The sequence below is a fragment of the Chamaea fasciata genome, unplaced genomic scaffold, assembly GCF_029207755.1.
Source record: "Chamaea fasciata isolate MVZ Bird 193981 ecotype frontalis unplaced genomic scaffold, bChaFas1.0.hap1 SCAF_4, whole genome shotgun sequence".
Lineage (NCBI taxonomy): Eukaryota > Metazoa > Chordata > Aves > Passeriformes > Sylviidae > Chamaea > Chamaea fasciata.
This window is the reverse complement of record NW_027094089.1, coordinates 40,980,485-41,052,573: the sequence shown is the minus strand read 5'-3', so window position 1 is coordinate 41,052,573 and position 72,089 is coordinate 40,980,485. Positions and strand designations below refer to the sequence as shown.

General features: G+C 37.4%; 1 protein-coding gene across 2 annotated transcripts; it reads right to left on the bottom strand.

Annotated features, from left to right (window-relative positions):
• Positions 1-11,822: 11,822 nt before the first annotated feature.
• On the bottom strand, positions 11,823-71,458 carry HSD17B4 (hydroxysteroid 17-beta dehydrogenase 4). Of its 2 annotated transcripts, none has more exons than XM_066181369.1 (24): positions 71,363-71,458; positions 68,457-68,510; positions 64,168-64,275; positions 63,580-63,639; positions 62,534-62,555; positions 62,382-62,428; positions 61,531-61,615; positions 58,795-58,982; positions 56,263-56,354; positions 55,640-55,664; positions 53,884-54,012; positions 47,624-47,730; positions 46,721-46,954; positions 46,244-46,295; positions 44,859-44,930; positions 43,275-43,378; positions 40,240-40,305; positions 30,735-30,804; positions 26,440-26,546; positions 26,042-26,128; positions 23,580-23,669; positions 20,888-21,026; positions 14,212-14,339; positions 11,823-12,228 (listed from the first exon to the last, which is right to left on the bottom strand). In XM_066181369.1, exons 1-24 carry the CDS (start codon positions 71,421-71,423, stop codon positions 12,139-12,141), a joined length of 2,217 nt encoding a protein of 738 aa, XP_066037466.1. In that variant the 5' UTR covers positions 71,424-71,458; the 3' UTR covers positions 11,823-12,138. The 2 variants fall into 2 exon arrangements, with proteins under 2 accessions (XP_066037466.1, XP_066037467.1); XM_066181370.1 differs by lacking the exon at positions 71,363-71,458 and adding an exon at positions 68,767-68,785.
• Positions 71,459-72,089: the final 631 nt, after the last annotated feature.

Below are 72,089 nucleotides of genomic sequence, written 5' to 3'. Positions count from 1 at the left end.
ATTGAAAATCTAATATACAAATCTTCGAAATAACAGAGCAGAAAAGCAGGCATAATACTGCAATAAAAATATGCCTGTCTTCTAAAGACTTCAAGGCCTTCTCATGGCTGCTTGGATTTTCACAGCAGTAAATTGTTTACATTCTCCAAAACCAAAAGCTGAACATTTTCCCTTCGCAGCTAAGAGCTCTAATAGGTATAATTTAATCATACCATCCAGCCCATGACACACAGCAGAACAAATCTGACCAGGTTCAGTACAGAAATGTTTATCATGACCAGCCAGCATTCAGGCTAAGTAATACTTCAGATGAAAAATACAATTCCCTAATGGAACTATATCAAATATGAAGGAGAAAGGCATTTTAAGACAGCAAATAAATTTCACTTCTTACTCCATCAATAAGCACCTTTTCTTTCAAGCAGTGATGATCCAAGTAATTTAACAAGTTAACATAAAAGTAATGTTCTTTGAATCAAAGTTACGGCAAATATAACTGTTTTTTCATCCTCTGATATGGACAGCTATGGGAACAGTAGTGTCTTTAGGAAATGTGAGTATAGCAAAACAGAGGATGATAATAGCACAGATACTGTTACCATGAAGCCACACAACAGCTTCAACTTTATTGTTTCCATTTGCTCAATACATAAGTCAATTAAATTGATTTTACTGGAGTCAGGGAATATTAATAATTGTCATGTTAGAAGAATAGCATGGTGCAGATAACACCAATATGATGTGGCTGCACCTAGCAACTAAACACCATCTCACAACAGCTCATATTGATATATCCTCTTCTAGTTTGTTCTTGGGGTTTCATAATTTAATCCAATTTTTCGTTTTTCTTTCATACTTGAAGCAAAATACTGTGTCAATACAGTTCACTTGGAAACCATGAACTTTCAATGACTTCAAAGTCATCAACATATTTCCTAATCTCTGACATTTATCATGATGAAAGAAGTCTTCTATCAAAACATATCAATGAGAAAAGCAATTATTCAAAAAATTACTTGCAGCTTCGTAAGTCTGAGAATCACCAACCTGGATTTTTCTCTGGAGACATCACAACAGGATAAAAAAGTGCACCATTTTCCCTGTTACCAGAAAAAAATATCATTGCAAGAATGCAGAGTTAAATGTTGGCAAAATACCTTCAAAACTTATTGGCACAGCTTCCTTGGGACAGGTGAAGCACCAGATCACATGATTTGCAGTGTTCACCCTAGGAATAACAGGGGCTTACCTCAAGTTTTTCCAGTCAGGAGATAAGAGGGAAGCAAAATCCCCGCCCCTCATGAAGATCTAGACACTGTGGTATTTGATACAGCAGGGACTTCATAATACATTCAAAATTTTGCAGCAGAAAGGATTGCTGCTTTTAACAAAGGATATTTGAAAGAGCGTAAGGTTACATGTTTGTTTGTTTCCAAAGCAAGATTACTCATTCCCTAGTGTAGCTTCTACTGTGGTCAGTATGGTGCAATAAAATTACAGTGTAGCTTCTACTGTGGTCAGTATAGTGCAATAAAATTACAGACTGGTTATCAGCAGATTTCTCTCATACAAGCACTGAATCTTAAACAGAACAAACCAGATGTCTAAGAACACATGACAGAAATGCCATGGGACTTGTAAAAGACATTGTATCTAAGAAAATCTTCCCTCTTATCACAAAATCTGTAAATTGTGGCTACTGAAATTTTACCTAGATCTAATAGTGAATTTTTCTACACTCAGCAATGTACCAGCTTTAGTTTGATCAGATTATCTGAATTTTATTTGCTTCTTGTGAATGCATGTGGTCTTAGTGCACTGCTACTGTTCTCTGAAGTCCAGTGAACAGTGACACAGGTTGTATTTCCTGCTGATACACAGAAGAACTTCCCAAAATGTCAGTAAAATTTTCATGAAGTGTACATCTCAGTGAACCATTTTAACAATTGTAAAACTGAAGAAGAAAATAATAATCAATAGCTGCTTCAGTGAGGAACCACCAAAATTGTTATTACCACCCACACATGGCATCTATGATACCAGAGAGAATTATATATGCATCAGGAAGAAATCTTGCAGCATTTCAGCACCAAGACAAAATAGTCATCCTGACTAATACATGTAGATTTTTGCATGTCAATCTATCATTGAAATCACGCTTGTTAACAAATCAGTCTTTCCAACATTGTAGGTATCATCCTTGCTAAATAACCACTACATTTTTATCTAATGGGGTATTTTCATTCTACCTCTTGCAGGAGATTTAATGCATTCATGTTATCAATGATCCATAAACTTTCAGATTTCACTCCTGCTGCTGCTGAAGATTCGTTTTTAAATTAGCTCTTATGTGACAGATATCTATGCACCACTTTAAAGAGACATTTATGCAGGGCACTGTCATCAGCATATTTGGAAAATATTTTAAATATTTAACAGATTATTACTGATACAACAAAGAACATCAGAGTAATAAATGAAGAAACACAGCATTGCAACCAAAGTCTTTTTTGCATTATTAGAAAGAAACTCCAGTCTGTGCATTCCTGATATTTTCAGATGTTCTAGACCGTTTTAAAGAACTTATTACGTACCTTTAGTCTTAAAAAAACTGGAATTCTTACACACTTCTGGTTTCAGCATCTTTAGACCATAGCCCTCCTGAGGAAGTGGGAAACTGAAAGATAAAACAAACACCCAGTTCTTTGCACAGTAGAGCAGAACTTTACAAATTTAGTTTAAGAACCTGCTCTACTCATCTATTACATGGCCATGAGCAAGGCAGGTACCTTCCATGTACCAAATTTTATCCCTACTCTGATGAGTTTAAAATTGAGAATATGGGGACTACATAAACAATACCAGTAGGAATATAAATACAGGGCAAGCACTGCCCAAGGAAAGTATCAGTTACCAAACCAACACCTGAATCCCCATGGAAAAGCTTTAAAAAAGCTCTAATTAAAAAAAAGCCCCTAGACATCACTCCTTTTTTAAGAGCTCCTGAAACCAGATAATCAGAAAATTAGGGATACAAAATAACTGTTTTAACCACTAGTAACTTTGACCTAGAAAAATAATATTGTAATTACTTCAAGTTAAGAGTATGCATCTGGAACCTTTTTATCATTAAACTTTTATCTTGCTGTGTATGAATGAAAATGAAATTTAGCATAATCACACACAGATATACTGGAGGAAAGCATTAAGTTTGAGCCTCCCAAGGAAAGCTTTCCATTTGACTGTATTGTCACCTACAAATCTGTAAAAAGCATCCTATTGCAGTGCTCATGACTTCTTTCTTTCTGGCTGGATTTTTAATTAAACAAAAACTTCCAAGGAACTTCTTATGAGAGCCTATTTTTCTGGTTCTGTTTAACAATTGATTAGCATCCCTCCACTCTTAGTTTGTAACAGTACTAGCAATCAATGAAAGCAATAATGCTCAAAATAGAGTACACAGAGAAACACAAGATTTGATGGCCCTTTAAAACTTCAATTATCTCAGTAGCTAAATAATATTGCTAAAACACTCCATCTATATTAATGATTTACACTGCTGACCAGTCCTACTGTGCTTAACCACTTGCTGCACCAATTAGACAGGCAACCTAGAGTTTCTGGCTTTTCACTCATTTTTGGAACATTGCCTTCACAAGTTTTTGACAGGAAACAATAGGTAGCATTGTGCCTGTTGCTGTGTTTTTATCAGAACATTGCTTTCATTTTTAGTCACAAAGAATACCATGAAAGCAATACGGATATTCCAATTGCACAAGACACAAACACCATTTCTGGACAAGAAACATATTTTCCTTCATCATTTAATTTTTAAGAAGTGGTTACACAGAAGGCAGTACTGAAATGTATGCAGATGAAAGAACTGTGTCTACCTTTATGGTGGATTTTACCACATGAATCTCAAAATTTTAAGCAAGGTATTTGATGCCTTCACATCATGAAGCTGTGAGAGGCACATAGCAGAAGGACTTAATTTCATGCAGACAATAGATGTGTGCCTGAAATAACTAACACTTTGGCTTCATTTGCCTAGCCTCCTTCTCTCCAGCTCCTTCCCCATGCCTTGAAAGCCCAGATGAGCTCCCAGATTGCTGAACAGATGAATCAGAATGGATTTTAACTGGCAGCCTCGAGACTGCCATCTGAGATTATCAGGATTCTATATATACTAAAATACCACTTCAAACATCAAAGAAGGAATTGGCAGTTTCAACATGCAGGGTACACACAAAGTTCATGTATAATTTAATTAATTCCACTGTATATAGCAATGCCTGTTAAACAAATCAGAGTTTCAAACTGTATACAATTGCATATTTTTTTATGACCACCAAAAATGCATAAAAGTAGATTGTATAAAGATGCCTTGTTGCTTGAAGTTAAAGAGTGATAATACAGTGTGTTTTTGATGAGGAAACTAATGATTATATACAGCACTGAGTTTACTAATTACTGATAACATCCATGCCTATCTTTGTATCAGTAGAATTTCACTAAATGATAATTGCAGAACTGTCACCTGAGAAGTTTTGTACTGACATTTCTCAAAGCAGTTTGTAGTGTCATGATGACTTCAGTTACTTGACGCAACATTTGCCTTGCACCAAAATAGCCCTTAAAATGCACTTAAATGCTAAAACTGCAGGTAAGAAGTATTAGAAGAAAATGTGAAAAGTACTGTCTGCCCAAGGTCTTCTCTGGTAACAGAACCAAGGGGCCAGGAACCCCACAGGTGGTTTGAATACAGAATTTTCTTGAGTCCATTATCAGCCCTGTGCAAATTCACTAGAATTTAGGATATTTTGTTGTCTGCTTTTAGTTGTCCTTCATACAACAACTCTAAGGCAATCAAATCTGTGACTACACCATCAAAGTACAGACTGTTTCTTTCAGGAATTACTTAAAACTAAGGGAATATAACATAATGTAGCATGTCTTTTGGTTATCTTGTCAATCAGCTAGCAATACAGTGACTGAGTGCTCCATAAAATATACATGTTAAACCTCTTGGAGTAGAGAGCATAGCAAAGATGTTTACAGACAGACTGTTTTCATGATGGCTAAGTTTGTATGTAAAGCAGGCTTTGCACCTACCACCTAGAAGTGTTTCAAAACCCAGAACTCCGCTGTGGCTTTCATTTTTGGTCTCCTCTGAAGGGGAAAGAGTAAACTGTGTAGGAGTACTGTAAGCTTGGTATGGGTTAAACGTCTCTGTTTTCATCTGCTTAATATAGTATTTTATCATCCCCAAAACCAATGATTTACATATTTTTTACACTAGTTACAAAATTTCAGAAACATGAAAGCTTCTGTCAGACTTCTGAAATTGAGAAGGCACTTGACAAAAATTACTGTCTAACATTTATTATGGGAGCTTAGAGCTGAAACACACATATATTGCATTACAATTGTGTGAGTCCAAAGCTGTTATAGGAGAACTGTTACATGAAGAGCTATGAAGATACATTACAGCCCCTGGTGTCTAAACCACTGTGAAAAAAAAAAAAATTCCTTATGCCTCCTAGACCTTCACTAGAAAGCTACCCTGCGTGCTGCAGATTCTCAAAGTCTATCTTAGTAAGATTGTCTACTGCGGTTACAGAAACTGCCATAAAGAAATGAAAATTCCTTCACTAATTATAGTCCTGCTAGGAAATAGCAAGAGGCCCTCACATGATCTCACACTATCAAGCAGGGATTTGATTAACTGAGCGCTTGACCTCTGATGAGTGGTTTCGGCAGCTCTTTTTGGAATACTGGAAAATCATATAAAAGCATGCCATTCTGACTGTAAATTGGCATCTCCTTACAAAATAAGCTATTTTGATAATAAACAACACTGGCCTCAGATTCTGACAATGAAAACTACTGAAATTGCAGGTACATTAAGTGGCCTGGAATTAATCATCATACTTGAATTTGCAAAAGACATGCAGATAAACATATCCTTTTTGAAAACAGAACAAAACCCCCCAAAATCCAACACGAACTTTGAATGATCACAAGTGCTCAAATGTTTTATTTTCCTCCAGACAGAGTAAGATCAGCTATCAGAAGTATTTTGTAAAGTGAAGCTGGACCTTAGACAGTGTTGACCATGGGCAGCCTCAGAGATAGATGACTACTGGGCATTCACTTAAGCCATCTGAATCAGTGCTGTGCATCACAGACCACACATGGAACAAATTTCCCCATTTACACCTCTTCTTTTTTAATTCAGAAAAAGAAAAATGACAAGTGGTTTTTGTTCGTTTGTTTTTCCTTCTTCTTCTCTACATTTAGTTTTGCTTGTTGTCCTTGGTCACAGGTCACAGTCTGTTTTTTGTAAAAAATAGACTGAAGAAAATAAACAGAAATACATTTAAAGTGTGTTTGGAGCTAGGAAAGTTTTATTTTCCCTGATACAGTCCTCAGGTGGACTCATTTTGTCTTCATGAAAAAAGAAACACCTAAAACCCCACACATACTACATTCAGTCAGAAACTCTGCTACCTTTAATCATTATTTTTGAACAGGATTACAATGCTCTCAGTACTAGAGCTATTATGAACTCAGATAAGGTTTCAGCAGATACCCATTGCATTTCCCATTGTTCATGAAAATCAGGCTGAGATTCACGCAGCAGAAGGCTGAACTGTGCAGAGCACAGAACAGCTCTGGCCAGAGGAGAAGCAGACGCTGGGGAGCTGGGAACAGAAGGGTCAGGCAGTTCCAAGAAAGGTCAGGCAGCTTCACAAACCTCATGCACTTCATCTCAACGAAGAGATTATAAGTAAAGAACACCACACAAAGAGCAACGTAAGAGAAAAATGCTCGTATAGTGCTTTGAAATCTAACAGAGGCACATTGATTGAAAGAGACAGCAACTCAATTTCTATTTTCTATGTGCACTTGCTGTCCTAATAATTTTGGAAACATTAATCAGATTGTAAACTCTTCAACTCTAGTATAAGATGAGTATGTTCTTTTCTTTTTCTTTGAAAATGGGCAGTAACAGGAAACTATTCAGTTAGAAAGCAATGAAACGTCAGCAACTCACTACAATTGTTTTTTAGCATTTATGGTAACATACTCTTTTTTGTGTGGGCTGCAGTTAGAAACACAAACTTAGATAGGAACAAAAACTTATGTCTACTTATTCCATTTTTTACTTAGTTCACAGTAGTGCTGGAACCATAACTGTAAGACTTTTATGGCAGTTTCACTTGTCATGACTCAACATTGAGTGAGATCCAGATGGAATCTAGGTTACAAGGGACTCTTCTTTCCCATCCCAAATCCAAGCCTTCACAAACTACTGACTGCTACATTAACCTATCTTCATGCTTGTTCTGACATGCCTTCACAAGAGAACTGGCAGAAGAGTAGAGGGAAAGAGAAAGAGAAAGTACTGGTTAAAACTAAATTACAAATTTAGTACACCAACTTGCTGAATTTTTTTTAAAACTATTTTATGACTGTGTGAGATTACATGCTTCTATAATTGGAAACTCAGAAACATTTAATCTTAACCTAAATTATATATTCATTTAAATGTGGATATTCTCAATTGTTCTTTCAGTTTATGTGATGCACATTTTTGATTCCAGTGGAAAAAAGGCACTTGACATCATCATGGCAAATGTAACATAAGGAAATACAGGGAAATTAGCGATCTAAAATGGCTATTACAAAGACGCACACACCATTACACCACATAATTCAGACAATTTCACATATTATTATACCTTGCTTGATTCTTTGAGACACAGTGACCTTTCAATATGTGATTTAGGTTAGCAGACAATGGGAACTTTAATAGTAGTTACTGAGAGACACAAACAGAGGCATCTCTTACAGAGTACAGCCTCCCCACTCATCTAACATCCCACCATGCCAGTTCAGTGAACTGGTTTTTAGAGATGAAACATTTGAATTGTATCATGAAGGCAGTATTGAAGTCATATAAATGAAACCACATTCATAGTCTACTTATTTTTCCTAATTGACTTCATATCTGCTAATGTCTGATGCTTTTTAGGTCACTCTGCTGGAGAACTTAGCCAACAGCTGAAGGACAAAATTTCTTACTGCAGATGAACTGTGGAGAACTCATTCTCACTTGAGCAGGAAGATACCTACACCAACTGAAGCAGAACAAAAAAAAAACCACTGCAGGAATGCAGAGACATTAATATCTCCTTTTCTCCCTTCGCCTGTTCAAATATTATGACCAGAAAGAAAACACTGCAGTGAAACTTATCCTTTCTTTACACAGATCTTTGCTCATGCTAGAAGGAGGCTGTGTTATGTAAAAACAAAGTCATAATCTTCTAATGTGATGAATGCTGCTCTGCCCCCAAGGGTTGTGGGAGGAAACAGAAGACATAACCTCAGCAACATCTACCTCTGTTGGGGTATATTGCATTATATTAGCCTTTAAAAAAAAATATATACCAAACTATTTAAAAATGTCTGTTTATCCAACTTAAAATACTTTATTTATTATATCATATATCACATATTATTATATTTGAATCTTTCTGTTTCATAAAGCTTTTTAATTTAACAATGTAACTCCTGAGTGATGAAGAACTTTTTACAAGGAATACTGCCCAATGAACTAGAATACAAATAACCATTAGGAGTGAGCTCCTCAAAGGGGGGTGGGAATAAGCCTTAGAGGGGAGACAGCATCCAAGTTCTTCTGTCCAAAGTTGCTCACGTTTACCACTCTCTCACGCCTCTGCTCCTCCCCCTTTTTACTCATTTTAATATCCTCTGATTATGAATGCACTTGTCAACTTTTAAAGAGCTGTTAACTGTAATTATTGATGATAGCTGGAAGGTGTATTGAACTCCTCGGAAACAAACTAATTAAGAACAGTTCCACTGACTAAAAAGTACAAACTTTCCCCATGTTACTGCTCTCCTCCTTTGATTAGAAAACCCATAAATGACTGAAAAGGACATACGTCAGTGGAACCACAATTTACTTTTTGGAGGATTGCAAGCCAGCAGCAAGACTGTAATGAATGTAAGGAGAGAGACAAAGAGAAATAAAATCATACTGTCCCATGTGTATCAGTTACTCAGTTATTTCAGAAAGATGAATAACTGAATTCTTATCTCAGTGTCATGAAATCTGATGTCCAGACTTTACATTCATGTCCAGACATCACCATTTTTACACTACTAATCAAAACACTGTAAGGCACATATGGCAATTAAGGGCAGACAATCTTCTACTCTACATTAAAGAGATTATATGCACTGCTAAGAATCTTACTGCTAAAATGGTTTCAAAAGCCTCCTTATTTTCTACTGAATTTTGCAGTATCACAGAAGAGTTATCTGAGCTGCTTGGTGAACAAGTGTGACTTTGTAATCCAAGGCAAAGAAAGAATATTCAAAGAAGCAGCTACCCTGAAAGAAAAGGATGTTTTGCTGTTGCATGTCTTTAGGACCTGCCACTACACAGGTATTGTTGCAGGTGTACGACAAGAAAGGTCTCCAAAACCACTCCAGACAAAAGAGACGTGGATGGGTTTGAAACACAATATTCTGAAACAGGAAGACTGTTCTAGATGAAAGCAGATGAGAATCATTCACACTGGAACAACCACCTTCCAAACGCACTAACATTCTTGTCCATGGATTCTCGTAAAAATACTGAATTTACTGCTCTTTCTTGAGAATACTACTCCTAAAAGCCAGCAACCATGAACAGAAGGTTTCCAAGTACTAGGAGGAAAACAAAAGCCAGAACCTCTAAGCCACATCATATATATATTCAACACAGCAAACCTAACCTTACCTTCAACAGTAAGCAGGTAAAGTTACTAATTAGCATCAGCTAACTAGAACATTCTTAGGGTAAACACATTGGACTAGAAATAAAATCAACACGCCAAAATAATCAATAGTGGCTATTGAGGCCATAAAACCGATGAAAGAATTAAATACCTGAGTAATACTCCTAGAAAAGAGTCTACCACAATACTGAGAGATGTGCTCAGGCAGCCAGGGTATGGGAAGCAAAAGGAAGAACAGGACTTTCTGTTCCACTCAAGGTTAACATCTATGACCAATTCACTGTGCGAGAGAAAGCTGAAGCCAGAGTAAAAATTTTGGGTCCAGATGAAACTGTGCAGGGTAGAAATCACAAGAGTAGCTAAATGGGTTATTCTTTCATCCTCAACCAACACATACCAAAACATTTAGTAAAATTATGTTCTTTAGTAACCTTCAACCTGTTAAATCACAACAGATTTCAGTATTACCAATTTCCCCGGCTTGAATAGTTTTGCTTCTCACTTAAATAGAGGAAAGGAAAAAAAGCTTACTAGCACTCTGTTCCGTTGGTGTGAAGCAGTACTTTCAGATTTCAGACTATTTATGGGCTTGAGAAAAAAAACCCCACGTGCTGTGAATTATCAAGACCACATACCTTACAACAAATACCATATTTTTATATGGATGTATTGGTGATTGGTTTCCTAGTCTCACAGTTAGTTACTCACAGTTCGTTCTTCTTAATATACATATTTTTATGGGAGTATATATAGATTTATAGGCAGGAAAGACGTATGTTTAAAAATGGGGTTTTTGGTGTACCAGGAACATGCACAAAATTACAAAGCTGGAATCAATTCCTCTTTCTCATACCATTTCTTGAGAGAAACTAATAGAGGATACCTTTACCTATTTGACACAAACCTGCTTGATTAAAAGAAGCTGGGCAGTACAATTATTAAGTCCTACAATGAATGAAAATGACTGCTGTGAAAAAAAGTAAATAGTAAGTGGTAAAAGAAATTTCTTCAATAATTTCTATTTTATGGCCTCTTTAAGACAGAAAAATTCTTACTTGCTCTGTTTCCCATCTATTCATGACATGATTTACATGAGATACTTGCTGACAAACATAAGATTCATGTTTCTCTACTTGAACTGAAGCATGCCGGACAGTACAGCTGTGAAGAAATAAATTTGTTGACAATATGACTCAGTATTAGAACATGTCCAGTTTCTTCTCAAACTGTCAAGCTCATCTGCAGCCCCACAGGGTTCTTTAATGGCTAGAGTCTGCTCACAAAGTTAGGGAATGGAAGTACCTTCCAGTTCTGGGACAAAAAAAAACCCACAAAGAATTTAAAAAATCATCTTCTAAAATAAGGCCTCCTCTGATCAAGAAGAAAAGCTTCAGGTTGCCTAAATTCCTCCATCTCCAAAAAGTAACAACACAGAACATGTCTGAAGGAGAAAAAAAGAGCACACAAAATATAATGAAATTTCATGAAATCAAATTTTCAGGTGTTCATGTGACTGTCACTGACTAAGAGCATACTTTCTCTAGGAAAACATATAGCCACAGCTGCTAACTCAATTCTGGCCACAGGTTCAAAATGGGGAATTCACTTCCATCTTTCCCAACTGCCATGATGACAGTCCTCATGAGAATGAATCTATGTGAAAAACAGTTTGGGTCTAGTGACGGCCTTGGGGCAGTGTTAATTCCTCTCACGTGAAAAGGTTTCCTCTAAAGAATTAACATTAACCACCTTGTAAGTGATTTACAAGAGTAACATATGAAAATGGCTAATCAACATGGATTCCAAAGTTCCAAGAGCTTTTTCTGGTGCAGAAAACAACCACATAATGACAAGATGTAAATGAATGGAATTTACTTCCATCTTCCAGTTATTTTGATAGAATCATGAGAGCTTGAGACAAAAAACATTAGTTTTAATAATAAACCAGATAGACTCATAGAAGCTAAATCTATTTAAGGCAACATGAAGGACACATAGAAGGAGATATTAAAGAAGCCTATTGGTTTAATTTTCTTCAGAATTAACAGAAATATATGCTTCTTTGTAAGACCTAAATACATTTTATTTAGATAAAGATATGCAATCAGAAAAATATGATTCTCTACCATTGCCGAGAAACTAAAAAGGGACAATAGTAACAGTTATGCTCATTTCGTAACTTCTGTCTACAGCAGAAGCTTGTATATTAGCAGTATATTTAATCAGTAGATTGGTGTTAACTAGACTGCAAATCATTGGTTCTGAACTAATTGAGTTTCTATCTTCTACAGTTCTTCACTGTTGTGGTAGATCATCAAGCAGTTCAGAGTTTGGCATAGTCTTTCAGGATCATTTCCAGTTTCTGGCTCAGCATGATGTTCCCCTTCACTTTTAGTTTACCAGCAAAGAATGCCTAAAAAGAACAGAAGAGGGAAAAAAAAAAAGAAAAAAAAAAAAAAGCATGTATTCAACTGTTTAATCACAAACTCAGAGAGCTGCTAGAACAAAACAAGAAGCCAAAGAATGGTTGTTTAGCACTCAGGAGAAAGCCTTCAGTGCACAATGCCTAATGGTTATTGGTTATTAACAAAAACTCTATATTCAATTCTATACCATCCAAAACCAGATTTTTTTATCAATAGTGTGGGCAAGACCAAGTCTGTCACTCATGGGAAAAAATTAAAATAAATACAAAGCAACTTCAGATGCCTCTGTTCCATTCCTGTATACAGCAGAGGACTTCTCCAGCTGTACGACAAATGCCTTCACAGAATCTGACAGTAAAACTTCTGCAGGGCATAAAAATAAGCTCCCAGTGTCATCCCCTCACATCATGATAGATATCCATATATCATTATAAGAAAGGAAAAAATGCAATGAAAAGGCTATTTAATGAAAATTAAAGACCTAATGGAAATGTAAGCTACATACTCAAATTCATAACAATTACAAACAAACTTGCACAATGTATTACACACATAAACCAAATAAATGCAATGACTTTATACACAGTATATTACAACAAACAGGAAATGACCAAGATTTTGTTGAATTTGCAAAGTCATAAATCAATCAGTATTTTCACTTCAGTGCTGGTATATACATTTTTACTGTCCCTACTTCAAAGAGCTGTATACCCTGTTTCAATCTAGTTCATATTTTTTTAAAACTAGTTTTGCTTTGCTATGGCTTTACAGTTTGAAAGCTCTTTGAAAATTCTTTAAACACTCTTTTGCATAGTTCTGCGTTAGCTTGAAATACATTCAAATAAAGAATTAAGAGAGCCAGCAGAAACGAATTTGAATAGATGCTTTGAGCTTCTTTAGACGGAAAACTTCACAGAAACTCAAAGGAAACACTAATGCCTAAGCATAGACGATGTTCCTGAATTGCCATCACTGTTCCTTAGCATTCTGATGATTATACATCAACATCTTGGTTTTTTATGCTTTATGCCTGCGGTGTACAGACAGTCACAAACAATTTTATTCATGTGGTATGTAAGACTTATAACAAACATTCACTATGATCATTAGTCTCCAATTTACAATCAAAGTCTCCAACAACTTCTGCTTGGGATCAAAGAAAAGGAAATGTTTGATACATGATGAGCTTAATTAAAGTTTTCATCTGCTCAAGCTTTAATCTGTAAGCTGACATATTAAACTTGTGACAGCTTAATTTAGTTTTACACAAGGCATTTTTATTAGTAAAATTAGTAGTTTTAAGCAATTGCTTACTCCAAGAAGCTAGAAGTCCAGACCCAGATTATAGACCTTCCTTAAATCTTTATTTTCCTGAAAAATATCCTTGTTTGGGTGAATTTTCCATCTACGTGCATGCATTGTCTTGACACTTCTCTTTGCTGCAGTACTAGCAATAAATCAGACCACTGCAACAAATATCAACTTCCTGTAATACGACAATCAAACAGCCTGAATGATCAAACTGACAAACCTAAGCTTGCAAATTGTATATTGAGAAATACCAGGAAGCAATCAAACTCCTAAATTTGTACTGCCAGGCTTTATGGCATAGAATCACACTATAGTCTGAGTTGGAAGGGACCCAGAAAGATCCTCTAGTCCAACTCTAAAGTGAATTGCCCATACAGGTATTGAACCCACAACCTTGGTGTTATCAGGGCCCTGCTTTAGCTCTTTGTGGTTACCTTTGTTTCAAGATGATAAAGACAGCATAAATGCCCCCTGACGCTTTCTGATTAATTTGGGATAAGGTACTGATCTGTTTATATGTCTTCTGACTCTTGTCTCTACTATCAAAACATCCCAGGGTTTAGGATTTCAGAATGCAAACAGTCATGAACCACAGCTTGATTTATGGCAAATAATACATCTACATAAAAGGGAGTATGTCTGTGACACCCAGTCTTTACCTTTTGGGGGTTGATCTTTTGTTGTACCACATCCATGAAATCCTCATCTGAGAGAGTGAAGGTAGTATCAGCAGAATTTCTGGCAGGTCCTTGATACACTGCTCCAGAGCCATTCTTTAAGTCAATTGCTGAGAAGCAAGAGCAAAGACAGTTCAATTTTGATAAAGATAAAATAAAGATAAAATTTTCAGGCTTGAGAACAGTACTTTCCTTACTTATAAAGCATCCAGTCTAAACACAAACCTTGAGCTATCAGCCACTTAGAAAATTAATGAGGTTTAATTCTCCTTCATCAATGAAAGAAAATAAAAAAAATATTCCTGCATTAAAGGAGAGGGTGTTTACAGCAAGGACTTTAAAATTCTTGCAGCAATTTTCAAAAAACTATTTTCAAATGACACTGAAGATGCACAAGGTATTAACTAGTGCACTTACTGCAAAAATGTTCAACTTCGTAATAAAGCTCTATGGTTCAAAACCAGCATCCTGTAGTCAGACAAGGCAAATGTAGAGGTGTTCAAACACGCTGCTGCTTTTTCCCTAGTCTGTCCCCCAGGCAATATAATATAGCCTACTCTGCTTCATGCAAGGAATGTTTAAAGCCTTGCCAATTATCTGTATTTTCCTCGTGGAAAGACAAAAATTCCTCTAAGTGTCTGTTGCTTCAGAGTGTTCTTTCCCCACGCCAAATGACCTGCCAAAATAATCTATTACAAGGCTAATACTATCAGGTATTGTGTCATTTGTTTAGAAGAGTATTTTGACAGGATGTGCTAAGCCGAGTAATTCTCAGATTTTGCAAATTCCCGTCTTTCGTTTACAGCTTTGCCTCTTGATCCATCACCAGCCCATCCCACGCATTATTCATGTGGATATTCCTGTAAGGACATGGCATCTCTAGTCACAGAATCACGGATTTCAGTTGGTTGCTCTTTATGGACAAATTTTAAGGCCCTCGCCTAACCATGGAGCCTTATTTCTGCATAAGCTATCTTACGTGCAACTTTTTCCAAATAATTTTTTGACAGGGTAAGGGGAACTATAGACTGGGAGTAGCTTTAGTCTATTTAACTCTTTCATTTTCTGCAATCTGCTTTAAGTAATATTTATCCAGTTACAACAGAACTAAAAGGGGGCTTAAGTATACAATGTTGCTCAGTGAGAAGTGACACATCGCATTATTATTTTCCAGTTGATTTTAAGATAAATTATAATTTCTGGAACAGACTTAATGTGTATCACTAACTTCAAGCAATATGGGAAGAAATTAAGAAGGGTTACTGAGCACCAGATTAATTATCTGTACATTTGTGTTTGTGGGTAGGGGCGGTGTAACATCCTTGTGATCCAAAACAGACACTATATAGTCTGACATACCTGAGCTTTTAACATTGCTCCTATAGGTTATGCAGGCACAGACTATTAGTAGAAAAACAAAAATCAAGAAAATCATCTACTGAATCATGAAATGCAAGCTACACACACAAAGTCTGAGAGTGGATACCAGCTCTCAGAAGAAGTCAACCAAGCCTAATGGACCATGTGCTTTTAAAATACACCTCTACCCAAATGCTGCCCATGTTAGGCACCATATCAATGTAGCCAAACTGCTCCCTTTGAGACGAACAGCAAGGTCAGCAAGCCCAACAGATTAATTCAGAAAAGAGACATGGTGTCTAGGATGCCTGCAGTTCCTAACCAGCTGTTTTGAATTACTTCTTAGGAATCTCTTTTCGTAGTTCATACTGCTGGCATTAAAATTATTTCCTGTCCCTTTCCTACACTGCTCCAGAAGGGACCCAGATACCGAAAGCCTGATATACCGTCTCCCAATACATGATTGTCCTTCTTCACTAAGTACTGAAAAGAAATTTTTATATACTTTATTGATAATACTCATCTATCAGTCTCACCAGCGTCAAGTTTAGATGAAAAAAACAATTAAATAGATTTAATGACTCAGAAAAGTTCTCACAACCCCTATGTTTTATTTTTAATACAGTACATAAGTAACAGTTGTTAGATTGTTGTACACTAAGACTCACTTAATATTATTACAGTCCTTGTTCTCCCTCTCCATTTCCCGGTCAAATCACAAGGCCAACATTTACCAGTCAATATCTACAATTAATACTAACCTCTCAAAGCACAACCACGCCTTTAACATTGCATAATCATGGCACCCATAATAAATGTTTACAGAATCACAGATTTATTAAGGTTGGAAAAGACCTCCAAGATCATTGAGCACAACCTTTGACTGATCACTACCTGAACAACTAGACCACAGCACTAAATGCCACGTACAGTAGTTTCTTGAACACTTCCAGGGATGGTGACTCCACCCTTTCTATGAAGAAACATCTCCTGATGTTCAACATGAATCTCCCATGGTGCAGCTTGAGGACATTCCTTCCTGTCCTGTCACTGGCTGTAGAAGCAGCCGGAGAAGCCAACCCCCACCTGGCTACAGCCTACTTTCAGGCAGTTATACAGAGCAGTAAGGTCTCCCATGAGCCTCCTTTTCTCGAGGCTAAACACTCCCAGCTCCCTCAGCTGCTCCTCCCAGGACTTGTTCTCCAGACCCTTTCCCAGCTCCACGGCCCTTCTCTGGACACACTCCAGTTCCTCATTGTCTTTCCTGAACAAAAGGGCCCAGAAAGGGACACAGAACTCAAGCTGTAGCTGCTATAGCTGCTGCCTTCTCTCATCTGCTTCCTTCCCAGATCTCAAGAGGCTGAAGGACATTAGCAGAAGATGCTGGAGCTACAATCATTGAGTAAGGCAGCAGAGGGCTGCAGGGCCCAGATTGTTTCCAGCACTGTCAACTGCTGCACTTTTCACAACAGCACAAAGCTGTGTAAAAGTGACAAGTCAAAAAATTAAAACACATAAACAAGTATATATCCAATTAAATAAGAGAAAGAGGCCTACCAAGTGGCCAAAGGAACCAGAAACACTGCTTGAAAAGGCCTGGGAGGGCCTTACAAAGAGAGGCCTAAAAAAAGATAGATCATTAATTAATTAACATTGAGTCACGGCTTAAATCAAAAAACCCAGCCAAAATAATATTCCTCCTCACATACCAGTTGTTTCAGTGATAACTTGTCAAGAATTTTGGCCATACACTGAAATAGTATGCTATATTTAGTATGTAGCATTTACAAAAATGATTTAAAATTCTTGTACACAGAAGATCAACCAATAGGCTGAATTTAAATGTACAGTAAAGAAGTGCAATTCTACTGAGTAACATTAAAATCTGAAGTACTTTTGAAAATCAGTCAAAATAGTGACACAGAAATAAATGCAAGCTATAGCAAAGGCCACATCGTACTGTCATATTCAGGTTTTAAAGTAAAAAATTAATCTGTCAAAGGTTAAAATTTCTAACTGTGTACAGAAGCTTACATTACATCAACAACTGAAAAAGCCAAGCATTCAAGTAAGCAAATGGCATTGTTAATGTTACATATTCTGAACTGTCATTGTTCATCTGCATTAGAAAAGTCTTGCTGATGACCATACTGAGACCTGGTAAAGATCACAAAGTCAGCAATCTTTTGGATTATTGAGAATATCCTAACTGCAAGAAAGCCATCTTCTTTTGAATGTAAACTCACAAACTACCATCTCCTTCTGCACTTACCATGGAAAATGAACTATACCAGCATGTGGTAGAAGAGACAGCACAAGATCATGCTCCTGAATACTGAATAATAATATAACATATACAAACACGTGAAAAGAATTAAGTTGGCAACTGCTTATAAATCTCAAGTACTTGCCTCTGGAAGGTCTTTTGCTTTGTGTTTGTTTGGGTATATGCTTTTTAATGGCAGGAAAGTGTTTTCAAATCTTCCCCAAATAAAAATTTAATCATGCAGATACAAATTTATCTTGCCATTAAAATGTACCATTGGAGTTAAACAGACATAGTAGGATCTTGATCCATGTAAGGACAAACAGTGAAGGTTGACACTACAGCTGTTTTAACTCCTAAAATTCTGCTAATGAGTTTTCATAACTATTTTCATATTAACAAAACGAAAGTTTAATATTTAGCCATCTCTACCAGTTTAACTATTTTAATGTTAACCAACTCCTGTTTTCTTCATGCAGTAAGTATTTGAAATCTAAAGGCACACAAAAATATCTAGAAAACACAAACGATTACAGAAATACCATAACACTGAAAGTTCTTTCAAAAAAAGTGATATACAAACGAAGTACTAGCATACGAACACTCCCAAAATGAAAAGTAAACAATATTTTCTACAGACACCCTGCTGGGTCACCTGGATACTTACAATCAGCCTTACATATTTGCTACACCACAGAGACTACAGTAATTCATAAGCTTTAAGGAACTGATCACACTGTAAAAGTATTTACAGTAACTTTTCCAACATTCTGGAAATGTTTCATTTCAACTCTTAATCGCAGTCAGCAGCGGGAAATGTTTCAAATTCTAGATTAGCTCCTCCAGCCTCGATCCCACAGGGAGCTTTAAGTTTTTTTTCCAAATTCATATAATACGACAGAAAATTTTCACTGCAACAGAAGCAGAGGGAACAGGACAAACAAAAGCTATGTCTATTTAATCCCTTTTAGCTAGAGACATGAACAGGAAGAAAGCAGTACCTTCCTCCTACTGCTTCAGCAGGAGAAGCAGGAGAGGACAAAAGGCTGGCTATTGATTTATTTGAAGCAGGAGCACTCTCTTGATCTGAATACAATAGCAAAAACATTCACCTGTTCCCATCTAATAAAATGTGGTCTCATGAAGCAGGTAAGGGCACTGCTCAGGCCTAAGTCTCTTTTAAATATGCTTGTTCTGCATTCAGCAATTTGCAGTTTCAGAACTTCCTGAGTGAGAAATTTTATTCATATCTTGAAACACCCCTCAGCAGATTTCTCCTCCATTGACTTGTCCCTCTGTTCTCTGGACATACATAACATTGAATTTAGATGATCAATAAAGCAGTTCCAAAGTACAAGTCAAAGATCAATCAACCTGAAATAGTTTTCTAGTTGCTATTATAAACATGGCCATCACTTATATCAAATTTAGTTACACATGAAACAAGACAGGACTGCTACTCTGTGGAGTATGGAGTGATTGCCCAACAAACACAAGTTTCCACTTTAGGTATTCAGGAGTTTAACCGATATGCCTCTAATTATCATCTAAAATGCTAAGCAAGAACACAAGCAAAACCTCCTAAGTCTTCTCTCAAAAGTTCTAAGCATGTTCATAATTTTAATTACTTCATGCAAAAATGGAAAACTGCAGACAGTAGAAATGATTAAGAGCAGTAATGAATTTCAAGACAGAACGTCTGAGTTGGATAATTCAGTATTTCCCTTGTCTCATTTTGAAGTGTAGGCAATCAGTTTATATAATCTACACAGGTATATTCAGAATACTTATTAACTTCTATCCAAATGGACATCACTCTTTATACCTCAAAAACTACTTAAAAAGCAAGGCAAGTAAAACACAACTATCTTGACCAACCTATGTATAACATTTTTCCTGAAACTTAACAGCAGTCTTGATACTCAGAATCTCTGCTGGTTAACATTAGGAAAAGTTTAAGTGAAATTATAGGCTTCTAAATTGCTCAACAATAGTTAAAAAAAGCCACAGTGTATGGAACAAAACATAACGCAGGCCTGATCTGTGAGTCTCTTCTCTCAGCCTGTCAAAGGGCAGCCCAAAACTCTTTTGATTACATCCAACCACTGAGACCAATCAAAAAGAAGAAGTCTAAGCAAAGACTTTCCATTCCTCCACAAAAAGGCCTGTAAGTTACAACCTCAGTAAGCTTTTTCACTTTGGAAAGACTTTACACTCCACCAGTTCGGCACCAATAGAGCAGGAGACATGTCAACTAAAAAAATAAAAAAAAATCCCAAAGATAAAAAAGTCTATCCAATAAATAAAATTAGATTAGGGGTTGTTTTCAAAAATACATATCTTTATAAAGAGACCAAAGGAGAATTTAAGAAGAAAAGGTTTTTGAGGAAGTAGTTTTGCCTCCATCAGACCACTTCACATTATTCTATTATTCATTTAATCAGGAAAAAGTTCTGTTATGACCCATTGCTATTACAGGCTTTAGTTTCTCGCCATCAACCAGTCCCATGCTTAAACGATGGGAAATTATGATTATGCCTCCATTAAACCTTGATCTCAGGAAGTTTAAATGGAAACAAATTGGGCTAGATTTTCACTGAAGTGACAAGAACAATGCAGTAGAAATAATTACTTATTTGTTTTAGACCATTTAGCATGTACATCACCAGCAGACTTATTACGGTAACACTCCTACTGGGCTAATTTAGCATGCTTTCCTAAGTGCAGTGGCAATCCAATCTGGAAAATGTAAACAGAAATGCACTGAAGTTCTACAGAACAATGTAGCCTATGCCTACATCTAAATAGGCAAGTTACAGGACTATGTTCCTAGAAAGGTTAGTATTTGCAAACATCATCTGACCTCCTTTTCGTTTGTGCACCCAGAATGCATTCAGACCTGTAGGTCCCACTACATGTCCATCTACTACATTACGCTTAGTTCCAAGCTATCAAGTTTAACTAGAATGATTACAATTAATCCCACTACATAACAAAAATGCATCAGGATATTATATAAACATTACAACTTACTCCACTGCATTGCTGTTTTTCCATCTTTAGTGATGTCCCACTGGAATACAGCATTTACTTTCTTTACCAATTCATTTCCCATCTCTTTTACACGACGACCAATTTCTTCAAACACAAGGTTACTCTGCAGCCCTTCAGTCTTAAAAAAAGAGAGTATGAAGAATTTTAAATTGAAACTTTGTTAAAAGGTACGGAATGTGTGTTACTTTCCAGCACACATTGCTTCAACTATCTATAGCAAAATTATTAAATGCAACTGAGATGTCTTCTACCACAAAATAATCACCTCTAGCAACCATCAACACTAAGTACATTCAAGCAGAAAATGCTTAATTTCAAAATTTTATTTAAAATTATTTCAAATCTTGCTTTTATAGTTTTTGTCATTTATCATTATAATTTAGGCCATTTTTTTTAGTGCCTCTAAGAGTTTCTAAACTGGCCTTTTTTCCCTTCGGAGGATTAACCACTGCCACGTTTTCCACAGAAAACGTAATGTTAGTCTTCAGAACAGAAAAAAAAAAGTTTTCTTAACAGTACATTACTTTAACTTGAAATGAAAGATGTTCCAAACATACTGCACTATGAACACAATCAAAACTCCAGTACAGACAAAATTTAAGAGTGGGATTAGCTACATATACATTTCCAACTTTTCGAAACACATTATTTTCCAAGCCTTTCACTGTCTTTCTTTTAACAAATATTTGTACTAGATAAAACGCTCCACTTCAGGAAGCTACTTCAGTGACATTTTTCATCTGACTGGAACTGGAGCAAAGACGGTCTCAGAGCATTAGCTGTTCACTGTACCTAACCGTACAGCAGAACAAAAGACTCCTCAGGCTGCTATTTCGTCACCTCTTTGGTTAAGCCTAACATTTTCCATTATATAAAAGGGTTCCCAATGGCACTTAAATTTGCCAATCTTCACTCAGTCAGGCTGGTTTCCCCTGGTGGGTGTCTGACCCTGTCAATAAATTTCTGCTAAAGCACCTTAATTTCTCAGAGTAACCTTAAAAAACCCCACCTGTTTTTTTCTGGGTTTTTGTTTAGTTTTTTTTTAAGAAAATGTGAGGAGTTCAGAAAAGCTCTAATGTTTGAACTTCATTCAACAATTCAAAATGTGTCAGAAGATTAAACATAAGCAGCAAAAAGAAACAGGTTCCTGGATAAATCATAGAGTCATAGGATGGCCTGAATTGGAATGAACCCTAAAGATAATCTAATTCTAACCCCCTGTTGGGGGGCAGGGACACTGCTCACTAGACCATGGTACTCCAAGCCCCATCCAGCCTGGCCTTCAACATTTCCAGGGATGAGGCAGCCACAGCTTGCTGGTTTCTCTGGGAAACCTGTTCCAGTGCCTCACCAACCTCACAATAAACATTTTGTTGCTAAGATCTAATCTAAACCTATTCTCTTTTAGTTTGAATCAATTTTCCCCTTATCCTGTCACTACACGCTCTAGTAAAAAGTTCCTCTTCAGGTAATAAAAGGCCACAATTAAGTCACCCTGAAGTTTTCTCTTTTCCAGGCTGAACAAACCCAATTTTCTTAGCCTTTTCCATGCGAGGGATGCTCAATTCCCCTAATTTGCTTGATGTCCTTCATCTGGACTCACTCCAGCAAGTCAACGCCCTTCCTATGCTGGGGATCCCAAAGCTGGATGCAGGGTTCCAGGTGGGGTCTCACCAAAGCAGCGCAGAGGGGCAGAATCCCCTCCCTCCCCTGCTGGCCACACTGCTTTGGATGGAGCCCAAGTATCATGCAATATTCCCCATTCTGTGATCACAAGCTTTATATGAATGCCACTATCTCAGTACTTCATAAATTTCAAAGCATTTAAGTTTCATTGTTTGCACACAGGAATCAATGGAGAAAAAAGATAACATTTTATTAAGGCAACACATTATGCATTGCCTTAAATGACTTTCAGACCACATTAGGAGCCCAGGTCATCCTCACTATCACATGTACAGTTCTGTGTTTTGTGGCAAGTATGGTACACAAGGCTTAAGGCATGCATGCATGCATGAAGGGGATTCTTTAAAATAAACACAGCATAAAGAGCATATTATGTGCTAGACCTAACCACATGTACAAACAGCTTTCAGACCCTTATTTCAAAATGATTCAATGATGAAATTTCTTTTCTGCGAGTACCTTATCTCATTTTCACTTATGCTAATGCCTTCCTGCCATTCTTTCTGTGTTTCTGAAAAAACTGGGAGAGATCACACACTTTCACATCCTACAGAGTTTGATCTTCAACATCTACATATAATAAAATAATAATAAAATAATAAAATCATTGCTCTACAGATACACATCCAAATTACATTAAACATTTTCTACTTTGAGCTATGCAAGTGCTCAAAACATGTGGCCCTCACTGGTACACGCCCTGTTTTGTAACATAGAGCACAATGCTTATCCTATGTGTTTAATTAGCGTCAAACATCAGCCATCCTGTGTACCTCAAAAAACCTAAAATTTTCCTCTCAAACAGAACAATTAATATCTGCATCTTAAACAATGTGAATGTTAATATCTCTGCACTTGTAACTCCTCTGAATACTTCAAATAAGATTGGGAAGAGACCTAAGTATTTCTCCTGTGTTTTTCTCAATAATAAATAAAGCCTAACTATGCTTCTCTGCAACTTAAGACTTCCATCACTTCCACCTACCATCAGAAGCTTTCGAGCAGAAGGCTTTTCCAAGGCTGGTGCTATATCCACATAGCCCCCTGCAATGGCAACTTCTCCAGTCTCTTTGACCTGTAGTAGGGGAAAAATACATTAAAGAGTTGATTTATTTGCAGAAAGTCACAAAAGAAGGGCATCTAAGGAGTATTACTGATGTTTTAAAATCAGAGATGAAAAGAGAAAACATAAAAGCTACAGAGTGAAAAAAAAACCTCATGAATGTGCTGTAGTCTTAAGCTATGTTTTTCAAATAGCTCTTCAAGCAAAGTAATTATTTTCATCTGGAGAAATTGTACCAAAATATATAGCTGGTATTCTGTTCATAAAACAGTTGAAATACCTTATCTACCTCCAGTGTTAAAAGTTGCTGTCAATATTTCTTCATAAATAGTTCTTAGAAAGACATTGTTCTAAAATGTTTTTCCTTGATGTAGATATTCCATTGTCAAGACTCCATTTAGACAATTTCAATATGCCTCATTCTGCAACTTGCACTAGAAACCTCTTTTTAAGCATTGCAAACAAGAAAGATTACAAAAAGAATGATGGAGAATACTTCAATTCCCCTCCGGTTTAATTTTTTGAAATAGTTAATTCAGATAAGAAAATGGGTTTCAATTTGGCATTTTCTCTTTGAGGGACGTGGCAAACCATACTGACTTACAGCAGCTAACAGAAGATGGCAAATCGATTCAGTGACAATGCATATAGAGAGTTGTATGATAAATAGCCAAGCTGGAGAAACATCAAGTATCACAGTCTAGTTTATTGTACTACATTAACTATTACTCAAGTCATGCCTAACAGTTTGTCACCTGCTGCCACTGCACTTCAGACAATGGTGAAAATGGATTCAAACCACCCTCTCCAAGTTGTATATCCACTTGTAGTTTGATTTAACCAGAGTTTATTTCAGCACAAAGATGGCTTCAACTCATACAAATCCAACATGCAATAAGAAACAAAATTCTGCATAACTCGTAACTGTTTAAGATGGTTTACTAAAATCGTGCTAAATGTTGTAATTTCTATCCCAAATCAGTCACTCCAAAGTTGTGGAAGAAAAAAACCCTAGCAAAATTCAGCAAACCTCTACATATTTGCAATTACTAAACCAATCATAATTACAAATTTTGCTTTTAAACACAAGGACAACTCACCACATGTACAAATTTTGAAGGACTTGGAAGCGTATTATGAACTCTTTTAAATAAAATGGTATATGGAAACCATAAAAAGTAAATATATGAATTCTAGAAATTCTGTCAGAACTGGGTGATAGTACCTTTTAAACATAGCTAAATAGTAATCTCCAAAGCTCACATGAGACACCAAACTACCTTATTTACTTCTAGTAATTAGTAATTAGAAATGGAAAGTTTGTACACAGTAGTTACTGTAGTACTACACATTGTAAACATTCTTAAATTCTGTTGCTGCTAATGCTCATCAGATCTGCAAACAAAATTTGCCTCCTTTAGTCAATGTATATGCCAGAAAGCTGTATAAATATAGCAAGGCTCCGTTCCTATTATGGCTCTCCTTGTTTGATTTTGCCTGCCCAATCCCCCCTGCAGCTGCAACTATACCTGCTGCCCTACTCACTAATCAAGAGCTGGCTACATTGTTACTGAAATGAGACTGCAAAACTTTGACCAGCAGAGCAATGCAACTTGCACTGCATAAGCCAAAGCAAATACTGACAAACACCAGCATCAAATCATTGGTTAAGAAAGTGAAAATGCCATATGATGCTACGGAAGTGATGAACACTTACTTTTGGCCCTTCACCTGGAGTTTTACCTTAGTTCTCACTAAGTACCCTCTGACATGGAGACAAGGATTACAGGATAGCAATATAAAATGCTAATAGCAAGACCAAAGAAAAGAGAATAATGCAAACATAAAAGAGTAAACTCTGTTTTATTGCAGTTACTATGTTCAGCTGCTATGAAATTTCCATTTTTAGAAAGTTGTTCTGCATAGCTGCAGCTTAAGTTTAACCCAATCTGAGTGAAATCTACAGCACACTTACATGAATAAACTGTTAAGAGCTGATTAAGATAAATAAATGTTAAAAAAACCCGAAGATGAATACACAAAGTTATAAGTAAGTCCAGAAAGAAGTACAGACTATGTTGACCTGAGGATGACTGCTTTTGTATCTTCTCCAGGGGACAAATACAAAAAATGCAACACAATTAAAAGAGCTCTCATTTAATATGAGGGTATTAAGTCCTATGATGATAATAGTACTTCTATTAGAATCTAGTGACACCATAAAGTAAGTAAGACTATTTCATTCTATTTATTTCATTTCTTTACAAAGCCTTTGCCAACAGTGTGCTGCTTAAGGAGTTATCTCTTCTTGCTCCCCCTCATATCACTGGTCTTTTAACCAATACATCTTTCTCTGAAGCCCACAATGAAGAGATTGCTCTGACCTTGGTCTGAAAATGGATTCTATTTCCTTCCTTCCACATTTCTGTTTGCAAAGTTTGTCCCGGATAGACTGGGCTTGCAAAGCGAACCTAAAAGCAAAAAAATATTAAGGAAAATGGTGGGGTTGCAAAAAGATTTGTCTGTCACATGTAAATGCAAAGATTAAATACATTGGCTCTACTGAAATGATAAGAGAAAAATTAAAGTCAACTATCAATGTAGAAAACCTAAATATTTAAGTAAATATACAAGACAGAGGCATTAAAATGCATGCAGCTGTAAGTAAAAGCAATTCTAGCGGTTAAGACATCGTGAAAGACCTTCCCCATACTGAAGATTTCTTTTGGAACTAAAACCAGAAAAATCAAGAAAATTTACTGCAAAGAATGAACACACAGACCTTGATTGCCTTGAATCTGTTCACATCATTATTTGCAAAATGCTTCAAAACGTTCCTAGCAGCAAACCCAAAGGTGCATAGTCCATGAAGTATAGGCTTCTCAAATCCTATTTAAAGAGGTAACATTTTAGCATTTTTAATATTAGGACCTTGAATGCATCCTCTATTAATATCTGTACTTTATTCATAGTATTTTCCTCCATTAGTGTTCTTAATCCTTTTTATTTTTAACCTAATTTATCTCCATGAAAAAGTGCCTGTTACTATTTATTATTTCCTCTACTTTTGGGCAAAGGAAAGCTCTTGGTGACAGTTTGGACTCTTACCACTGTACTCTGTGAGAGTCAGAAGTAGAATTAGTCTGTCTGTAGAGGTGAAAAAAAGAAAAATAAGGAGATCATCTGTTTTAGTACACATGCATAGGCACACCAGACACGCTATTAAATGGATGTACATTTAAGGGTAAGAGATGTTGTAATCTTTAAAAAGTGGCAACACTAAGATAATTTGATATTTCCTGTTTTGAATTCCTAGTTATGGTTGACAAAAGTCTTCCAACACAATGTCTGCTTTAGGATTAATTTACCTTTATTAAGGGGGGGGGGTGTGGAAATGGGACAGAAAGGGGAAGGAAAGGGGAGGGCAGAGCAGAGAAGGGAAAGGGAGAAAAGGAGAGGGAGAGGGAGAGGGAGAGGGAGAGGGAGAGGGAGAGGGAGAGGGAGAGGGAGAGGGAGAGGGAGAGGGAGAGGGAGAGGGAGAGGGAGAGGGAGAGGGAGAGGGAGAGGGAGAGGGAGAGGGAGAGGGAGAGGGAGAGGGAGAGGGAGAGGGAGAGGGAGAGGGAGAGGGAGAGGGAGAGGGAGAGGGAGAGGGAGAGGGAGAGGTGTTTTCCTGTTTTTCTTATATTGACATTTTTGTCAAGTTTCCTCATCCTCCTATGCTTTGAAGCAGGAGCTCAATCTTGGCAGAAGATAAGCTTTATATTGGTTTACATCTTATTTACATCTTTTCCCAGTACCGTCAAAATCTGTCCAAATAAACCTTTGACAACTAGCCTCAGATTTCCTTAAGTACAACAGTTAAGTTGTAAGGATGCTGCTTGTATTTACTGGTTCCTTTAACAGGTTGTTCTCACCTGACAAGGCAGGTAAATAGTAATTGATCATTGCAACAGCCCATGGAATCCTGTCCAGCTTTGGTACTGAAACCAGTTGCTTTGCCCAGAACTCATATGTTATTCTTGTGTCGCAGTCTGTTTTCCTTGAGCTCTAAACAACTTCTCATACCATCTACACAGCACAAAATGTTCTCCTAAGGGACAAAAGCTGGGAGAAAAACCAAAAGCAAAACAAAACAAAAAAAGAGGAGACAGGAGAAAGTCTAGCCAGCAGAGAAATGGAAAATGTAGAAGAAAAGAAACCACCATCAAGACAGAAATAAAAAAGCCACAAGGACTCCATCCTAGTTTTGGCTGGGGTATAATGAATTTTCTTCACTAGCATCTTGTACTCTGAGCTCTGAATTTAGTGTGACAGTAATGCTGATAATACAGATGTTTTGGCTGTTGCTAAGCAGTGTCTAACACATGCCAAACACTCTTCAGTGATCTATGACCTGCCACCAAGCAGGTGCACAAGAAGCTGTGGGAGCATAACTGGAACTGCAGACCTGAACTGGCCAAAAGGACATTCTGTATTGATGAGTCTCATGTCCAGAACATAAACTGGGGGAAGCCGGCCCTTCCTGATCATGGCTCAGGGATGGGTCGGGCATCAGTCAGCAGGTGGTAAGCAAATGTGTTGTGCATATGTTTCTCTTGCATTTTACTCCTCACTTTTTCTCTGTCCTTTTCATTATTATTTGTAGTAGTAGCAGCACCATCAGTATTACTAGTAAAATCTTTTACTTCGTTTCAGTTATTGAAGTGTTCTTCTATCAACCCACAAGTTTTGCCTTTTTTTCCTCTCCAACTCTACTCTCCATCCCACTGGGAGTGGAGGTGGGGGAGGAAAGGGAAGTGAAGGGAAAAACAGGGAGTGAAGAGGTAAGGAATGAGCAAGTGGCTGTGTGGTAATTAGTTGCCAGTGGAAGTTAAGCCCTGGAAGATTCAATGTTGGGAAAGACGGGAATTATGAGACCAAAGGAAAAACAAGGTTAGCAGAATTATGGGTGAGAGAGAGAAATTTTGATATATTAGGTTAGAAGACATGACAGAAGGACAGGCTTAAAAGAATATGAGTCTATTTTCTCACTGTAAGTATTCCAGTCTGCTCATTCTGTCATTGCTTTCCCGTAAAATATTTTAGTATGCACACTTTTAATAGTACTCTATTTCGTGTACAATGACACTGTTCTGAAAGCACAAAGTTACCATGCAGTCAGATTACTGCACTATTTTAACATCATCAGTTTTCAGTATCTCTCATTCAGAATGTTATAGTGACATCTAGCTCTCTAAAAACTCAGTTCAAGTCACCATGCAAGAACCAGAAACCACCCACTCTACTCAGAACTCAGAAGCAGCAAAATATACCCAATCCTATTTTTCCCAGTATTTTCTTTATAAAACTAATGCTTACTCAAAAAAAAATTCTGTAAGCTAATCAAGTTACTTGGCATCTAGACTGAAACAAAACCAACGTAAATGTTGCTTTCCCTTTCTAGTACCCGGAAATACAACATACAGGAATAAAGGCACAAGAATATAAACACGTGTTCTCATGTAATATATGCCTTCTGAAACATTACCCATGGGAAGTCTTAACAATAATGACCTGAATGCAATATGCAGAATGCTTGCTTCCTGTGCACACTGGTGAGAGCCAGTAAAAGAGAACATCCGCAGAGATTGTTACATGACAAGAAATTGTGTGAATAGTTCTGAAGAAAAAAACCATTTGCACACCTAGAAAAAAAAATTTGTGGAGTATCTCTACAGTCATTTCATCCTTGACAGTCCGTGCATTTAGTATAGGTAGGGTAGTGTCATAGTTTCAAAATCCAGTGCATCAGTTTCATGATAAGACAAAGGGACATCTCATCTACAGTATTAGTTTCATTTTCCTTTAGTGCCAGTGCTCTTTGTGTGAGCAGGTAGAAGATTTCTACTTCTTTTCTTCTGTAAGGTTTTTAAAGTATTATCATCACTATTATTCCTAACACTGGGTTTTCAATTATAAACATGTATTTTTCATCTCCATCACCATCATTATCAAACCAACATCATTAACAAACAGAATGCTTCAACAAACCAGGGAAATCTCTTCTTGGACTCTAGTATTTGACAATCATTACTTATTAACACAAATTTACATAAAATTAAACAAAACTGAGTTAACAAACCAATTAGTATGCATTTATGAAAGCAAATAATTTGCGGAAGTACGTTAAGTGTGATCTGAACAAGGAAGCACATCTCTGATCTGTTTATCTTGGTAAGCACACCATATAGTGATACTTGCATATTAAAAAGAAATTCATCAGAAAAGTGCAAACTAATTATTACAGATTAGTAGGTTCATGTAATGTTTATGATGATACCATACATATTCAGGAAATTTTCTAAAGTAAATTGCATTGTTGTCTGCCTGGAGTAATCAAACTATACTACTTGAAAGGCCTGAAAGTAAGTCCGAAAAAATAACTTCACAACACAGTTTCAAGGAAGTGCCCTTTTTCATTCATTACATCTCTTCAAGAATTAGTTAGTGCAGCCTCTGATTTGGTGCTTTGGCATGTAGAATTATGTATATTAACAAGCTAATGCACTAGCAAGAGGTATAGTTAAGCAATTTTATAGGAAAGAAGTGCTAACAAGCTCCCTCTCCCATGCCCTCCTGGATTTCTAGGGATTGAGAAGACTACACAGAAGAACAAAAAGTTCCACTGAGACCCACATAATCTCAAAAATATTTAGATGGAAAGAACTATGTATCAGAGAATTTACGGGATTCCTTCAGAAGCTTCAACAGTCAATTATTTCTGCTTATGAAATAGACATCGTAAAAACAGGGTAGTGGCAATAAACAAGATCAAAAGGAAAACAGGTGAGAAAGTATGTTTCCATTGTAAATAAAATCTAACCACCATTCCTTATGTCTAGTTACAAGAAGCAATGCTTCAAACTGAAGTGTCATGCAGAACTTAGAAGACTGAATTGGTAACTCTAAGAACAGCTATAAAACAAGCACTGCTTTTTCCAGGTGGTTTAAAGACGTACAGAGTGAAAAATAGATTAATAACACATTTACATTATCCTTCATCCAAACATTAACACAATGGTATCCCTATCAGCTCACCTCCAAGAGCAGCAAAACTTGGATCCAGATGTAAAGGATTCCAATCCCCACTCAGCCGATATAAGGCAGCCTGTATAAACAGAGGAGTCAGAACAAGCAGGAGTCACATGAAAATTCATGACAGATTAACAAACATATCACAATCTATTTTACTAGTCCTTACATAATATACTCTACAACAAGGCAGGTAAAATGGAAACTAATTATGACTGTTTTCTTTGACAAATTTATCCACAGTGTAAAACAGAAGCATATTTATGACTTTTTTTACTAACGCACACCCAGTATCATTTTTTTCCAATAACATATTCGTCATACAGGGATCAGAAATATCCTTAATCTTTTCCCTTTAATTTATGATACACTTCTCTCATAGCAGATTCATGGGTAGCTGATCCCAGTATCAAAAACAAACAAAACCCCAAAGGAACACTCCAAGCTTTCTAGAAGAGTTTTGTTTCATGTTAAATATTCTCTTTTGTTAGTAACAAAGCAGAGAAATAAAGATTTAGTGTGTTTTATATACTGTGAATGTGAATAAACCTGAGAAACTATGAAGAATATGGCTACTGTACTTAAGGTTTCTCTCCCTGTGTAGCTTTAGCATTTTCATTATCAAATCTTGTATTTGCTGTACATGGAGAGCAGCTAGCAGTCCATATTATGAGGGATAACAAAGGCCAACCTGTGCATATTTCAGAAATAAAACCTTTTTCTCTGGTCAACAGATTAAAGTGAAATCCAGTGACTGAATGATAATAGAGTACTCTGTAGTAAAATTTTCCCAGAAGTACAGTTAAAATCAGTACATCACATTAAGTAATGAAGATTACAAGAATTTAGCAGCTTAATTATGATGACATATACAAACTGAAGACGGATTTAATTGAAAAAAGCTTTTAAACTGAAAACAAATTGTATTTTAGTCAAACACATTGTCGGCAAAGTTTTTTTCCAGTATTTTTAACTAGGACAATAAAAATGGTATGCACTTATTTGAATAAGGGTAAACTGTACTAAATTCTGCTCGAAGGAAAGAAGATAACAGATTCCTCGAAAGGAAGGATGGTAAAAAGAGATTACCCAAAGGAAGAATTTTCCAATATATGTCTAACACTGTTCTTCAGTTAAGTCTGAAATGTTCTTCCATTTCACTGAAGACAGTGAAACTAGAGAGATTCTGAATGCTTTTTATTGTTTTGAACCATAATCCATCTGTTTTCTTTTTTAATCTGTTAATATTCAGGTCATTTCTCCACCTATCTACAGCTTTAACACTAACCTCTACCTCTGTCTTATTTCTCATAGCAATTTTCATCGATACAGTCTGAAATCTAACAGCAAATTGCCACTCAAGAACTAGAAAAAAATTGCCAGATATTAAATTATTACATAATTAAGTAACTTCCTAGCTAAATTAAAATTCCAGGGTCTTACTGTCACTCTTCAATTAATTCAAATTTTTACAAAAACTGTCAGGAGGCTGTTTTCACAAAAGAGCTGTTGCCATAAATATTAATTCTAGCTAAATAATATTTAGTTGCAGTACTGGAAAACTCCATTTATGGATCATACAAAAAATTTCTGTGTTAAGCCCAAAATTCAAATCCAGCTATGCAGCTGTTGCTTATTAAAACTTTAATAAGAACTAACCATTTATTTAGAGTGATAATAAGCACTACTTCAGAGACAATACTTGTACCAAATGCTTTTCAAAAATACTATAGTAAAAAATACTTTTGCTTTGCTAACAAAATAAATACAGCCAGTAACAACTGGATTCAGAGAATTAAACGTGGTCAATGTATTTAACTAAAAGTCTGACATATGAATCTGGGAAATGATGTTTGTCTTTTTGAATTTTCAATAACTACAGTGACACTGGTCACAGCTAGAACAAACACAAGCAGAACTGAATGAAACAGGTACAGTAGGTTTTTTCAGATTCGGTGCAGTCAAATCAGGTCTGCCAAGAAATTTAATTTACCATAATCTTTGGTAAATCTTCATTATATAAACTACAGTCAACATGAAAATGGAACTGCTTTAATGTCTTGTTGGTTCTACTTTCTATATTCCTCCAATAAGGACATTTCATAAGTGAAAGCATTCGAGGGGAAGAAAAGAAACCCAAACAACCCACCAAAGATGCATTCTTGGAGGATTACAAGAATCAACTGATGTAGAGCATTAGACTGAAGTCAGTCATAATATGGCTAACTTGTTCTCCAATAAATAACACAAACTGTCAAGTTTCATTTCCTAACAATTTAGGAGTTCTGCCAGACCTCAAAAGAAAAGGCAGTATCAAACCTGCCTGTGCCAATTCTTCAGCGTTCCTGCAGACCGTAATAAACGTTAGTGGTAAAGCTAATAAAGAAGGAAGCCAACTACCCATGTATTTTCCCTTCTAACTGGGCAGAAAAATACCTCTACTCAAAAGCTTACCTTACCAAGTAAATGTGTGTATATATGAATACACGCACATAGGGACATGGACATGTATGTATGTATGCATTTACAGCCTATTTAGGAAAAAATTACTCAAGCCAACCTGTGAAGAAAACATCTGCAATCTCATCTGCATGTGCCAATGGGCTCTCATTCACATTAAGAACAGTGAAAATTTCCAGTTAAAATGGCAGTGTTGATGCTTCAAAGGCTCAAATTTAGCACAGTACTTAAATAATTCACTGTACATAAAATTTCCCCACACTGCATTATTCATGCATTTTCTGTTTGTTCATATCAAATGTTTTTCAAATTTAGTAACAACTTACTTATTCTGACAGAGACTTCACAAAACATTAGTCATTTTTCAGTAGCATGACAAATATGCAAGAAGCCTTTCCCTTAACAATGCCTCTCTTAATTAAAAATGACAAATTACTTCATTTTGGGGAACTTCAAATGGATTAACAAAATTATAACCTTTACTAAGACATGTATAGATAAGGAGAAGAAACAAACTCAGCAAGGAATACCATCTTGTCTAAACAAATTGACTGCCAGACTAGTACCTTTCCTTCTTTTATTACCTTAATACACAAAATTCTACCATAATCCAAGTCCTCAACTATTGGTTAAAATTCTATGATTAAAAAATTGTATTCTGATCTTGCCAACAAGAATAAACACAAAGAACTGAGGGTTATATAAAACTTGACATTAATAACAAGCTTTCAAACTATACAACAGTTCTGGGAGTACCATTTCTGCACACTGAAACTTGTAAACAAACGACAAAAAGGTTATCAAATCTTAGCAAAGGATTCACATCCCTTTGCTTGGTTTCTATCATCCTTCCTTGTTTATTACTTTTTCTTCTGTTATGCTCTCCATATTTGTGAACCTGCATACAGTCATTTTCTCTATTATGAAACAAATTATTTATGCCATAAATAGAAAAAAAAAATCACCTGAATCTCTCAGGAGGCTCTTTTGTGCTATTGCTTGAAGTTCACTTAAATTTACACACTTTTAGGCAGTGCTGTACTACAGTCTTTACAGAACAGGATATAAATTAGAATTTGTTCTACAACCATATTTTGACTGGAACTATGTTACACAGCCTCTCCTGTTGCACAATGGCTTCTAGTTTCTCCTGTTTGTTGCCCATGCTGTGTGCATTGGTGTAGATGCACTTCAGTTGGGCTACTGATCCCACCGTCTTTCTGCGGGTAAGAAAACATAATTCTTACTCTACGCCCTCAGGCACTTCCATGTTTTCTAACACATCATTCACTCTTCAGTCTTTGCTGACACATGGATTCCATTTCCACTGAGACATCTTTCCTCAAATACTGTCATGCTGTTCTAATGCTTATCTCTAGTGAGCCTGGTATTACCCCTTTCCTGCTTCAAATCTAGCCTAAAACTCACTTCATGAGCCCTGTTAACTCATTGTGCAAAGATCTTTTACCCCTTTGAGACAGGTGTACCCCATCTGTTGACAGCAGGCCTGCTGTTGTGCAAACTGACCCATGATCAAAAAAGCCAAAATTCTGCCCTGACACCAGGCTCAGAGCCAGCTATTGATCTGTTGGGTCTTGCCGTTTCTTCCCTCCACATTCCCTAAATTCTCTGAAAACACAAATATTTACATATGCTTAGGATTAAAACGCATGGAGACTGTAGAACAAAAGATGGCTTTCCACAGGTACGGATTCACATTCCAACTACACAGAAGTTTGGAAGTGTCTTATCATGCCATCCACAGATGTAAAGTAATGCTTCATAATAACAGACCTACTGGCAATAGGCAGAAAACATTTCAAAGTAGATTTTAACTTGATAATTCATTAAGCATTCATTAAATGCTTCCCACACCCCTCTTTCATTCCAAGAATTCTTTTTAATAAGTTTTTATTGTGAAGTCCACCCTTTTACACAAACTTGTTTTACAACAACTTTCTGCATAATTGTCTTCACAATTGTTTCCAGTTACACTACGAACTGTAATTTTAACCAAATTTGACACAGTGAAAAACTAAACTCAGGTAGATGCAGTATGAGCATGATTGCAGGACTGGGAATGACTCAGAAATGGAAGGTGACTCCTGCAGTCTTAATCACAGGATGGTGATAACACTACTTCAAACAGGAAAGGGGCTAATTATTTTCTCCTCTCTCAGGGAAAACAAAAAGTAACTATATATTTGAAAAAAACCCCAAACCACTAAAAACCAGCAATTTCTTCACATACTGTCAATCAATGCTAGGTTTATACCTGGAATAGAAGGCTTTACTTTTTTTTTAGATTAGTCTAGGTATGGTTTACTGAATCACTCTCAAAATCTCTGAATGAGTAAAGAATCATTTTCACTTACATAGTATATATATATATATATATATATATGTCTGTTTTTTATACTGCTAACTGTATCACATCCAGAAAAATCACCATCCAATGCTGTATGCCACTCCTTTAAACATTTGCTGTACAACTACAATGCCTCAAACATTTATAAACAACCTTGCTCTATAGATTAGAAACTACAAGGAGAAAACATTGTAACTGTCAACAGCAGAAACCAATTCCAGCCCTCCAATGGAAAATTTGAAGGTCTAGTTTTTTAAAGCACCTCACTTTTTTGATGTACAGTTTACAAGCTCAGAACACAGCCCCTGTGAATTTCAATTTCAGCCGGTGATGCCCAGACATGCTACAGCTAGTCCTACTCCAAAATTCCATCTTCCAAATTCTACTGTCAAATCCTCTCCTACCAGTCACTGATTAAGGAGCACCCATGTCTGAGTGCATTGGGATATCTGGGTGACAGAGGCCCACAGACCAAAGTACAGGAAATCCACTCTCAAATAACTGCAGTTCCAGTCAGTCTCTAACCATGAGATGATTTTCCTCTCATTACTCCTTCTCAGAACTTAACTTCTTGCAACAAATAACAGGAAAATTGACTTCCTCCTCTGTCTCAGCTCATGCCTACATGTTCGAGCTTTTTCCTCACATGTGGAAGGAGCTCCTGAAGAAGAGGGAAACAAACACACCATTCATGCCTGCATCACTGAAAACAGTATCATTAAACATTGTACACAAAGCAGATTAAGACTACAAAACCCACAACCTTTACTTGGAATTTCTATCTTTTTAGATATCTGCAACACTTAAAAACACAATCATAGTTTTCCAAATTAAAGCAACTTTAAAATGACAGAATTTAAGTAAGCTCCTTCAACAGACCAGTATCAGGCTCAGCTTCATCAGCTCTAAAGAAGAATTTAAAAATTCTTGAAAGCAAGAATGGCCAAACTTCCTGACCCTGGAAGCCTCAGAGCAGACTTACTATGTGCTGGAGATCTCCACACTGCATGGAAGCATAGCTGTGGCAGAAATCTACATGTGATAGCTCATAAGACTGCATAGCAGTCTTAAAGGGTTCATGGCTGCATGTACACAGCTGGTTCAAAAGCATTACAGGTTGAGACACCATGTTTTTCAAAAAATATCTGAATGTTTCTTTTTACTTTTTTGTCATGCCGATTTCTCCCTATCGTAATACAATTAACAAGCATACAAAGCCAGAATTCAATGTGGGAGAATTCTTTAGAGAAATAAATGACAACACTGTTGCAAGCAAAGACAATCTTTCTATTGGCAAATATTTTGTGAATTTACAAGATGTTCGACTGAGACAAGCTGACATTAAAAAAACTTGGAAGTCCTGCAAACTTCACATACTACAGCTTTAGTTTTGCCATATCACAAACATAACAGGTAGCTTTTCAGAAAAAAGAAAGCAGAGAACAGTAAAACGAAAATGGCTTGGTAAAAAATTTCATTCTGTGCACTACTATTATGCTGTTTATTGTCACTACACTGTGTATTCTGAATATTATTTCTGATATTTGAAGATAGAGAACAGCTTTTCGGAAACTTGCAGAATATCAGAACACAGTGAGTTTTTCCATGAGCAAACCATAGAAGTCCGCAACAAATTCAACACACCTTATTTGTTTTCTTCCTCGAAAGTGACTTGCATTAGTTAAGGCATTATCCACTTTAAACAAGCACTGCAGCTCACCTTGTGTGTCATCAGAAAATGTGTTCCCAAGAAATCAACACACTTAGGAGTGAAAGCTCCATGCAGAAAAAATTCTCCAGAGATACAGGTCATTCCCTGCCTGTTATTTTTCATTGCATTAGTAACCATTCAGCAAAATCAGTTTGATTGATTAATTTAAGCCCCCAGTTTGAAAACTGTCAGGACAAAAGCTCTGTAACTACATTAAACATCCCCTACAGGGTTGAAATTGAATGATTCATTCCCTGCTAATGGCTAATAGTCAAACACCCTCTAGACGTCTTGATCTTCTGTCAGAAGGTCTATTTTATTCAAAAGATTTATGGCAGTGTGTCTAGTAAAATGAAGTTCAGGTTACAGAGAGAGAACAAGCTAGAAAAATAGCACCACACATGCACATCTTTACAGGGCAAGATGGAAAAATTGTCATCTAGTTCTTTACAGAAGAATTCATGAATACAGAAGAAATACTTTATGTCCTTCTTCAGCAAGATGCAATTTTAAGCTTTAAAGGCTTTCAGAAGATCAGATACTTCTAAATTTTTATTAGCCACTTTTACCTTTAAGCAGCTTACATCATGGTACTGCAACTCATTCATAAGTACTGGCTGGAATTTAAAGAACTTCTCAGAAATGGGTACAGATCTGAGAGGGATAAACATATATTATACCTCCTGCTATTAGTCTTTGATACCACTAACCAAAAGGATTACTTTGTTCTGTCAACGGTCACATAGCACAAAGATTTTTCAAGGAATGGTAAGTGGCTATACCCTCTCTTTTGCTGAACACACGGTGATGGGCAGAAACAGTTACTTAGCCCTCCATTCCCGATGTCCTCCTAACTAAGCAGTGTATCATCTGGTCTGCAACATTATTCCTCTTTGAAAAAACTCACTGCAGTGGAGTTAGAACTGAATAAACTTTCAAGGTAAACACAGTCATTATCTTCAGTGAAAGACAGGTGTGTAAATATTTTTAAAATATGTATGGAAGTCTATCAGATGGCTTACTACATGGTCATGAGATGAAAAGGGGAATAATGCTAATTATGAAGAGCAGCTTGGGCATGTAATTATGGTAACAAAAACTGACTGTCACAACTATCACTTGACATCAGTACAGTTTAAGTTAAATCAAATGCCATCTGCAAACTGACTCCTCCAGTCATACTCTGTACCAACTCAACAGCTGAATAGCAACACACATTTCTGCCAACATACTTTTCATTTAAACACTAAAACATTTAGAAATTCTGAAGCAATTTGTGTGCCAGCTTCCATTTTTTAAAGAAGATTTTGGGCAGTTATGTGTCATTCCACAGACACATAAATGTAAAATCCTGATAAATGTAAAATATTTTCCTAATCTCTCTTTCCCATGGGAAGTCTGTATCCGTACATAAAGTTGCTAAGTGCTACAAATTTCCCCCTGCTGTACATCCCTCCTGTAATCATCACTGCTACTGGAACATAGATGCTACTTAATAATTTGGTACAGAAGCCTTCTTGTGATTATCAAAGTCCACTGGGTGTGGCTCCTTTAACTTATAACTACAGAATAATTCTCTTTATATATGTACCTGTCAGAGTAGATTTTTAAAAAAAGCAAGTGGCTACTCTCCGTTACTTCTTTTATTTCCAAGAATCCATTTTGCAACACAAGTTTCCCAACTTCTACGTTATAGCGTCATTACCATCTTGTAACTCATGAACTTTGAGCATTTTATGCACAGTAATAATTCTGGACATATGGGGTTTAAAGCCCAGAAACTAAAATTACCATATGAAAAAGGCAATCAAATACCATGTGAAAACTGATGAGCCTGGAATCAATTCCAATATAATCATGCAGTGGAAAATCTTTCCAACATTCAAAATAAACACTTTTAAATACTAGACCTTTCGAGATGCTGTATCTCATCTAATAAAGAGTCAGCTGCTAGAAAGCACCTTCCACTACATTTAGCCACCTGCCAGGAGAAAACTACCTCACCATTCCCTGCTCCTTGCTAACCTTGCCAATTTTCAATGAAGCCTATTGAGAAGAATTAGACACCTGTACTTCCTAGACCAGTGCTGTGAATTTTAGGATGCAACCAGTACATCAGTGACATAAACAAAAATGCTGATCTTGGCTCTCCTTCCCAGCTGAAGTGGATAGGACTAACTTGGACTTCAAGCACAAGAATCAGCTGGATGAGACTTAATTACTCTATAAATAATCAGAGAGAGGCTAAGCAGACATTGCAATTACCACAGTTCAGCTAATGCTCAACATTCTAATTCCATCTTCAAAACCCAGAGCCACCAGCCATGACTAAGTTGATTTTGGAAACACCACTCAGTGTCCTAACATTGGTAGCTCCAGACTTTCCTTTCTTGTTTGTCTGACAGCTGCATATTTACCTCGAGGGGAGGTTGTATTTCTTTGCACAGGTTTCTGCCTGGGGAAAGCAGAAGCCTGTGAACCAGTGGTAATGTGAACAAACAGAAACATACCTGGACAGGTGTCTGTCAGTACTTCAGGTATCCCTTGATTCCTCCTACTACACAAATTACTTTTTCAAAACTGTGAGCCACAAGCACTTCTTTTTTTTGTCACAATGTGTGTGCTTGCACCATATGGTGCAAATTTCAAGAAGCCTGAACGTTTTTTCAGAAGTACCACAGAACACATTCATATTCTCCTTCTATGCAAAATTTGTAATAAGCAATTATAAAATTTCATCAGTCCTAAAAAAGAATGTTTCACACAGTACATTGAACATGCTGTCATAAGCTACAAAAAATTTCATCTTTATACATACATATACACACATATATATACACACACATAAACATAAAGAAAAGTATAAATACCTGAGGTATATCAGAAAACCTGAACTATTACTTAACATCATTTAACACTCCTTTCTCCAAATAAAACAAAGATTTCCACACATACAGAATACAAAGCTTTACCTGATCAGCTGTTGTAACATCAGAAATTACAGCATCAGGGGGTCTCTTGGGTGGAACTGCTGTTAACTAAAGCAAAAGTAATAGTATTATTAATACTTCACAGCCAAAAACCTTTTATCCATACCTAATGCCAGAATATACCACTTATGTATAAGAAGAAACCGTATTTACAGATTTGGTAGGCTTCCTCCTATCCTTTCTATGTTTATGGAGAAACAGAAAAAGATATTTAGTCCAGAAAAGGTCTCTTATCAAGGTTAGCCTTACAAAGAGTGATTCTAAAGCATTAGATCCTGCCTAGAGTTACACGATTCACCTGATAAGTTCGATAACATTTCTTCCAAATTATCCAAAAAAAAGCCAAGCAAGAATTATTCACTCAGAAAAAACAGTTGTTGCCCAGAATATTAAAATGCTTTGGAACACAGAAACAAGAATGAAGCTTTTAAAATAATACTTTTAAAGACAGAATGAAGAACAAAACTACTTACTACCTCACCTCTTACATTACTTTTCACGTTTACAAGCTTACTCTGCCTTTTTGTTTTACACTTTTTTCTTTTACTTTTTTTTGCAATTACGCACTGCATACTAAAGGCCCACACTACTGCAAAAATGCTGTTCCTTGTGCAATTTACAGCTTCATGGTTTCAAAGATATAAATCTTACCAACAGATTGACAGAGAACATCCTAGATCATGATAAACATAAAGGACACCATAACCACATCAAGCTATTAAACTAGCAGAAATCTTTTTTTCTCCTCTACTCCTTGTGTTATCAAAAGAAAGAATCTGGCATAAACTCTAAAATGAAAGGAAGGAAATTGATTCTTACCTGTAGTAATTTTACTCATCTTAATTTGTGTAAGGTTGTGGGAATACACAAGACAGAGAGTAAAACAGACTTAATTAGCATAGCTAGTCTGGTGACTAGGATGCCATAGCAAAGACAAACAGAACTTTGAGATTATGAGAAGATGGGATTAAACCTGCTTAAGGGAAGAGATTCAATCAACCCCCTACGATAAAGATGTTGTAAAACGCATAAGTTGCTTGTATGATCTTTTAACCTAATTATTGTAGTAGAAATTATTAACCTTACTGAAACGGTATATAAGTTCTTGGAGAACCTGACTAAAATCGAATTCTGATCACCAAAATCAGTCTTCCTGTCTCTCCATTAATCACCGATATAAGGTCTTTATCAAAGAAAAGTGGGAAAAAAAAAAAAAAGAAACCCAGAGCTGTGTAGTTTCATGTCTAATAAAAGCAAAGGCTCTTCCCTGTTTAACACAGAGAAAGACCACTTCTTGCGTGGAAGACTTGATAACAGCAGTCTTCTAGTCACTTCAGAGAATCACAGTGGAGCTACACAATCAGCCTGATAACAAGAACAATACCTAAACATGCTTTCAAAACAAGCATGACTTGCCAATCTATTTACAGCTGGTTTAAAGAAACTCAACTTCACCTACTGAGCCATTAAAACTAGCCAACGTGAATAATCAATGAAACCCCTCTACCCACAGGACAACAAACCCTCAACTCAGGAAGAGACACATGACTTAACACAACATGTTGGTCATCACAGACCTCAACTTGGAAATCTGTTCCTCTTGACTTACAATACAATTTTCAAATACAAGAAAAGTGTAAATGACAAAAAGACACACTATAACATATGTCCATTCAGCTTGGGATTTCTTTTTGCACAGAGGGCAATGAAACTCTTTTTAATTGGGAAGGTCTGCAAGGAAAAAGCAGGAAAATTCATGATTGGAAACTGGCCTCTTGCATGCTGATGCCTCTGTTGAAATTGCTGTATTATCGTATTGTCTTAATGAGACCACATTTGTGGGATTTTTTTTTTATCATGGGAAGGAGCTGCCTGAAACAGGTATTCTTCATATTTTAAAATGTAAAATAATGTATATAACATTCTCACACTTCACTAAATAGACTGAAGAAATTGCAGTTGCCGAAAGTGCAATTTTTAACTTAGAAGTGTCAAAGCACTACACTGGACTCACTGATGTCACCACAACAGGTTAGCCTTGAACCACAGGGTTTTTTACATGCACTGCTTAGAAAATCTGATTGCAGAAGAATTAAGGGACTCCTTCAAAGACCTCAATACACTGTCTGCAACAATTTCCTGTGAATTTTTTTATACTACAGAGAGGCTCCTTGAAGCAGCATTCAGAGGCATTTCAGCACCTGATCTGCAAAGTTTATGTATGGTAAAACTTCTATATAGTTGATACAGATTTAAGTAAAAAAAACTTTTAAGTTTACATGCAAAAATCCCAAAGAACACCACCGACAGTATTTCAGATACATGAAACCTAGGTATTTCATTATAAATGTTCAAAAACAATGAGCTTAACATACCCTCTATTCAACTGTTTATTACTGTAGTGCCTCAGGGCTCTAGTTCACAATAACAACATGCAGTCACAGCTGACACTGCCCTCAAACACAGCACTGAAAGGGACAATGTCAGGTACCCAAATAGCTACTTCAAGCATTTTGACATACACACTTCTGTACTCATTTCACAACGTTTGCTACTTGCTAACTCTCTGCAAACATGAAAGTTCAGCACCAAACTACAACACTACTTCTCTACGCTTTCCAAACCTCTTCCACGCAAACACACAGATTTAGAAAGAGATACACCTAGAGATCTTTTCCAGAAACTGCAAGCTCAACCTAATACTGCTTTCCATTAGGATATTCTACCATTTCAAATACTTCTGTGTAGGAATATCTCATCTGTGTAATGTTTATCAATTCACTTTTTTCCCTGACTCTCAAAACAAAACCACTGGTTTCCCAAGACCTGAACAGTAACTTTTCACTCAGGCTCTACAGTGAACAAAAGTATTTAAATTCCATTTGTGTTTGCACAACCCTACTGCTTAAATGCTAGTTTATATTTCCTAGTTCATATAGCAAATATTTTTCTTGCAGTGCTGACAAAAGTCTTTATGTGTTTGCTGTTTTTATAAATATGGATATGTGTGGATTTACCTTTGCATTTTCTGATGTTCGTTTTCCACCAAATCTTCCAGCTCCAACAAAAAACAAAGAGAACTGATTATAACACACTAGGTCCTTTCCACAATAGGTATTCACTGAAAGAAAAACAAGAGGAAGGTCATATATTGTCTTCAATCTCCTTTTTCATACAACTAGCATGTGTTGTTACAAGAGCCAAGTTCAGCTGGAAAGCTGACAAAGCTCGTTTTAACAACTCAGGGGACAGTGGTCACACTTTCACACTGCACTGTGGCAAGTCACTTCTCTAGCAGGGAAGACTAAAGATCTGTTTCAAATAATATCATGAACTTTATCTACATAGAAGCATTAAAATTAAAAAATGAGCCTTCAAAATGGTGACAACATTCAAGGTGCTAAAAATATTTGTGAACACAGAACTGACATTAGATTTATTTCAGCATCTCCGACTATATTAACTATTTATTTAAATATAGAATTGTACCATAAAATATGATGTATTAAAAGCTATTAAGAATACCCGGTGTGTAAAGTAGATTATGAACTCATACAAAAAGTGATACTAGCACCTTGTATGAGAAGAGTTCCAGAGTTTAAGGTCACCTGTTTCTTCTTTTGAACAAGTTAAGACTTCTTACACTGAACTGAGATTCAGCTTCCTATTTCAGTTCATATCTATTTCATTCCTTTACACCTTAGACTGGAATTCACAGCACTGTTTTGTTAGTAGTGTTCATTTCCAGTTCTGGAAGAAATTTAAAAACTATTGAGACGCTGCTCACAAAAAGAACTTTTCCATAATTGCAGGATAGACAGGCTTATTATTAGCCCAGTATGAAAGCAAAACACAGCTAGGAGGAATGGTCGGTAAAAACCTTTTACAATTTTATCTGACCACTGAAGGAATTAAAGGTCAAAAGAGTTTAGATTCACAGCCTACAGACCTACTCTGTCTGATTTCCCAAAGGACATAATCACATCTAATTGAGAGTAAGATTCTGAAAACTACAAGTTATCAACTTCTGGACACATTCTCTAACTTGGATACAAGAGGAAGGAAATGGGTTTTGTTTAGAATAAAATAATATAGACATAAAAAAGGAATGCAGAACATGCTCTTTAAGATCCATGCTTTGCAATGGGTGTGAACATAACGATAGGATTAACCTTCGCAAAACCACCCACAAAACACAAGCAAACATGCAGACACACAACGCTTACTGTGGGGTGGCGGAATATAAACTGGCTACCTTCAGGCAGGAAAAGGTATAATTCTTGTTAAGAACTTTGATCAGTTTGCATACTGCATTATTCTATCTACACAGGAAGAAAGTTTTCTTATTTCAGTATGCTAACTATCCAAGAAGAATTACACTTTGATCAGTTGCATGGTGCATTGCTCTAGCTACACAGAAAGAAAGTGTTTGTATTTCAGTAGGTTAACTGACCAAGAACAATTACACAGCCACATCTCACTGAGATTTAATAAGTTAAAAGTCTTCTCCACAGAAGGGTTGGCAGTTACTGGTACAGGTAGTTAAAAAATGAAGCCTAATAAATATCTGCACCCCCATTAAAAGCCATAAACCACTTTACCATCTATCAGCAAGACTGCTCCTGATCCTTTGTCCAGAATATCAGCAACAGTTGCAACTGAAGTTAATTCTCCTGTAAGAAAATAAGAATACGGACACATTGTAAGGTTATGCTTCAGGAATGAAGCCCACAGATCACTCTTTACACTTCCTTAGTAACGATCTTACCTACTAACTTCCTTACCTATTACTATCATTATTGTTGCTGTTGTTATTATTATTATTATTTATTTTTGTAATTATTATTATCAACATCATCATAAGAATTGTAACAGTCACATTAATTACAATCATCATGACTATACCAACAGTGTCTGGGAATCTTTGCAAATCTTGGTTGGAGGATCTGAGTGTTGCTTTGCTTGGGGTTTTTAATAAACCTAAATCTAAATCTAAATATCTTTGGGGTTTTTTTAATAGAATTTTATTATAGTTCATGTGTTCATGGATAAACACATCACTTTTTAGACTCAAACACATTGCTATCTTCAAAGATAGCTCCAATCATTTATGGATTGCCCATAGATTTCAGGAGAGCTGAGACAACTACAGTCCTACAGAAGTGAAGTTCATCTCAGAACCTGGGCACAGGGGTCTCTGAAGTTTTTTGCAAAGGTTACTGCTTTAGAGACACCATGTGTTTATAAATCAGCCTATAGAATGCAAAACCAAAAACCTTTATGAAGTCCTGAAGGAATCATCAGACTTCTTTGTACTAAATATAATTTTCAGGTATCTTTTTGTTTCAACAAGAAATTCTGCCATTTATTTGTGGCTTGCCTTTTTTTTTTTTTTTTTGCTACACTCTCAAAAACTTAATTTTTAAAAACTACTAATGAAGAAATCCAGACACATGCATATCGTGAATTAATATAACAAGCAACTCTCAGATGGTACAATCTGGGAAAACTCAGCCATCTCTGAAAAAAACTTGCTACTGCAGTAACTAATACCTTGAGAATTTTGACAGGAAGAAAAGTAATTGCATTTTAGCCTCCTCATTAGGATGTCCATTTGTTTTTTACATGCATAATTTAAATCTTATCCTCTTACAAGCACACAGACACAATCGATATTGAAGAACTCTTAGGTAAACATGCCAAAAGTTTTATGATACAACCTTAGAGAAATGTTTAAAGTTCTGGTTCAGTATCAAACCAGATGAATAATGCATAGGTATGTAGTGTATTTGCTTATTTGTATCAAAGACAAACACAGCTTCAGAATTCCTTCACGAACACAACGTGCCTCTCTTCTCCTACACCCCTTGCAAAAAGGAGATGCATTACTACAGTTTGACACAACTCTTCCCTATTACCATTTACAATATGGCTACAGGAACTGTTGTCATAGTGAAAAACAAATCAGCAACACAGAAGGACTGACCTGAGGTTGGTAATGGTTTATAAAGCTCCAGATATTGTTCACCATGCAGCATCTATGTAAAGAAAGACAGTGCTGTAACAGCAATCAATAGATTGCTTTCTCCCGCAAGTCAATACACAGCTATTTTAGAAAGTGTTCAGAGCAAAAAAAATTTTAAAAACCCCAAGTTTTATTCTTTTGTTTTTCTATCTTCATCCCAAAAATGTTTTTAAATAAAGTTTTAAGCTTTTATGGTTTAAAAAAAGTGTAGTGAACACAAAGTAAAACCAAATATCAAATTCATCATACATCTCATCGTAGGAAGACACATTATACAAGTGAATTAAATGAATAATTTCTTAGGATGTAAGAGTACAAACCACTGAATTTTTATTTTCTAGAACAAAAGGAACTTAACAGTATTACAAAAATACTAACTGAAATCACCCTTCAGTTATATGACAGACAAGCAAAATTAGCTACTTTACTCTTCCATACCCTTGCAAGATCAATATTTAGTCCTGAAAGAGATGGAACACCGTCAAACATTGATGTCTGAGCAGGAATTACTCCAAAGCTGGGTAAACAGCAGAATTCTTCACTTCCTTCAAAGAGAAATTTTAGGTGGTCTGGATCCTTAGTTGACATTCCCACACCAAGTGCATATAGAATAGGCTCCAAGTGAGTGTATTTATACACATTGGTACCCAAATTACGGCCAACAATGCTTGCCTGGAAATAAGAAGTCAGCATAAAATAAAATCAAAGCCAGTTAATACTGAACTTGCATTCTTTCTGTAATTCTTCTATCAAATGTGACACTAGAGCATTTTCTTTACAGTCACATGTACAGATAAAACAGGAGTAATAAATATACCATAAAATATTTATGTATTCATTGCAACATAAGCAACCTAAGGCATTATACCTTGCTTCAAGCAATCTAACTCAAGAATAAATGGTGTAACTTCATACAACTGCACTTTCTGCAGCGCGTAATGTTTTTTCTAAAACAAACCACAATTGAAATAGTTAAGACTATAATAGGACTGAAACAAGGAAAAATTATCTACAGAGAAGGAGCCAGAGCAAAATGACACTGCCCAACAACACGCAAGCTCTGTTGCTTTTCTGAATAATACCCTAATTAAAGACGCTTAACAGAACTTACAAGCCCTTCGATTTTGCATTATCCAGTCTATTCAGCTATAAGTTTTCCTATCATCAATAGGAAAAATAGAGACAGGAGTCTGGAGACATTTTTCATTCTGCTTCTTCACAGTTTAAACCCCACCTATCTTTTCGCAAACAGCAAGCCAGAGTACAAGCTGGGCAGCAACACAGGTCTCTGCTCAAGGTTTCACCCAGCTTTGAGTGAATCTGGTAAACAGATGTACTTACTGTGTCTACAAAAGAAGAGACCACTGATCCAGAGCTTGTTGAATTCATAGAAACATTCCCTTGAGATTCTATCTGACTTAGAGCATCACTCAATACACTTATGGACTCTAGAGAAAGGAATTTTAAAAAACTCACTTTTAGATAACCATCCATGACACGCTCCAGTTACAGACACACAACACACACATCAATCAGCAAACAAGACATAGCCTGGTATTTCTCAGTTCACTTTTAAACACAGTAAATACACATCTGCAAATTGAGCACGGTTCTTCATTTTACAAGCATCCACACAAAAGTAGAGGAAAAGTGATTTCTACACAGGTTCCATTAGTTCTGCATCCACCAGTCTACCATGGCACCTATCCCAGTGCGCTAAGGAGAATATAATGAGCCCTGTATGTTTCAACTGTCTGAGATTCAATTATATGGAAATTACCACTGATTTTCTTATAACGAAAATTATTTGCAATGTAAGTCACAGGTCTAATGTTCTGACTGTTGCCTGCTTTCCTGAATCAGACAGATAGATAGAAAAGCAAACAAGTCTGAGACTGAACAACGACAAAATTATAAATTAGATGACGCATGGCTGAATTCAGCAATGGTAAAAAAAGGCCATCAAGAACAGCTTGTTTCTTGAAGCTTAATAGGGCTAAAACCAATTTTAAACATTATAAAGAATCAAACTAAAGGTGATGAGAATCTTGAACAGAAAAATAAAAATGTGTTTAAATCAGGAGTGCAAAATCATTACTTAACTACCTTAATCCAGAGTCACTCCCCTCTACTTCCAAACCCCTGTACCCATCCTGACTTGCATTGCTGCCTGCATTAACACAGTGTTGCTCTACAACACAGCACTACCCTAAACACCCTGTAAGGATACTGAACGCCGTCTCGCAGAATCCTGTTTTCCTAAACTATCTATTGCTTAACAGTCTCACTCCCAGAATCATCGTAACATTTGTTTGTGGCTTGAATTTTGTGAAGAAAAAGAACATCTAAGAAACAAACATATGCTGCCACCTCTTCTGCCAAAGACAAGCTTCCTCTTTGGATAATAGCTCTGTGACAATATGACATGAGCTTATGACATTTACATAATGCGAAAATGTCCAAAACAAGATTTGTAGTTTATAAGAACCTTTTAAAGATGATCTCTTTTAACCCTTTATTCATTCATTAAATGAATAAAAGAAAAACAATTCAGAGCTATTGGGAGAAGTAATAGACTGTTTTCTGCTTTTTCTGCATGAACCAAAGGAAGGTTTCACATTGCATTAAAATCTTCACAGGAGAATACAGGTTTGACCTCCAAGCAAACCTGAATGCTTCCTCAACTTAGCATGGCCACAAACTACTTACATGCAGGAATATAAAGATCACTTCTAATGGTGAGACCTAAAGATTAACAACATGCATTTTTGACACAATAATTTGTCATAATTGAGACCAACAGGATAAAGGTAACATGTAAATTATTAATGGTGCAGAATACAACAATCTCCTTTTCAATAAGTCTTTCTCTCAGAATATATGAGTGGACTATAGAATTGGTGCGCTGGCTAGTGTCTGGCTGAACACTAAGGAGATCACAGAGTCATAGAATAGTTTGGGACGGAAGAGACCCTTAAAGGTCAGCTAATTCAACTCCCCTGCAATGATCAGAGACATCTTCAACTAGATCAGGTAGCTCAGCGCCCCATCATACCTGACCTTGAATGTTTACAGGATGGGGCATCTACTACCTGTTTATGAAAAACCCGTTCCAGTGCTTAACCATCCTCTTTGTAAAAAACTTCTCCCTTACAGCTCATCTAAATCAACCCATAGTTTAAAGCCATTTAAAGCCTCTTGTCCTATTGCAACAGGAATAGGACAAAAAACATGTCACTGAAGCCTTCTCTTCTCCTGACTGAGCAAACCCAACTCTCTCTGCCTTTCCCTCTAGAAAAGGAGTTCCATCATTTTGATCGTTTTTGTGGCCCTCCTCTAGCCTTGCTCCAGAGCTGGTCTATGTCTTTCCTGTGTTGCAGAATGCAGAGCTGGATGTCTTACTCCAAGTGAAGAGGAGACCTCTGGGGGGTAGAATCACCTCCCACAACCTGTTGGACATGTTTCTTTTGATGCACCCCAGAATACAATTTACCTTCTGGGTTGCAGGTGCACATTGCCAGCTTTTGTCCAACTTTTCACCCACCAGCATCTCCAAGTCTTTCTCCACAGGTGTTTCTGATGGCTTCATCCTGTATTGATAATGGGGACTGCCCTGCAACACCTTGCACTTGGTTTTGATGAAGCTCATAAGGTTCCCATGGGCTCACTCCTCAAGCTTGTCCAGGTCCCTCTAGATGACATCCCATCCCTCAGGTGTGACACCACACCACTCAGTTTGGTGCACCCTCGGCAAGTTTGCAGAGTTTGCATTCCATCCCTTATCTATATCATTGATTAAGCTATTACACAGTACCATTCACAATACAGGCCCCTGAGGGACACTATTCATAACTGATCTCCATGTGGACATGGAGACACCGACCATCCAACCAACACCTCCTCCACTGAACAGTCCGTCCGTCACATCCATATCTCAGCAATTTAGACAAGTGTTATGAGGGGCTGTGTCAAAGGCCTGAGGCAAGTTCAGACACATGATATTCACAGGCCATCCCTTACTCACTGAGGGAGTCACTCCATCACAGAAGGCCATTGGGTTGACCAGACAGAACCTTGGTGAATCAAATCACCTCCTTGTTCTCCATGACATTCCCATACACAGAGCTGAGGCTGACAGGATGGTAATTCCCAACCTTCTTTCTCACTTTTTTTTTAAGAAGTAAGAAATACACAATTATACCAAAGCGTCTAATTTTGGCAGAAACAAACCCAGTAAGAAAGTTTTTAATTAACACAATTATTTTATTACTAGTACAAGGGTATTTTTTTAATTGTTGCACTACCAGTGAACTCTAAAATCTTGTTTGTTCACCACCTCAGAATAGCCTGCTATTATACAGCACATCATTAGCAGACAGAAGGAAAAGATTAGGCTGGTGAACGAAGGTTGAAAATAGTCACAACAAAGAGCGTCTCTTTCCAAAAATACTCATTTTCCAGTAACAGGACATTGTGTATGAACCATTTCCCTTACGATGGAGGAAACAGCAGAGGTGTTTAAACCTTTTTTAAATACAGATAAGGAAAGCTGACACTGAAGCTGGAACACTTCTCCTCTTATGCAAATTCTTCATACACACACCTTCAATGTGTTTTACATTAATTCGCTCCACGTCAGACATAAGCCTTTAAGATGTCAAGAAGTCAGACAATGAGAATACTCAAGTTGTTTTCTGTAAATGAATAGCTTCTAAGAGAATTAAAAATGCACAAGAATTTCTAAGAGCCAATTACAGATGTTTAGCTGAAACTGGCTCACATTTTCACAACTGAAGAGAAGCTTGAGACAGAGTGCCTCACAGCGGTCATAGACACAATAAATTCTGCTTCCCCAGATAACAGAACAACACACTAATTGTGCAATAAATACTACAGAATGCTGTGTACAATGTACAGTCTACAAGACAGGGATGCCTGTCCTCTGCCTCTACCACAACACAGTTCCTTTCCACAACAGGAAGAACTGGACAATGACACAAGAGCAAGGAGTATGCTATGAAGGCAAGGAGAAAACACACCAATATACAGTGCATGGTGCAACTGTGACATACTGCAGCCTGCATCACACATTCAGAAGCTTCTGCATCACACTTAATTTGGTCTTTCTGCTTTATGTACAGAATACAAAGTCACAAAGTAAAGCTTCTCTTATCACTATTACTGAAACAAGAAACAAGATTAGCATCTTGGATTACAGGGTTTTGTACAACATTGAAAGCAAATACTCTATCTAATCGCTTTTTGGGGATTTTTTTCCTACTGCACATAATGCTTAGTACACAAATGCTCTTCACAAAATCATATTACTCAAATTAAGGAAATCTGCAGGAAGACTTTCAACTTGTAGATGTTAGGTATTGTACCTTTTAATTTTTAATGCAAATACTCTAATTATTTTCATTTATTTCACAGTCAAATACCTTCAATCAATGAAGTGGAGAATTTGACAATAGAACAAACTTCTAATAGAACCAAAAATTCTATTCAGCTAACGAATTTTCCTCAACCCTTATGCTGATTCTAACAAATACACAATAAACGATTACTGCAGAAGTTTTTATTCAGTATCTGTGGCTTGATGGCACTGGAAGAAAAAAACTATGTCTTGACTAAGTTCGTAACAAAACAGAAGCTAAGGCATGGAATATCCATGCCAATGTAACATTTATGATTTCCTGACTGCAGAAACCTGCCAAATTGTATTGTAAGCACTTTTACTTGAAGTTCAAAATGTTCTTCAGATTCTTCTCCTCACAGCATCAATCGGCAGATGTGAAATACCACATACAATGTTGAAGCAACTTTGAAAAGAAATCCCCACCTACAACACCTTTCTGCTAGCAATCCATAAAAGTAACATTGTACATGTGACAGGTCCCAGAACAGATCAGAAGCGATAAAGCTGGAATTATGTTATTGTAAATACCATTCCATAGCAGAACAGAGAACATGTATAAACTTGCACATACTTGGAAACAGGGTACCTGTAAGCTGTAGGAGATAAGCAGTAGTTGAGTCATCCAGACTGAGCCATATTTCTGAGGCCTCTAGGCCATGCCACTGAGGCCTGTAGAGGCTTGTGGCGCAGGTAGAAAATCAGTGCCAAGAGTGTGGTGCACTAAAAATTATAACTTAAGGTGTTAGCAAGGGTCAAAGGGTTTTATAGTTGTTAGCAAGTATAGTAATTAGTGTGGACATAGTAGCTACCTTAAACAGTTTATTCAACAATAAGTGTTTGCATTCTTTCCTGTGCCATGTGCCAATTAGAATTCACTTGTAACTGTAAACTATACAGAGTGTATAAAACCTGCCATCTTCACACAATAAAGGCAGAAATGCAGGATTGACCATATTGGTTGTATCTGCGTTTACTTTGCTGACTTCCCTTCCTTATGGGGTTTCCCTGCGACTTCGATAAGCCAAAGATCAGTAAGGTGACCTAGAATTTACATTCCCCAATGTGCCAAGATGTGAGGAAAAGGACAAAGTGTGTACTATTCTGGTTTTGGTACAGGCATCTAAAACCATATCTTCAAGGTTTTTAACAAAATGTCCTAATGGATTGCTGAACCAACAGCTTAAACATCTTCTGTGCATTTAAATATCTTTGAAATTCAACTGACACTGTGCATAAGGATGCCTTTTTCCCTCCTGCCCTGCAGCCTTAAATGGTGGCAAGGAACAAGAAAAATAAACAAAGCATTGAAAGAGAAAGTAATTTTGGTCACCAGCCAAGGGAGTTGATGTGACCCAAGAACATAAGGCACAGTAAGAACTTCTTTACTGTGACATATCCCATGATTTAACCAGAGCTTTCTGGCACTGAAATGTTCACCAAAAGCCAACATTGCAGGACTGAAAAGAAAACACAATCTCTTTATTACACTATGCTGTCTGCTTGTAGGTGCAATTAAATACAACACTGTCATCAGTCTCACTGTAATGCTTACAATGACAACAATTTCTCTAGAAACTGTTAAGATTAATCACGTCTTAATGATATAGCTAAGAACATAGCAGTGGCTTTAGAAAGATCTGACCATACTTAAACAGGAAATTAATGTAATTCATTTACAAGAAAATTCACTAGTTCTGTAGATTTTGAAGTCTCAGCAAATGGTTGAAAGAAAGTGTTATCTTCTATGCTTTGCTTACTCAAGCTATCCACATACACAGAATCAAAGCATAGTTTGGGTTGGAAGGGATCTTTAGAGGACAGCTAGTTGAACCCCCCCGCAACTCCCAAGTAGGGAGATCTTCAAGTAAATCAGTTTGCTAAGATCCTTGTCTGACCAGACCTTGAATATTACCAGGCATGGGGCATCCACCACCTCTCAGGGCAGTTTATGCCAGTGTTTCACCCCCCTCATTGTAAAAATCTTCCCTCTTATATCTAATCTAAATTGATCCTCTTATAGTTTAAAACTATTACTCCTTGTCCTATTGCAGCAGTATATATTTGTCCCATCTCTCCCGTATTTCTCAGAGGCCTCCATAAGTTACTGAAAGGCTACAATAAGGTCTCCCAAAAACATTCTCTTCCCCAGGCTGAATGGCCTCAACTTAAAAGTCTCCCTTACCTTGGATGGTTCTGGGTTTGCTGGCATTATCAAAGTCACACACCTTCTCCCATTTATCTCTCACTGCTTCAGGCGTCATTGGCTGATTCTTTCCTCTGACAATGGCACCCAAGGATCGCTCCCAGCGCACTAAACGGAAACATCAGCCAGAGACTTCCAGTAACAAAGAAAAGAGCTTTTCACTTCTTTAGACAACTTTCATCTAGGCCACTACCTTCAAGTTGGTACAGTAAGGCAAACAAGTACTCCAATGTAACTCACCAGTATAACTTCAGCTGGACTAAAAGGGCTCACTGCTTTAACTAGCATTTAGGAAAGGAATAGCATTGGTTTTAAGTTTCACTGAAGCTACAACAGACTTAGTACTCTCCAGAAATACTAGTTTTAGGATTCTGTCTACTAAAAAGTTGTAGCTAGTATGTACCTACAGACTTTCTCTTCTGACATGACTTCTGATTTCGACTATTAATGCTTAGGAATCTTCTGAAAGCATGGAAAACTATAGGGAAAAAGTGAAAACCATTTGCAAGCTATAAAAGAACCTTAATACCAGTAGCCAGGACCTCTAAATGGTCTCTGAAGTTGTATTTCAGTACTGTAACCTGAGAGAAACTGGTAAGACAGACGTGAAATTAGCTCCATAAGGATACAGACCTCCTGGATTGTAATTCTAGTACTTAAGAAGCCATGTTGGGTTTGCCGTTAATTAGCAGGAGGCAATGATAAGGCCATACTGGTACCTCATTAACAACCAAGTTTCATTTCAGTAACTTCAACAATAGCCATTCTAATGATGAAAAATGGTATTTTGTCTTGATCAAAGTGCAGATTTTATGCTGTATTGAAACCTAACTGCTCGTGAAGGGCAGAAAGATGCTTTATGTTGCTACCCTGCTTCTTCTAATCTGTTTACCACACTTCTTGGAAACACTACACCAGTTACACAGAACACTTGCAGTTAGTTAGAAATGTATAAAATGGTTATCGAGTGGGAAAAAAATATTAGAAGAAAGCAGAGTGACTTCCTGAATTAACAGCCCTACTTCCAACCCACTGATGGTACACACATAGGCTGAAAGGTTGTACAGTTCATGAAAACAATGCTTGTACTAGATTCAGTGGATTTAGGAAAAAAGTCAAGACATCTCACACACTCACTATTTTTTCTTCTCATAACTCCTCAGTACTGCCTGCAAGCTCTCCTTACATTAATATTTAAGCCAGTAATTGGAGTCACTAAGGAAAATACGTGGGTAGCATAGCTACTGGTTATTTAAGAAGACTAACTGCCTCAGTATGCTTACACATTAGTACTTTAATAGAAGTGTAAGTAAAGGTGGAAAGCAATGAAAAGGAATGAAATGAAAAATTAAAAACATGCCTGTTTATCAGCATTTGATACTTTTGTATCATGAAAAACTGAAGTTATCAAGAAAAGGCAGCAACATTTACTTAGCACCACAAATTCTACTTCAAATTTTGCCCAGGATCCAAGACTTAAAGTTACTTAGGCAGATTTTTATGCTTGTTAGTTCAAAAGCATAACAGTGCACATACCTAAGTTACCAGTTTTTCCCACGTGAAGTTAAATTTTTGACTTTTACTGAATATAAATAGTTTTATCAGAACCCTAGCTTTTATTAATCTTCTCGCCTGAGTAAAAAATGTCTTGAGCATACAGGTAAAGTCTAAAGAAAATTTGCAGTCTTGATGTCAATTCCAAAAACAAGATCAATCCTGCAACATAAGTACTTACATTTTCCAATCCACCCAGCTCCCACCTGCCAAGACAAAAAGAATATCATCAGCTTATGACGTATCACAAAGCAAAGTTTTGGTAATGCTGGGAAACAAAACTATACTCCCAAAGAAACTCAATATATTAAGAATTTCTTAACTACTGCTGGTTGTATTTAACAGTTTAGCTAAGCACCTGAATATGATCAACATAAAATAGTTTCCATCCAATATATGACTTAGCAGGTAGATGCCAATACCTATAATGAATATCATAATTAAGTTATTACTCCTTCCTACAAGCTATTTTCTATGTTTGAATGATTTTGAGAACAAAAATTTCTTTTGAATTTTGGTATGTCTTCAACCTTAAAAGCGTACAGTAAGAATTGTAACAATCAAATTGGTAGCATTTTGAACACAGACCAGAACTTGACAAGGCTGCTACTGCCTGAAGTACTTGTCAAATACTGTGCAACCAGATCAATATTTCTTCTATCTACGCTGCGTATGCAGTTCACACATGGTGATTTTCTTTCAGCAAAAAGTTTAAGGCTGGACGAGATAAAACAAACAACTGACTTTGGGGGAAGGAGCAAAGGGAGGGAAGGAGGGAGAAGAAAGGGAAAATAAAAAAATTACCTCAAACAGACTGCCATTTTCAGCACAGCTCTCATGGCAAAGCCAAACTACTAAAGGAGCAACATATTCTGGTTTGAAAGCATCGACCAGATCTAGAGGAAATTGGAGGGGGGAATCATGAAACAGAAATACTCTACAGTTTCACCTAATTATTTAATCTAACACTCTCTTATGAACTGCAGAACCAGAAGAATTTTATCAATAGTGTTCTGTCATGAAAAGAGAGGCCAAACTAAATGAAACATTTGAAGATGCAATAAATGCAAACATCTCATGAGATACATATATGCTACCAAACCCCATGACATGGCTTCTTGGCCAGAGAGATGAAAGCTTGTTTAACTGTTAGGGACACTGTTACATGCAGACTGTAAAACCAGATAACCTTCCTAAATTCCCATCTGACTGGCAGCCTGAAACAAGGACAAGACAGCTACACATAATCCTGATGGAGATGTACCTGAGCAATTTTCCTTTCAGTCTGCTAGTCAGCTACATAGACAAGACATTATGAAAATAATTGCAACTGCTGATTGTTTAAGAATTATATCATTTGGAAATGCTAATTTTTCCAAAATATATAAAGAATTACCAGCCCAACTACATTTACATATCAACACTATTTTGGGATTTTCATAGACACCTAGCACAATAGAAAGCTATCTGAAAACTGAGACATTGATACAGAACAGTGTGGTTGTCCAGACAGCTCTTATTGCATATTCTATCCACTGTCTGAATAATAACTTTGCTTAATTTCCTTTTTCAGGTTTTAGAATATTATTCTTTCAACAGCAGTAGATATATAGCTGTTCCTCAGCTAAAGGTCATCAAGTATTTTCAATTATAGCCAGATTTTCCCAGATGAAGAGCTAGGAATGCTTATCCTTATAAGTACTTCTTTAACAGCAAAATTAGGTAAACAGAAGTTAATTTTTAGAAGTTCAATAAAAGTAGAAGAAAGTTGAACTCCATTTAATATGGCGTGTTGTAAGTGCATAGCAAAACCCTTAGGCTTTTTCAAAGTATTCCACTTTACGCCACACATAATTTAGTCCCAAAATCTAGCCCTATACTATTATCATTAATGCTTGTAATCCACTCTTAAAATAATTTTAAAATAGGTATTAGAAATAAAAAAAAATAAATAAAAACAAACCCACACAAAAGATGCAAACTGCATTTAAGAGTTCTTAGCAAGAACAAGAATACACGGGTCAAGTTGAACATACATAACAATGTATGACAATGAAAAAGCATAGGTGCTTTTAGACATCTGAAGACAAATAGGAAAGTCCTGACTAAAGTAACAAGGATAATTTGATAAGACATCAGAAAAAGTTTTTAAAGTTTTGGTGTTCCAATCTTTTAAGACTATTTGAAAAACTGGACAGGAATGGAGTGAATGAGATAAATACATCATCAGAGCTGTAAGTATCTTACAGAGAGACCAAAGGATCTCACCCTTCTTAAAACTACTAGGAAAGAAAATTATGAGGTATTTTTCGTCATCCTATGTAGATTAAATATCTTCAGAACTTGCCAGGTACTGTAATCCATTTTGCACTGCATGGTTCATGTATTTGGATCTTCTATCAGCAATTGCAATAAATCACTGGAACCTACAACCTATAAGACTGTTAGAGTCACGACCACCTGGATTATTTAGATCTAAACCAGGCTACTCCAGTCAAACAAAATCAAGCATTCAATCTACGCATAACATACAAAATATATTACTCTCCAATACCCTCTCAGTCTGAAGAATGTGATGATTCCTTTGGCATTGCAATCTCCCCATCATAACGGAAAAGAAGGTCAGAAGTGAAATGAAATAGGCTGATTCTAGAAGATTTTCTGAGAGAATTTCTTTTAACAAAGCTTTTTTTTTTCCAAATCATTTTTCTTTTCGTCATTTGCCAAAGTAATTAGTCTGTCTATTTATACTTACACACAACTGTAATTTACACTTACACACAACTGTCTCCTAAAATGTTCCTTAACTGAACTTCCCAATGCAGTACTCCGTCAAACCAGTTCAAACATTCAAAGATTGTAGCTGCGCAATAACGAAAAATTAGGCAACTCAGTTCACTATCATGTCCTGCTGAACATGGAACCACTAAGTACATGCATGACATGTTGGGCAAAAACCCAGTATTTTGCATTTAGATAATATTGTAACAAGTGCAGACATCTTACGCACATACCTCATGTCACATGCAGTGAAACAAACAAGCCTTTCCACTAGCGTAGGAGGATCTTGGAAGAGATTACAATTAAAGAGCTTTGCCACGTGAAATTGCATTCGCAAATGAGAAAACTTGCTTCACATCTTGTGGCAGAAAGTAAAATTTCCTCACAACAGACAAAGCAAGTAAGTTGACAGTTCAAGGACAAAAAAGATAGTAGGAACAATGAATTGGCAGTACATGAAGTACAAAGGACTTGCATTTTCTAAGAGGTAAGAAAGCTCGTTGTGCTTCAACTCACTCAAAAATATCAGTACATGTAGACCCTTAAGTTATTCACCTTGTGGCATGACAGTCTGGGTCAGCCTGGATCCAGCAGTAGGAGCAATTGTGTTGCAGTGGATGTTATACTTCCGGCCTTCAATTGCAATTGTGTTTGCAAGACCCAAAAGGCCAAGTTTTGCAGCACTGTAGTTTGCCTGACCAAAGTTTCCATATATTCCAGCAGCTGAGGATGTCATAATTATTCTTAGGGGAGAACAGAGGAAAAAAAATTAAATTATTTCTTCAAGTTATTTGACTGTACACAACAGCACTTTCCAGCTTTGGCATTATAACCTCCATACTCCACAAAACAAAGTATGCAAATAAGAAAAGATTGTTGTTTTGCTAACAATCAGGTAACTATTTAATGTTTGATAGAGAGCAAACATCTCACAAATCCTGACACATTGTCAGAGTAGCAGAAACTAACCAAGTCCTGAGGCTTTCTGAGTGATATTGCAGCACTTGGAACGACATTCTGTGACACTGGGTCCCATATAGAGAAAAATAATTTATTTTCACTTCTATCCACATTTCCTTCTTGATATTTTTCTTACAACTAATAAAAAGGTTTCAGCACTCAGAAGAAAATTACTTTACTAAAAATTACTTCCCGTAATATTATCTACCTGGTAATATCTGAAGATCTATTCTCACAGAATTCACCATCAAAGAATTCTAATATGTATTAAATGAATGACAGAAGACAGGAAACTAAAGTCTTGCTCTTTGCTATCCCCATTATTGCTTTGGAGGTGACTGAACTGCTCACACAAGAGCTCTAAAACCACTGCAATTCACAGCTGGTTTGAGGCAAGAAAACATTGTGCTGCAGGTCATCTCAATTCAAAAGACATGGGTCTACACCTTCACTTATGAAGAAAGCCTGTCATGGTTTGACACTGGCCAAATGCCAGACACCCACAAAAGCCACCTGCTCACCCTCCCCTGCCAGAGCTGAGCAGAGGAGAGAAAAAAAAATTAACAAAGGGTTCATGAGCTGAGATAAGGACCGGGAGAAAATACTCCAAGGGCAAAACAGGCTCAACTTAAATGTACAAAGTGAATTCATTACTAACAGAGACAGAGAAGGATAATGAGAAGTAAAATAAGCCCTTTTCTTTCCTCAACCACTCCCTCCTTCCCACCAACTGCGCAGGGAGACAGGGCATGGTTAGGTCAGTTCATCAAGATTCTTTTCTGCTGCTCTGGGAGAGAAGTCCCTCCCCTGTGAGGCCATGGGGTTCCTCCCACGTTCTCCTTGAACTTCTCTGGCATGGGTCCACTCACATGAGCAGCAGTCCTGCCAACACTGCTGCAGTGTGGGTCTCTCTCTTCCATGGGGTGCAGTCCTCCAAGGACAGGCTGCTCCAGCCTGGAAGCAAGGGCCCTCTCTCTGTATCTCTGGAAGCAGGGGACCCCTCTCTCCACCGGATCTTCCACTGAATCACAGCCTTCTCCAGGCATCCAGCCGCTCCAGTGTGGGCATGTCCCCCAAGGGCTGTAGGTGGATCTCTGCATCCCCTATGGATCCCCAAGGGCCCCAGGGGCACAGCTGCTCCACCATGGTCCTCACCATGCCTGCAGAGGAATTTTGGCTCTGGTGCCTCAAGCACCTCCTCTCCATCCTTCCCCACTGACCTTGGTGTCTCCATGTCATTTCCCCTCCCAATGTTCTAATCACCTCTTCTCAGAAGAGAAAAAACTGTGTGTCCTTTTGTTTTGATTTTAAACCTGTTATCACAAAGTCATTGCTATCATCTCTAACTGGCCCAGCCTCAGCCAGCAGTGCATCCACCTTGAGAGCCATCCGTGACTGGTTCTGCCAAACACAGTGGAAGCTTCCAGCAGCTTCTCACAAAAGCCACCTCTTTGATCCCCCTGCTACCAAAAACCAGGCCATGCAAAACCAACACAAAGCTTTATCGGATTCTGTTCAAATCTACTTGTAAAAACCTACTCTATAGCTGAGATCAACACATATTCCATTTTTTTAATCCACCTCACTACCAATAATATAATGCTTTTAACATAAGTAAGAGATGTGTTGCAAGTACCGGTTCAATATGATGAAGAAAAGCTACAAACTCTATGTAAAGCAGGCATTTTCCAGATAGCACATGTCTATCCATAAAGTGCAGAAGCACTCTCTACCACTGTTATCTGAGCAAATACAGAAAAGGAGACAAGGGAAGCATTAGCCTAAATGGATGCAACTCTAGAATTAAGCTGTTTTTGAAGAAATAATTTAATTTTAAACTCCCAGACTTAAGGCTTTCACAATCCTCACAGTTCACTTCCCTGGATGAGAATGAATGTTATTTTTTTAGGTCACAACATGAAAAAACAGCTCACACAGTTTTAAACATGTGGGTACAGTTAAGATTAATATAATTAGTACTTTGATAAGTTTTGTGATAAAATCACAAAAATGAAAAAAAATCTCATTTCACTGCACTGTCAAAAAACCTGATTTTACCAGTCCTCATTAAGAAAAATGGTATTTTTACATTGTTACAACTTCTATTTGGGAGAGTCATAAAAATATATTTGAATATATTGGAAAAAAACCCCTTTAAACATTTGTATGAGGAAATGGAGAGGGGGGATCAGAACTGAAAAGACATTTGAACTGATTTTGCTTCATCCCTGAGAAAGTGAAAGAAAAGAATACAAGACTTTTTCACTGTTTGGGCATGCATCAGTCTGTTATACCCTGCTAAAAAATGCAAAACAGACGACACATTTTTACCTGCCAAATTTCTGATTTTTCATATGATTCCATGCAGCTCGGGTGACCAGGAATGATCCCCTCAAATGAATTCTGTGAATTATATCTAGGAACAAATTGACACCAGTTTAGTAATTCCAGGAACTGTCTCCCAGCTTGAAATGCACCATGTTTCTTCTTTATGACAAAAACATACTCTCTTCACACTCTGAAACTGTTACTAAAAGAATGACAGGATTTTCTTTCCTTTTTGTCTTTTTTTTTTTTCCTTTTTTTTTTGTCTTGACAGACCATTTTTCAGTACTTGTCTGAACATACACTGATCATGAAGGGGCTGCCCACCTACAACACCTCTTGGATGGGGGTCTTCTGTACAGAATTCAAAAGCATTCAAAATTCCTGCACTTAAGCAGACTCAGTCAAGAGCTACAGAAGATAGATTATCTTTGTAAAAGTCTTCTCTGATGGGTTATCATCATCTACCATCCCACTGAAGGTTTTGCATTTTCTTCTGCCCCTTGGCACATCAATTTGCTTTCCTCTCTAGTTAGTTCTCAGTCTTTTAAGCCTGTTTAGTATTCAGCCACTCAGTGCTGGCACTAGGAATGTTCTGCTCACAAAAACTATTGTGTGTAATTCACACGGTTCTTTTTCTTACTGCATTTGGCAACCAGGAGTGGGGAAAAAAACCCCTTCTTCCCCTTTGGAACTACATACACCTACCATGACCTGGTTGGCAACTGGCCACTACGCTTGCAGGCCAAAAGGTAAGCCTTCTCTGCCTTCTCTCCTTTCTTGTTCCCATAGGAGGGATGCACATATCACCTTTCACACAGAAAGTACATTTTGAAGTCATTTTAAAATCAACTCACCCCAATCTTCATCACTTATCCGAACAAAGGAACGGTCTCTCAGGATCCTAAAATGCAACATTGGGAAAACAAAACAAACACAAGATCAATATTTGTTTACACAAAAGGGACAGCCCACACTCAAACAGGACAAAACCCTCAAATATACTCACCCAGCATTGTTTATAACAATATCTGAAATAAAAAAAGGAAACTAATTCAATGCACTTATAAAATACAAGCTTGTTTCTATTTTTTCACCCACTTCCAAATATATACAGACAAGAACACTGGACATATACATCATATCACTTATATTCTATAGTTTCTTGTCCTGATTAATGAATTCTACCCTGGGACAACAATTACAACACAATACTTTAGGACAGGCAACTCTCAATCCCATAGGGACCTCAATGGGACAAAGCCTGAAAGGGAGGCAAAGCTGTGAAGTGCTGGCTGCCTAGGAAACCAACACCTGCAGGATGCAGCCATCCTGTACAGTTTTGAAGCCTGCTTCAAATTTCAGAATGCCCCAACTATGCAGTTTCAGCAACTATCCTTGTTGCTGTAGCCCAAGTGAAAACTAGAGGAACTACAGAGTCACAAACCTGATAAAGCGAACTGGATCATAAAAATTTCTTTTCAGATATCTATTTAGGCTCCTGTTGCTTTTGATTATGTGTACTTTTAGCCATTTAACCCCAAGTTAAAATCACCAAATGGTTTTAAATAGTGGCAATCACATGGTTAAAAAGAACTTTAACCATTAGATTAAGTACCTCAGGGTTTTCTTTTTTCACTTCTGTTAATGCATTTTGTCCTCATGTAAGCCAAAGAGCTTCCAAAACATGAAATGTTGCTTTCAGCAACATTATTTATGCTAATTCTATGCAGCTAGTTATAACATTTCATAGACTCTGTGCTCTGTGACAGAAATTGTTAACCTTTACTGAAGTTCCAAAATTCTGAAGGGCAGGAAAATAAGAATAATATACAAAGCTTTAAACCTTGGCTAAAAGCATCAAAAAACCCAGAAAAGTTGACCGTTCAGATTAAAAGCTGAAAGCCCCTTATTCAGATTTCACTGACTACAGGCATCAAGGATCGGTGAGTACTACTGTTGCCAAAACGTATTTCATACACATGCCGTTAATTGCACTGCTTATAATGGCTTTGCACTTGCAAACAAGTTTCAACATGAATTAAGAAATGGTACCTATCCTCCCAAAAGCCTCAAGGGCTGTCTTCACAAGCTTTTCACCATCTTCCACAGAATCTGTAAGAAAAAAGTACAGATTTTCAAATAAAATTAACTGGATACACTGCAGTTCCAGGAGATTAACAACTAATTCCACAGAGCTAAGAAAAATAAATTGTGCACAGTTCCAGTGAAAACTAAATTCAAATCCAACCATTATCAGCATATGGCCTAAAGCAAATCCCACACATTAAGTCTAAATGGCACAACATTTGCCATCACAAAAAAAAAAAACCATGAAGCAAAGTAAGCAAGAACAAGCCACTCCCATTTTGCCTCTGAAAACTGCAGATGGACAGCTACTTAATATTTCAATGTTAAAAAATCAGGTAAAAGAGAAAGGCATTAATAGACAAATATTAATTAAAAGAACCAATTAATGCACTTGCTTTTAGCATCTGTCTCCCCACTCCACTTGATATTACACCTGTTTAATGTATTTGTTATTGGTAAGCTGGGAGTAGCCTTTCACTAAGCAGCATCTATTTTTTATTTAACATGGCCACTATTCCTACAGATAAAGCATTACATGGAAAAATAACATACCATAGTTGGGTACTGCTTTCCCTCCTTTTGCTCTGATTTCATCGACAACTTTGTCAGCAGCTGAGGAGCTTTTGCCATATCCCTTAAAATCACCTCCAAGATCATTCACTGCGCATGACAAAGAAATGAAATTTTTGTTGTTAACACTCAGGCTTCATGGTCTAGCCTTACCTCACTATCACACTGGAGATTATAAGGAGTATTAATTAAGCCTGCAGCATCTGGATCTTATTGAAAACTACAGATGACAAGAGAAAAACAGTAGAACATACGATTTTTTTTTAAAGCAGTGCAACATACATTATTCTTTTTTCTTCAAATAACATGGAAAACAGAACCTTTCCCCCCTCCCTCCACCATGTATTCAACTTGCTTGCCCTATCCAGGCTACCTCTGTAATTGTGTTGTAATTCACAGATTAAGATCTAGATTACACCACAATCATAGGCAATTTATTCCAGTCCCTAACTATTGCATGAATCCTAAGCAAGACTGGCAAGACTTTGTTCCTGTTTAATAGAGTAGCTAAATTGTTACCAGTCAATACCACCACAGAAGAGATCCAGCAGCCTGAACAAAGTGAGAATAGTCTACTCTGGAGCTTCAGATCCTGTTCCTGGGGGGTAATAGGCCCACCTGACACACAGAGCTATTCCAGGCTGCTCTCCACACTAGGGTACATATCACTAATGGCAGCTGGAATGTACTGTTGCTACACTCTGCTGCACTCCTGTATTTCCACATCCCACAGCTTCACAGAATTACCAGGGGAACAAATACACTCCCCAAAAATCCCATACAAACATTGTATTTGGACATAGAACTGCAAAAAAAAATGGTAACAAGTTGTTTAAATGGGCTCAAAATGGAATTTTAAGAAAGCCAGAATTGACGGAATTTACATGCAACACTAGTATTCTGCTAAACAGTCTTTCACTATGGTGAATTCCAGCTTTCTGCCTTTTAACCTCTAACCTCAAGAAGCCAAACACAGCGAAATCCACAAAATATGAAGGATATTCTTTCTGGTCTTGGTGAAAAACAGCAATGCCAAGTCAGTGTTATCAGCACAAAATGAAATAGACCCATTTTGTATGGTTTGGGGTTTTTTTTTGCTCTACATGTAAACAGGAACACAGCTTGCAGGACACAACAAAAAATCACTCTGTATTATCCAGGTCAAAAAGTCTCATCTGGAATCATATACTCAGCTTTGTGTGTATCAAGAGAAATGTAGAAACACAGCAGAAAATTTGAGAGTAAATAAAAATGCCTAAGTCCAGAAGAAGTGAGCATCAAAAGGGGAGGGACACGACATGTCAAAAACAGTAGAAAAAACAACCAACCACCAACAAAGCAAACCCCAAAAACACCCAGCCTGAACTGGGAAGTACAAATACCTTAACAGACTGATCCAAAAAATGAAGGAGACAAAATCTCCAAGCTAATAGATTGGAGATCTAAGAATCCAAACATGTAACCAACACAATTCAAGTGAAGAATTAAGGAAAATTTCTAAGTGTAGCAATATGTTAGGAGAGGCAACACAGGCAGACTGCTCAGTCTGCAACGTCCGTGATATTAAAGGAAAGTGAATCAGGAACAACACCTGGGAAAGAAGAGTGAACAAACTGGGTGGTAAACACACAAACCATTCAGTCTTGTTAAGACCTTACAACTCTGTACACCACAGACAAGCTTACATATGCTTATCCTACACTTCAACAGTAATTTGCTAACGAAAACTTAATTAAGTATTTGGTAAAATTTTCAGAAGTGGCAAAGTACCTTACGCCAAGCACAGTCACTAATGGAGTTGAAACAAAAATAAGTACGCAAGAAAGAGTTGAGCTATCCAAGGCTTTGAAAATAGTAACTCCATGAGTGTGATAGAACAATGAAAAAAAACCCTAATAACAAAATAGACAACATTATCTTAAGCCCAAGCTTTACATCGTGCAATTTTCAGCTGAAAACACACAGTCGAAAAGAGCCTGTAGTAGTTGTGGCAGAGCATAGTTATAGTCTGAATCTTGAAGAAGAATTCCTCTAGGGATATGATTCTGTCATTAGCAGAGCAGCAGAAGCAATTCTGAAGGGTGAAACAGTTGGTGCAGAGTACCTGACATCTACAGGACAAGTTTTTTAAACAATAAGGCACCTGATCTCTTGCAGTAATCTGGTGTCACAAACCAAGCACACATGGACAATACAGGTGTGCTGATAGATTGCACCTTATGGTTTGTTTGAAAGGACTCATGCAATTCAATACAATTTCACTATGCAAACAAAAATAGAAATAAGATACATATCAGGAGAGATGCTTCAAAAGCATGACTCAAACTAAACTAAAACAGCAACACAAGAGCCCTCAGTAAGACCAGAAGAAACAGTAGGTCTGGACATAACATAGGATGCAAGACAAAAGCAAATCATCCCTTCTTCCTCCTTTCAACTTTTCCTGATGAGAGACATGAAAGAGATAAAGAATGACAAAAAACAGCGGTAGTAAGCAGCCTTCAGGTGATGAGAACAGGGAGTTTTCCACCTAGGTTGCTCTTGTCAATCTAACCACATCAATAGCAACTCACTCAACAGAGATGCAGGACTGGACAAAGGTGTCATATTGGGGCCTACTGTTATTCTTCCAACTACTCAAAATATTCCTCCAAAGTATTTGATCACTGTTCTTACAACATACCTTCATTTCCATAACTTATAAATGGGAACTTGTTTAAAGAGACAAGGCAGATGTGAGCGTCCTATCTGCTTGAGTTTTAAAAAACTAAACGATTATACAACCAACTTCTCAACTCTTTGAAGTCAGAATTGTAAGAGAACAAGTGAAAAAAATACAAGCATGCAGAGGTAATGCTGTAAGACAAGCTGAAGTGTGGTGAAGTTTCCAAAAGGAAAAAACAATTTGCCCTTACAGTCAATTCTCAACTTACTGTTTAGTTATTACACAATAAGGCCAAGAGATAAAAGAGCATTAGCTGTGGTTAGGCAACAGAATACATTTTCTTTCAGATCATTCTGGAAAGTCAGACTACCACCATCTACAGAGCATCAATACAAAATATTTGCACTGCTTTACTGACATAACTTTTGCTAAATCAGAACTCCATGTGAATTACTCACATCCATGGTAAATACAGCAAATATCAAAGATGGCAATTAACAGAAAAAAAAAGAAGAAAAAACAACCTAGATTTTTTTTTTTAAAGTTGTCAGGACACATACTCATTTTTAATCAATGAGGTAAATTTTTATGAAATTTTTCTTAAATTTTTATGAAATTCTGTAAACTGAGATTGGGATTGTCATTAGAAAGCTACAAAAAAGCACAGAGCAAGTTCTTGCCCACAATCTCTTTAAACATTTAATCTTGTAGGTCAACTGTTGATGAACTCATCAACAATACCCGTACAAACTCATTCACAGGCAGCAAAATCATAAAATCACAGATTCGTATAGGTTGGAAATGTCTTGTAAGGTAAAGTCCAACCATTAGCCTACCACTGCCCAGTCCAGGAGTAAACCATGCCCCTAAGTGCCACATCTACACATTTTTTAAATACCTCCAGGGTGGTCACTCAACCACTTCCATGGCCTGTTCCAGTACCTGGCAACCCTTACAGTGAAAAAAATTTTCCTAAGAGCCAATCTAAAAATGGCAATGCCAACTGTAAGTGAGTACCCAAAATACAGCTTAACCTTCAGGACTGCCTTGTGATACAGTATTTTTTGCAACTAAATATGCCCTGCTAAAGTTCAACCAAGGAACTACAAAACCACCAGACATCCTTTACTGACAGCCATTTAGCACTGACACGGAGATCAGATTGCTCTTCTGTCCTGTGAGCTGCAGAAAGAAACAATGCTCTCAAGTTACATTTCAGTAACTTCTTTCTTGGGAGAAGGCACTATGAGACAACATATTCACATATTCAAATGGTCATACTGGAAGCTGCTGAGCAGTTTTTACCTAAGACAACACAATCCAGTCACAGATTGCAGTAAAGACCTGTATGCAGAGGTGAAAGTTAAACCTAGGAGATGACCTGATTCGAACTGGCTTTCCAGCAAAGGGTGAGCCCTTGGACAAACTTGGGCAACTTGCTTCATAAGAAAATAAAGCTTAAAGGCAAAATTAAACAGCAAAAGATAAGATAGAAAACCATTAAATAACAAAGGTTACTGTCAAAAAGGGCATGGACTGTCGATTGCAAGCTATGTGAAAAGGCAAAGGTTACTGTCTAGATCAAGTTAGTTAAGATAAAACTTACCAACTACTGAAGCTCCTCTTTCAGCAAAAGCCAGAGCATATGCTCTGCCCAAACCTAGTTTAAAAAAAGAAAAAGTTAAAAACAAGACTGGATTTTTTTCCTGGATCACAATTCAGACAAAAGCTACACCAAAATTAATTGCATCAAGAAAAATGTACCAATTCAACACAAACACCTTGCAAGTTCAAAGTAAAACATTACTTCCCCGAGAAGCTCAAAATAAGAACAAAATATAAAAGTAAACAAACAGATAAATAGTAAACTAAACTTCCAGTCAAGAAAAACAAAACAAAACAAAACAAATGCTTACTCTTCATTATTGAATTCAACAGATGCATCTGGGAAAGCTGCATGCTGCTGAGTTTGTGCTTGGGACAGAAAAATACAACAGAAAGGAAGAACCTTCAATGTCTTAATGTAACATTGAAGAAGGAGGGGATGTTTCAAGTTAATTATTATACTCTAAGTGAATAAGATACTTTCTTAGTTAAATTTAAGATTTGAAAAAGAAACTGACCAATATTTAACTGAAGAAGTATTGAAAAAATCATTTGGATACAAAGGAATGCCTAATACCTCAGCCAACCAAACAGATACATAATTTGCCTATCCTAAAAGGAGACTGTCATTTCTGCATCACATACAAAAGCAAGAGTCATGAATCTTCACTCTGGCTTAGATCCTAGTTTTGTGTTAGACATTCATTACAATAAATGATTTACAGATATATTATCCACTGTACCAGTCAAAAGTTGTTGGGATTAATGGCACTGATCCTTTTTTTATTCATTTCAAAAGAAAAGGAGACTCAAACAATCAAAAAATGATCAGTCAGAAGAAAGTTTCTCAGAATGCAAAGAGCATCTCTCTGCACCTCACCAGGACATTCAAAGCCAGTTCTCCAAAAAAGAGGGGGGGAAAAAAGAAGAACTGTATAGACTGTTTTAAAGCACACTAATCTCACAGCAACAAGTAGAAGACTTCCTTAAGACTCCACAACTAAGCGTATCACATGTGAGGGGCATACACATCCACTGCTCATGTAACCCAAGCCCAAGAAAACCTTTTTTTGTTTTGTTTTGAAAAGCCACTTAGAAGTGCACAAAACCCAGACTCTGTTATATGCACTGATCTTCTCAACTGCTAAGAAAGAATTGAATGCTTGAGAATCAAAACTAATTTAAAAAAAAACAAGACAGGTTGCATAAACAACGGCCAACACGGTAATTCACAAAGTGAATCTTTGTGTTCTGCTCAAAGTGAAAAGAAATTCTTTTTAGATATGTGTGTATGTGAAAACAAGTATCACTTTAACACAAATCAGTGACACAGATGTCTAAAAAAAATTCCCAGCTCTGATCCGTTCACCAACATCCAAAAAATCAATGCTGAAAAACAATCCTATTAATAATGCAGCCTAACTATAGTGATGTAAACAAAATAAAAGCAAAATGTGAATTAATCTGTAGATAAACAGGATCTCCCTTAATCTTGGCCAAAATTTAATCAACTTTGACTAAAAAGCTGTTGTGAAATAAAACATACAAGAGGAATTATCTGTATTAACCAGCCATTTTCAAGCAGCCTAACGTAACCCTAGCAGTACAAGGGTCACTGTAATCATGCTTATGACACACAACTTTTACTCAGTGCAATACTTTTTAGAAGCTTTGTTACTGTCACAGTGACCTTCTTTTGCTATTATGCAAGGTCTTAACCTGTTCTCCAGTGAAACTTACTATATAGGGAAAAGGCCACAATTAATAGATCTGGTAAAAGCAGAAAAGCACCATTAAAAACCTGGTCTCAATTATTATCAGGCTGGTCACCTTAGGTGATGTCCATGGACTGTTCAATACTTTCCAAAACATCTTCTTCACAAGACATGACTCAATCTAGGGTCCCAAAAATTACTCCTCTGACTATCTGCCACACCACAAAATGAGGGCAAAACTCCACCGTGGGGAGGGCAGAACCTTTTCAGAGTATGGCTGAACAAGTTTCCTAAAGAGGTCATCATAAACAAAAACTTTGCCTCTCACTCATTCACACTGACAGCTCGTATTTTTGCTCAATCATCACAGTAGGCACAGGTCAAAACACAGATGTAGAGGAAGAAAAAAAAAATAATAAAAGGAGGAACAAACAAACAACAAAAAAACCCCAACCAACCCCACGCCATAACAACCAGTACAAAAATCTTTCCTGGCAAAACCAAGCATTCTGCTGCAGACCACGCTCCCTGGAGAGATCAAGCCTGCAGACCACCAACAGCGCATGCCAGCCCTGCTGCTGACAGGGATCTTTCGCTCCCTCCCGCTCCCACCTGCCTGCAGGCCGGCTCCCGGAAGCAACGCTGGCAGGGAAGGCGGCAGCAGGTGGGCGGCTGCTTTCTGCAGCACCGATGGCACACGTGAATCCCCTGCTGGAGCCGCACTGTGCCAAGCCACGCTGGTCACACGGCTCAGCCACCACGTCTAAGGCTCAGCTGGAAGGAATCAGGATACCAGGACAGCGCTTGGAGAAGGGCATCCATTGCTGAGCGGGGCGCAGCTCCCCCAGTGTGTTTAAATAGTAGAAATCCCGCACGTTCGGAGGATTACCAAAGCGGGCAGTGCTGGGCCGGCCTCGGACGGCAGCAGCTCCCGAGGGCAGCAGGAGGCACGGCCCTGACCCCTGCACAGCCTTGGCACGGCCGGGGCCGGGACGGACAGCGCCTCCCCCGCAGCCCCGCTTCTCCCCTCTGCAGAAACAACCCGCTTTCCCCCGCCAAAGCCGGACCGGCCGTCCCCGGGCACCTGCCAGGGCCGCGGGCAGCGGCGGCGGCGCGGAGCCCGCACCGCCCGGACTTCCCCCGCGCAGCTCCGCCACCTCCCGCCGGTGCGGAAATCCCGGCTGGCACTCACCTCCTCCGGCGCCGGTCACCAACACCACCCGCCCGTCGAACCTGAGCCCCGCCGCCGCCATCACTCCGCGCCGCCCTGCCCCGCTGCGCTGCCGGCCCGACTCCGCTGCGCTGCCCGGCCCCGATGCCCGGCCCCGGCCCCAGCCCGCCCACGGGAGGGGCAACGCGAGGCGGGGAGGTGCGCCCGCACCGCGCATGCGCCAGCACCGCCGCCCTCTGGGAACTGTAGTGTGCGATGGGATGGGCAGAGGAAATGGAAAGAAGAGGAGAGGAAGGGAAGGGGAGGGGGACGAAAGGGTGGGTAATGGAGGGGCGAGAGTGAGGGGATAGGAACAAAGGGCGAAGAAGGGGAGAAGAAAGGTTGTGGAAAAGTGGGATGGGATGGAGTGGGATGGGATGGGGAGAGGAAGGGAAGGGGATGGGCAGGGGAAAGTAATAGGGAAGATGTGTGCTAGTGTCTTTACAAACAATTCCATGGGAGAAAGTATGGGTGTTAAGGTTCTTGAAATGGTTCTTATGTTGCTATTAACTTCAAGCAGCAGGTGTGTTGCAGAGCCCTGACGGCTTAACTTCTGTTACAAAGGTCTGCATAAACTTGGGTTTCTGAACTGTGGGGTAATATTCCAGGTTCAAGGGGGCATGTGTGGTAGGCGGTTCAGGAAGGCTGTACCTTCCTAATACCTCAGTTGATGGGGAAAGGAAAAGGGCAACATGCAACCAGGAGTTTA

Excerpts from the sequence above, each read along its gene's own strand:
- HSD17B4 (XM_066181369.1), bottom strand. The coding sequence starts at position 71,423 with ATGGCGGCGGCGGGGCTCAGGTTCGACGGGCGGGTGGTGTTGGTGACC. Across the intron at positions 58,983-61,530 it reads AAAAATCAGAAATTTGGCAG|AATAATTATGACATCCTCAG; the intron begins GTAAAAATGTGT and ends TTCTCCCCTAAG. Across the intron at positions 30,805-40,239 it reads ATGTTACAACAGCTGATCAG|GCTGCCTTATATCGGCTGAG; the intron begins GTAAAGCTTTGT and ends CTGTTTATACAG.